The sequence below is a fragment of the Lagopus muta genome, chromosome Z, assembly GCF_023343835.1.
Source record: "Lagopus muta isolate bLagMut1 chromosome Z, bLagMut1 primary, whole genome shotgun sequence".
Lineage (NCBI taxonomy): Eukaryota > Metazoa > Chordata > Aves > Galliformes > Phasianidae > Lagopus > Lagopus muta.
The window spans coordinates 31,290,321-31,362,409 of NC_064472.1; the positions used below are offsets into that span (position 1 = coordinate 31,290,321).

General features: G+C 37.1%; 1 protein-coding gene across 1 annotated transcript; it reads left to right on the forward strand.

The window, feature by feature from the left end:
- The first annotated feature begins 13,237 nt into the window (after window positions 1–13,237).
- On the forward strand, window positions 13,238–37,913 carry LURAP1L (leucine rich adaptor protein 1 like). Its single transcript, XM_048931013.1, has 2 exons — window positions 13,238–13,839; window positions 37,109–37,913. The coding sequence occupies exons 1-2, from the start codon at window positions 13,621–13,623 to the stop codon at window positions 37,472–37,474; spliced, it is 585 nt and encodes a 194-aa protein (XP_048786970.1). The 5' UTR covers window positions 13,238–13,620; the 3' UTR covers window positions 37,475–37,913.
- The last annotated feature ends 34,176 nt before the right edge of the window (window positions 37,914–72,089 follow it).

Here is a 72,089-nt window from a genome sequence, read left to right on the forward strand (position 1 = left end):
TTTACCTATTTGGCGGGAGATAATTCAGCCTAGGAATTATTTTCGCCTTCATCCCTGGTCATACATGTTAATGAAGTTCCTGTTAGAAGCTGACGGCAGGAAAACTATTGATCCCAATGTGTTTGTTCCATGTTTAATATTTTCCCAGCAGGAACAGGAGGGTTGGAAATATACTTAAGCTACTTAAAATAATGAGCTACTTCCTCTCTTTCCAGCACTTAAAATAATAGTTTGGGGGAGGATGAAGAGTCATTCCTGCCAATAATTGAATAGATCTACTTTATTTCATTCCTCCCAAAGATTTCCAAGTTGTCTGTAATAAAGGAATTTTCTATACCTGGCAGTTGTGAGAACATTGCTTGTTTCCAACAACAAATAGAATCAGCCTTCAGCACCACATTCACTGACATCTATCCTGTGTTCTCTATCACTGTAAATCTAAGCAGAGTCCGTGGTGTTTTTTTGTAAAGTCTGGAGACTGTTTGCATACCCACTCCTTCAGTGAATAAACATCTATGTAGTTTATCTAATAAGTAAAGACTAGCTGACATCAAGTGGTGTACAAAGGAGAAAAGGGAAGAGGACGCACAAGCCATCTTAAATAAATAATGTCAAAAGTGAATCTTTCAGCAGCAAGATAAAGTAGAACAGCATTCATGACCCTCTTTACGTGCACTTCCTGACCTTTCATGCTTTTCCACTGCTTGGCTGGGAGAAGCATTGTGCTTTGAACATTGCATATTATATCTTTCCTAGGAGAGCCTGCAGGATTTGTGCCAGGTCTGGGTTTGGATTGCTACCCTCTCCTCAGGAGACTTCACTTATTTACAAAACACAGAACTGGTAGCAAAATGAGGAATGTGCTCTCAACAAAAGTACTCCTTTCTTAGCTCAAGAGACAGCACTTCTGTTATGACCTTGAAATTTCTGAGGAATTAAGATTTGTCTTAGCAGCAAACTTAGAAGTTTAATGTACATTATGAAATTCCTAAAAATCAAAGGGCGTATTGAACTTACTGACCAAAATGAATATATTTAATTACTGAAATACTAGTATTATATCAGAATACAGAAGATTTAATACAAAATAAATCAATAAATATATCCAATACAGTTTCTTGAAACAGCTTTATTGACTTACACGTAAAGTAAGGGGGGGAATCTGTCATACTTGAATTTATATATTTGGAGATAGACTGTAAAATGTACTCCTTTACAAACTGTACAGATTGTGGTACTATAAAGAGCACTATGTACCCTTGAGTCTTCCCTCCTGCAGCCACCCTCTCAGACCTCCCAGAAATAGGTAGACACTGATTTTTGTGAAAATTTGACCTGCATAGCGGTTTCTTGCTGATAGCCAAGAGTGTACTAATACTCTTTTTTAGTAAAACTAAATATGGATCGTAGCACATTAAATCTTTTCAGATATCACCTAGGAGCTATTGCCCTCCAAGACCTGTCCAAGGCTCTGAGTACATAAAATAGCAAAGGAAGTAATTTTGCAAATGATCAGTAGTTTCGTGAGACAGAAAAAGAAAAAAAGAAAGAGAATCGAGGAGACAGTTGCTCATTGATAGCATCCAGCAGGCTTTGCATGGATGGTGCGTGATAGAAAACAATTCTAGGCGCATTTAGACAGTCTCAGTGGGTCTCAAAGTATCTCTTACAAATTCTGAGCATTGGGACTTGTTAGAAATCAATAATGTATTTACAATAAAAGGAACTGATGGGTACCCTATCTTGAGACTGGGTTGATAGAATTTCACAACAGTATGTGTTAGCTACACTTGAGAATGTATACATTCTGATGATGAAGTTTTGTCTATTGTAATTACGGTTCCTTTTTTCTTTTTTTTTTTTTTCTTTTTTTCTTTTTCAGTCGTTTTTCTCCTTGAATATCTGCCCAAATCCTGCTGTTAGAAATTACGTTTTATTTTGAAAACTAGAAATGAGCATAATGATGGTGATAAATACATAATTATGGAGCAAGAACAACCCTATCCTCAACTTCTTAACATAACATGTGGAATACCTTTCACATATACTACTGGAACAATAAAAATAGGAATTTGCTCACTGTGCTTTCCCTGAAACCAAAAATATATGCCCTCAAATGACTCATGTTCACGTCATACAAAAGTTTCAGGATCCTAAACATCTTAATCATGCTGGAAAGTAGTAAAACATTGTAATTGGGTAATAAAGCCACAAAGTTTCTCTGTCCAGCCAAGATGAAACAAAACAAATTTGAATGGCTCTGCAAGTCAGGTGTTCCTTATGAATCAGTCTAATAATTATAGTCTTGTATTATTCTCTGCTTATTGGTTGGATTGGCACAGATGTATTATTAATATAATAATACACAGATGTATGTATTATTTTTGTTGCTTTTCTTTGTATTAATCATTTTGCATCCCCTGCTTTCTCTTTTCATCTCTCAGTTCAGACATGATTTAACTGTTTTGCTACCACTTTCCAAATAGATTTCACTTCAATGTAATATGATAAGATGCTTCCATTCAGGAAGAAAAGATATTGTAGATTCTATTCTGTACCCAGTATATCGGACCTAGCTGACCTCTGCTTGAACCTAGCTGTAGTTGGCTCCTTTGGTACTTCTCTGGAGTACAAGAATGGCTGTCCTCCCAGGAATAGTTTAGTGAGCATATGAGCTCCATTTAGCAATTCTGGAAGCTCTCACTACGTTCACATTGTCTCCAGTTAAGTTCATAGAATCATAGAATCACAAGGTTGGAAACAATCTACAAGATCATCTAGTCCAACTGTGCTCCCATCACCATTCCTACCACAAGCTACTAAACCATACCTCGCAACTCCTCAACCAGACACCTCTTGAATACTGCCAGGGATGGCGACTCCACCACCTCCCTTGCAGGCCATTCCAGTGCCTGACCACTCTCTGAGAGAAAAAGTTTTTCCTCACATCTGAAGCCTGTCAATAATGATAGCCCTCTCTTAAAACACAACCTTTCTTCTGTAACTCCACTGAACTACAGGCAAATGCCTGTAGATTAATAGGAAAATAGATGCATAAAATTGGCAAAAAAATTGTTTGTTTTTGAGAAAAGTTGTTGTGTCAACTCCTTAGTATTCCACTGTATCATAGAGCAATACCTTAGGTTATTTTGTTGTAGTACTTTGCAGGGTCAAACCATGACTCCTAAATCCATGAATCCATAGCAATGGCTTCTGGTGGAGAATCTGTGCTGTTGTAATACAATGAAGGGGCAAGGTGTCAAGTGTGTGCAAGTTGTTTATCCTTGTCAGTGTTGTGATTATTTTGATGCTGGTGTGGAGAATTTATTTTATTTTATTTTATTTTATTTTATTTTATTTTATTTTATTTTATTTTGTCAATGATATTTGTGAAGATTGTGTGATGAATGTATAGAAGCATGATTTTTCTTTCTGTAAATTCATTATAAACTCTATTTCACAGTACTAAACCAGCCTGTTCACCAGACATTTGACAATATTGGCATCCTTAAAAGAGGAAGTAAGCTGAAGGGAATCATACAGTGGGCTTGCCAGGGAGCATTGGTCACGGCACTGATGTGCCCTCATGGCCTTCTGAGCATTCTCTACCTGCAGCATCCTCAGGCAATTTTGCTGTAGCTTGACATCTAGTAAAAGGGTAGATTTTCCTGGCAACTAATGAAATCATAAGTGAAGTCTATTTTATTTTTTTTTTCCTTCTTGTTTGACGAGGTAGAGATAGAAATGAAAACTCAATCAAGAGTTATAAAACACAATCTAACACTTCTCACCTGCGGAAGAAAATAAGGGAAAGAGTGGGGATGAACTGGGGAGGGACAAGCACATTTTTTCTGTTTAGACAGACAGTTGCATTAATTTTTCCCTTTGGGAACTATGGCTTTTCTTCTAGCAAATTTCCATTAATACCTCTTTGCCTTTCAGTTAAAACATGTATAATATACTGCCATATCTTGTAAACCTAACTGCTGCTGAGAATAATAACTCACCTGTACACTCTGGCTTTCTCCACTTTGAACTCATAAAGCCATCAGTTTTACACTTCCTCATATGCTCCCTCACGTAAAGTACTCCCTCAGAGAGTAGGGCAAGAGATGCCTAATCTGTCCCCTTGCCCTGCATGTGCCCATTGAGAAGGCATATGCAAAATTACATTGGTCACTGACTGTTGGTACAGATCTGAATGCTTGCTTTTAGTGAGTATAATGAGGAGTCAGGTGCAAGATCTGAAAGCAGAAAACTAGCCTCTCTTTCATTTTTATGAAGCCTATCATGGTAAACTTCAGGAAGTGAGAGAATTAAAAAAGTATTATATGCTGCAAAAGGAATAACAACAACAATTATATAATAATACATAATGACCATAATCATAAATCAGATGTGGATTAAGGAGTGAGAAAACTGAGTGTAAGGGAAGAAGTCAAGTGAAAGACAAGGGAAACAAGAGCTCTCAGATAAAAAGTGAAGGAGATTCAGAGCACAACAAATGCTGGAAACCGATGTGGAAAAGAACTGAGATTAAGCAAAGAGAAAAGGCAAGATGTAAAACAAAGGGCTTTGACCTTATATAATGGTTCTTAATGCTTGGGATGTAAAATGGGGAATATAACAGCTGTCTCATCTCTTACTGGAAAAGGAGAAAGAAGGAGAAATAGGATATTGTTAGATTTGTACTGAAACTTAATTGGCAGAAGGGAAATCAGCAGTGAGATCAGTTCCAACAAAGCAAAAATGCAAAACTGAAATAAGTAAGCTGAGTATAGGAGTTAAAAGACATTGGTGAGAGAAATAAGGTTAAATCAAGAAGTAATTGAATGGGAAGAGGTCAGATGTGGGTGAAAATAAAGCTTGTAATCACAAAATTAAAGCAAGACAATTTGATTTGACATGCACAGATTTATATATATTCTTGCAACAATTTCCAAACTTCCAAGTACTTGATTTCTGGAACTGCTATTGAAGTGGATACATCCTCTGGAGAAAAAAGTTATTTCTTACCAAATAGTAGGGTAGGAGGGCAAAATCGTAAGTAGAAACACAAGTCTAGTGAGGCCCCTCACTTGTAGTTGTCATAGCAGAAAATGTTTATTTTTTCCCAATACTTGAAGTAAGATGTTAAGGCACTAAGTTCAGTAATATACAAGGGCAGATCTGAAAGTATTGCTTCCTATTTTATTATGTTAGCCTGTGGTATTGGCACAGGTGCATGGAATGGCAGAAGAAGCTGAGCCTTCCCACCAGTATTCTGCTCCACTTTGTTGCTGTGATGGCAGCAGACGGGCAGTCTGACAAAATGACATCTGACATGGAAGAGTATTTGAAGGAAAGAGTTGAACTGAAAAAATGACGCCCATTCACATTCATTGGTGCTTGCTGGATGTTTATGGGGACAAAACAGTAAATGTCAGCATAGTGATGAAATGGTTGATGACTTTCAGCAGTGACAGCAGCAGTGTGAAAGAAATGCTACACTCTGGATGGCCATGCAGGTTTTAATGAACATGCAGGCTCTTGTTTATCACTGGCAAAAATGCATAGGTAATGGTGGTGACTATGTTGAAAAGCTGTTTTGTAACAGAGAATTTGCTCTATCAAATAATGTTATTGCATTCTTTTTAGCTGTTGTAATTACCATGGAAATAAATAGGAGGGATTACTTGTGGAGTAACAAACGTAGTACAGATGGTTTGAATGTTTTCATTCAAAGGAGTGAAAACATCATGCACTAGATGGGTCTACTTTTTGGTCATGTGTGCCAGTCTTGGAGATGTTGAGCAAAAGAACCATTTACATGAGCATGTTTGTTCTGTAGTATACTTTCCCAATCTTTCTTCAGTGAAATATTTCCTACACTTATAGTAGACCAGAAGCAGTTGCAATAGATGTGGTAATGTGGAGAGCTGGTAATACAGAAATGGAGATTGAAGCAAAGCAGCTGTTTTTCAGATACGTAAAAGAATGGGACTGCACGTGACCAAAACTCAATTGTATAAGGCAGAAAACAGAATGCAAGGTTGCTGACACTTTAACAAGAAGAAAAATATGAAGAGTGGTGGAAGGGAAACATGCACGGGGCAGGTTCTTCCAAACATTTTCTGTTTTATTTGCTTTGATTTTTAGAGTAAGGAACATGCAGAAGAGTACAGTTTCTGAAACTACCCTACTAAACTGTCAGTCAGCTGAACAGTTCCTCTGCATGCTGCTACAAAAGGTTCTGAGAAACATATTGGATTTTATTGCTTCAGTATAACTTGCTAGAAGGACTGGAAGTTGGTCTTCTCTCATAAAAGTTAAACAAAAGCTGTTGCCATTTGCAAGGGTATTTTTGGCTCTTGTGTGAAATACATGGAATGCTTTCATTGGAATCTGTCAGAATTATGTGAGTAAAGACCCTGGATTTCTAGGCTACACAGGGGTGGGTGAGTTTTCAGTATCGCTGGAAATCCTTAACTTTGTAGAAAAATATTAAATTTATTTATTTATTTATTTGTTTGCTTGTTTGTTTGTTTTGGAAGCAAAGAACCTGAAACCAAATGATAATATCTTACAATAACAACACTCTTAATTATTCTGCATCTGGACAAGCAAGAACTACCCTAACTAGAATCAGCTTCCTAAATGAGGACACCCATCCCCCACTTAATTCATTTTACAGACAGAGACGTGATGCAAACAGATCTCAAGTAATTTTCCCAGTGTTCAGAAGGTCTCTTGAATCCCAGTATTTTTAGGCTATTTGTGCCACGCTGATGAACCTAGCTTGCTCTTTTGATTGTTCTTTCTTCTCCAGGACCAAAGACATCAAGTAACATTTCTACTTCAATATGGCAGAAACTAAAAATTATCTTCTCGGGTTTTCTCTAGTGTGCTAGATATGTTTCATTGTAGACACCAGGTGCTTTTTCTCAATTCACTACACAGGCCAGAATTTTATCAGAATAAAGCATGTCGCTCTTGTCTGCGTGTAACTTATTCAGCAGCAAAAGCGAAAATGGCTCCAAAATTCCAAAGTGGCCCTGTTTGGAAATTGCACTGGAATAAAACAGTAACACGCTATTTCACAGCAAAGGCTGTCCTCAAACTCATCGCATTACGATTAATTTGTGACATTTGAAAAGAAATGAGACAGTTGAGGAATCTAGAAATTCCCCTTGGCAATTCTCACATTTCTTCCTGTGACATGTCAAAACAGCAAGGGATGAGCATGATTCACAGGATGCTGCTATTCTACTGCTTCCTCATGTGTCTGATCCCACTGCTCTCTGCTGTAGATATAATGTAATCCAACACTTGAGTCTGATATGAGGATTTGAGCACAGCTCTAGGGGAAACAGAATATTTTTTATTTTCCAGGAAATAAAGCCTTCAATCTGGACTGCAGCACTGCTTAGAGTTCTCCTGTTCATTTTCTTTATAAAACTCATCCAAAGTATAAATTTCACAGCACCTAAAGGAGTTCTGTATATGCACTGAAAATATAGTTCACAGGAGTAGATTTTCAGTCAGTGGCTTTGTTGGGCTTGTTTTGCAAGAAGCATTGTCATTAGATTTAAAGCTATTGTACCACGGTCTACAATTTGGCAGGAAAACATTATGATTTTTGTAATTTGGGTAAAAGTAAAAAAATTAAATCACTGAACTTAGAGGTTGTGATGATGCTTGGGTGTTCCTGGGGGTTGCCCACTATTCTACTGTCTTTAGGATTGTTTGAAGCCTTATACAATTGAGGGTAGTAACATCTGAGATATATGCCTACCGTAATCCCTAGGGCATTTATATTAAGTGCAATCAAAGATGAAGTTCACTTTCAGTATATATATTTTCAAGTAAAGATTGAAACGTATGAGGGCTGCTCTGAACGCAATGCCTCTTATTTTATTATGTTAGCCCACAACATCAAAGGCAGATGTTGGTGATATGGCAGCAGAGGATGAACCTTACCACCAACATTTCATTACATGATATTATCATGTGACAGATGGCAGCAGAGGGGCAGTCTGACAGATAGCATTTGGTAAAAATAATGCATATGAAGTTAAGGTATGTAACAATTCCTCCATGAGGAAACAATGACATCCTCTGACATTCATCAGCACTTGCTGGATGTTTCTGGGAACCAAGCAGTGGATGTGAGCACAATGAGTCTGTGGTGGTGTGTTTCAGCAGTGGTGACTGCGACAGTGGGTCACCTCCTCTGCTGCAAATTTTTGCGAGGCATACAAGCTCTTGTTCTTGGTGAAAATGTATAGCTAATGGTGGTTCCTACATTAAAAAAAAAATAGTGTTCTGTAGTGGATAATTTCCTCTATCAAATAGTATTGTTTTGCTCTTTTTATTTGTTCTCGTTTCTATAGAAATAAATAAGCAGCATTACTTTCAGAACAACCTACATGTAACTGGTATCTACAATCTCTACTCAGTGGCTGTAATAGTTAATGAAATAATATATGTATATGTACAAGTATCAGAGAAAGAAGAACAAGGCATTAGATATTCTTATATGTCCTCTACATGCAGTAATTAATGTCTCTGAAGTCAGCAGGATGTACGAATACAAACTGCTGTGAACAAATTTAAAAACTGGACCTTCTCTGCCTTCAGTTCTGATTCATTTGGCTTCTTTTAAAAGCAAGTGAAACAGCAAGTGCAGCAGTCTCACCTTTTCTCTTGAAACAGAGCCAACAAAATATGAAACTGTGTTCTTGAGTGCTTATTTTTGCTCTCCTTTTCTAGCCTATGGCAAGGAGCTCAACAAAAAGGAAATAATCACTTTTAGAAGGCATCACTGAGACAGTGTGTGAAAACTGACAGAGATGAAACGCCCTGCTCCTTTCTCCACACCTGCAACAATGTTCCTCTGTTCAGAGGACTTTGACCAGAGAGCAATGCATTGCAGCAGCACTCCAGCTGCTGCTGCTGAGATAGCATTTTTACATGCAGGATGCCCACGATAGCCGTTGAGGTCTTTCACAGTTCTTTTTCTTAAAAGTGGTTATAGTCTTAAATTTAGGGAAAGCCTGCTTTGGGGTGTACTATCCAAGTACTTCCTCTTGCATTTTCCCAGATGAAAGTACTACCATCGGTATGACCTGTTCCTGCTCTGTATGCAAGAACCAGGCTTAGTTGGTGGATTTAAATAATGCAGGCACCTTAGTGGTTATTGTTAGGCTTATGCTGTTAGTTCATCCAGCCTTACTCATCTGCAGTGTTTCTTCAGTTCTCAAGTACCTTCATTTCTCCTAATGGACCTATTTGAGAAACTCAGCATTACCCAGCCTCAGTAGGACTCTTACAACGTTGCACCAAATCATGACCAATGAGCATCCAGCTAAAATCACCTCACCCTCCTTTGGGTGTTGGTTTGAATAAACAAATGATGATTGCTTCCTAGAAGCTTTTGCAAAGAATATCATCATTAGTGAGGTAACTGCTTAAAAGCAGGTAAGGCAGGACTCCATTCTACCACACCCTGTGTTCTCATGTACCAGGAACTCTTTTAAATCTCCTGCAACCTTTGAAGAGAAGACAAAGGCCCCACTTCAGTAGCTCTGAACCTTCCAGGGAAGGTCCACTAACAAAAATTACTGATGGAAAGCTTATATACTTCAGAGAGTATGTAGGACTTGTTCAGAACCTAGATTAAAAACACATCTGTTATTGTTTATTCATCAGGATTCCCAGCTCTTTGGCATGAGCAATGCAAAAAAACATTTTCTCCTCATTATACACAGCGCTGTCTTATTCTAACACTTACAAGAAGCATCCTTTATTACTAAGAATCATTTAACCATTTAATAATGTAAAAAAAAAAAAAAAAAAAAAAAAATAAGCGTTTTGTTACATCATGGAAAATAACCATTATAAAACTGACTGTCCTCAAGATTTTTTTTTCCGGTCCTCACTCATCCACGGATGTGATATGATGTAACCTCAAGTTAAATATCAACCAAACATTTTGCTGTACTACAGGAACACGTTTGATATAATCAGCAGAATAAGGAAGCAGAAAACCCAATTGGACCCCAGACACTTGCTGATCACTTTTCAAGATATTCTTCCTAAATAACTTTCATAAAATTGTAAACCTACGCTGACAGCATCTGAGTACTGGCTCAATATGGCTAAGCATTTTATGTGGTCCAAGGTCCAGATCCATCTGACTGTCCATCCAGCTAAGTGGAAACCATTGAGCAGTCTTTGGATTGAGCTAATATTTACAGCATTATTAAGTCAAATTCATCTTGGATAGCACTCTAGCTGAGGGAGGGCTTGACTATACATGCCCCTTTTGCATATGGCTTCAACAAAATTCAAAACACTGCAGGATTATATTCCAACTACTTTTCAGCCCTAAGACATCTTAAATACTTTGTTTACTACAAATTAAAAAGAAATGTATTATAAATATATGTATTATTAAAATTGATGATATAAATAAGCTGATACTGCTCATCCCTTATGCATAACATGCCTGTAAATGAATTTGCATTTGTTTTGCAGCTCCTTTTACACTTTGTATTCTAGTATTCCTTGATAAGCATTATCTTTTATAGAAAGGAAAAGTAAGCATAAACTGAAAAACTCTCCTCACAATGCCCTTTTCTGTCTTGTTCAGTGACCTTTGACCATATAGCTCCTATGTGATCAGACTCAGCAATCATTTAAGAGCTAAATCCTGCAAAGGATGGTCACAGAAATAAGGATTTTACATTAGAGGCTGAAAAGCAGTAACCTGGCTATCCATGAACCTAAGATTCACAAAATCAGGTTGATAATGTAATATTTGGAAAATGCAGGTATGACATGTGATGGCACAAAGGTTTACATACAATACTTTCATACATCTGGACAAACACAGTATCATGTTCCAGATCTCATAGATTTAAGATGTCAATAAAAGTACAGAGAAGAATCATTTCAGTACCTCTGGTTTATTTTCAAAGTATTTAACACAACACCCACCCTCCAACTTCTTCTTTTAGGAAATGTAAAACCATGATTTGACTTAAGGGAAGACTGAAGCAGTGCTCAGTACAGAAATATGAATTAACTTTTATTCCTTGGCTTTTATATCCAGTAAGAGAGGCAAAGGAAATGTTTTAACAGTTGAGTGCCTATACATCAAGAGACTGGATAGATTCATTTCCTGTATACACAAAAATTCACTCTTTGAAAGAGTGAAATATCAAGACTTCTGGATACAGAAATGAAGAAGTGATAGGAGGAGTTAGGGAAGTTAAAAACACTGAAAACACTAGAAAACATTGCTCTACATGGCCTTACTCAAAGAGCAAAGGATTCAAAACAATGCCGTATCTCACTTGAAGAGTGGAAAGCACAGTGCAGAAGAGAACAATAATACTAAAATGAAGATAGTGAATCTATTCCACAGGATGAAAATGCAATTTACACAATGTTTTGTTTACTTAAAGAAAAATCTATGTATTTCCTTGAAAAATAGATTAGTCTACCAATGTATCTGATAACCCTGAGGATCTGAGAGGGTGGATTTAATATATGAATAATTTTTTATCTTTGTAATTTAAGACTAAAGCCATTGATTTGCATACTGCTATACTAATGCAAAGGGGTGAGAATCACAGCACAAGACAGTAAAGCATAAATTCACAAATGTGTAAGTTACTTTAGTAAGACACTTTACTATCTGAATGTTGCTATCTGGATATAGCAACACTTACTAAAAATTAACATGAAAATTAGGATAGTTTCTGCTCATATCTTCACTTTCATTTTAAAATAAAAGATCAAATATATTTGAACCATACTTTTTTTTTATAATGAGTTTCTCATGTAACAAAGCCTCCTTTCATAGTTCAGTACTGTGGAGACAGTAACATAAACTTTTATTTAATGAGATGTTCATAGTTCACATAGGAAGAGCTTCAGCACAGTCCTTGTTAATTTATAAAACAGTACAAACAATTTTGATTAGAGTATACATAGAAACAGTTCTCCGAGTAGACAGAAATTAAAACAGATCTTTAGAACACTTACTGTGGGAAGGGGGAAGGAGTAAGGACAATTCTATGTGTGTGGTTGCTTTGGGTTTTCTTTTCTGATAGGAATATGTAAACTTTTTCTGTCATCTGAACTTAACAGTCCTAGAAAACACAAGGGACAATAAATGCCTTTGCTTACATCTCAATTAAAGGATTTCTAGATGGTGTTGTTACATTGATTAAAAAGGTCCAGGTCTTAAATCAGTGCGCTTGAGAAGTTCTCATTCATGCCAACAGGATTTTTGCTTGACTGTGCCAAACCCTTCCAAAGTTCTCTGATCAGTAACTCTTACAGTATTGATTAAATTAGCGGACAAGTAATATCTAGATTGTTGTAACTATATTTTGTTTTCCCACACCACTTCTTGTGGTTGGCCTCACACTCAACACCTCTAATATGTAAGAAGTAGCCCTACAGATGGGTCTGGTCACACAGCATGATTCTTGTGTAATGTTTTTTAGTGCTATAACTGTGTTACAGTGCAACACATCATGCCAAGAAATGACACAGTGCTTCTAGCTCTGCTATCAGCATGGCTAGTACATAAATTGTTATCAGAGTTACAGTCACCTGTGCAGTTAACACACTTTGCTTTTTAAAGAGAAGAAGGTACAAAAATAATAATAGTATGGTGGAATAAGGAGAAATCAGCCTTCCTGCAGTGCAACCTGCTGAAGTGGGAATAACATTCACTCTGTACATACACTCCTAGCCCTGTAAGAAAGTGATCTAAGATCACAGAGCTCTACAAGCTGCCTTTGTTTATTTTTGTTTCTTTTATATTTTTAATCCTTTTTGTTTTCAGTCTTTTTTTTTTTCCTTCTCCTTTTTCTTTACTTTGCTTTTACCTGGAAGTTTCTTTTTCCTTTTTCTTTTTCCTTTTTATTTTCTTCTGCTATTTTCTTTTTTTTTTTTTTTCCTCTTTATTTTTCTTTCCTTTCTTTTTCCTCTTCTTCTCTTCTCCTATTTCATTTCACTTTTCCTTTCCGTACCTGAGAAAGCTCCCTTCCCCCTCCCCCCTCCTCCCTTCCCCCCCCAACCTCTCTCCCCCGCCTCCCCCGAGCAGCACGCAGTCCCCCCAGCCCCCTCAGCGCCACCGTGAGCCGCCGGCCGGGTTGCCCCGTTGGCCATGCGGGGGCGCCGCGTCGCTGCCGCGCCTCTTCTCTAAGCATTACGGTAGGAGGGCCGGGGCGCGCCTCTTCCACCTGCCAGCGGGCTTTAAAGTTGCAGCCGGCCGGGACGCGCGATGATTCGGATCCCGCAGCCCGGGGCGGGCGGGCAGCCGCCAGGGCGTACCGCGATTCCGCTGCGGGGACGGGGCGCGTCCCACCCCGTAACTTCGGGGGAGGTTTTTCCCCTCGCTCCCCCTCGCTAGATTTTTTGGTGGCAAAAGAAGGCCGGGGGCAGGAAGGGGGGGCGTTGCGCCGGGGGGAGCCTCATGTCTGCGGCAGGTCACCCGCGCGGCTCGGGCGCCGGCCCCGGCGCTGCCGCGGATTACCGCGCCTCCGCGCCCGTGGAGCGGCCGGGCGGCCGCGGGTAACGCTAACGCCGTCTGGCGCCGCAGCCCCTCCGAGGCGAGCCATGGAGCCTGGCGCGGCCCCCGACCTCCGCGACGTCGAACAGAAGCTGGGGCGCAAAGTGCCCGAGAGCCTGGCGCGGCCGCTGCGCGGGGAGGAGCACCCGGGTCGCGCAGCCGCCGCCGCCGAGCCTACTCGCGGCCCCGCTGCGGCCCCCGGCCGGCGCCGCGCCGCCGCCCTCGCGCGTCTGGAGACCAAACTTCGCCTCCTGAGGCAGGAGATGGTGAGTAGCCGGGCGCCGAGGGAGCTCCGAAGAGGCGCTCGCAGCGCTACGCACGGCGGCGCCCCCAGGCCCCGCTCTCCTCGGCCGGCCCGCTCGGCGCGGGGAGCGCCCCCGTACTGCGAGCGGGAGCGCCAGGAGCGGCTGCGCGGCACCCCGGGCCCTGACCTCGCCGTGGCCCGGTGCGGCCGGGGAACAGCGGGGAGACCGCCTGCGTGTGAGGCGGCTGAGCTGGCCGGCCCCAGGGCGAGAGGTTCTGCAGGCTTCTTGCAGAGTGACAGCTGGATGGGTCGCTGCCACCTGCCCTTCTGCTGACGTCTAGTTAAAAGCCCTGAGTGTTGGTGTATCAATAAACAAAATAACACCTTCATCTCTCTGTTCTAAATGTATTCTCTACATCACAGCTGTTTCCTGGTGACTTCTCGTAACTGAAGAGACTCTGGAGGTCATGGAATTGGAAGCTCAGATATTCCAGTTCTGGGCAGTGTTTTTCAGAGGTTTATTTAGTTCCAGACAGTAATCCTTCATCAAATGCCTATTTGTAATATGACTGGGAAATTTATTTGTGGCTACTTATTTCAGAACTTCTCGCGTACTTACTGTCTTAAAACAGAAGCTTACCTGCCTCTTTAAGAAAATTTTCAGTGGTGCCACAAAACTGCCTTGTTAAGGCAAAACAAAAGGAACCACTGCACTCTTTGCAAGCAAAAAAGCAAGTCAGCAAATACTGAGTTGTTAGCGGGTACTACTCTGACAGTAGGGAGTTCTACGCACTCAAGCCCATTCTGCTTCGTTTTGGGTTTTTTATTTTTTATTTTTCAGATAACAATCATTATTTGAGATCTCCAACAACTTTTTTAGCTTGTGGTTCTTCTCATGGTTCTTACCGCATTGCTTACTTGATCAAAATCTATACAATTTCCTTGTTGGGACGAAGATTTTGCTGGCAACTTACTGAGGTGACTTGATGCAAGCACTAAATGTGTAAGCACAATGCTGGTGAAGGAAGGAGAGTTTTTAAAGAATAACTGGCAAAGAGGAAAGAGAAATCAAGAGTGGATATCCCAGGTGTTAATAGTCAAGATTGTGACCTCAATCTTGAGTCACTTATATCCCACTTAGTGTCTTGTGGCTTCATAGGTTTTAAGAAATGCTTGCAGAGCTATCATTGCATTTTAGTGCAACAATCACTGTAAACTTGTTGTTAACACAGTTCAAACACTGTCAGCATCCTTCTTGTCAATTATCAAAATTTTTAACTTGCATCAGGGTTTAGAGTGTGTATAGGTTATAGTGTAAAACTCTTAGGGGAATTGAGCTGCAAAGGAAGCAAATAAGGCAGTCAGTTTTCAGCGTGACTGCTGAGACCTGTAATGACAGGCCTATTAAGGGATAAAAATCAAGTGACTTGAGTTCATTGTGTTTTCCTTATAAGTTGATCTCTTCTTCTACATTACATGTGAAGTTTCATGTCACAATGTTCAATTTGCTGATTTTCTGTTTTTCACCTTTTTCTCTCAGCTCTCAGAGTGAAGTGAACATGTTTTAGACTCAGCATCCTTGACCTCTCCTGTTCTCTCTCATTTTAATGTCTGACTTACTGTTTTTTGCATGTAAACAGGAAAGTGTCCAGGTAGATTTTTACTATCTCCAGAGGAGACTCCCCGACCTCTCTGGGCAAGTTAATGCAGTGCTCTGTCATCCTCAAAGTATAGAATTTTTTCTCCTGCTTGTATGGAACGTCTGTGTTCCAGTTTGTTTCCATTGCCCCTTATTCTGTTGCTGCACACTGCAGAAATGAGCATAGTCCCATCCACTTGACTTCTGCCTTTTAGATATTCATAAGCATTGATAAGATCTCCCCGTTTCTTCATAAAGAAGATGCTCCAGGCCCCTAGTAATCTCAATAGCACTGTGCTGGAAACTCCCTAGGAGTTCCCAGAACTGAGCAGAATACTCCAAGCCTCACCAACACTCCAACGCTCGCCTGACCTCACCAGGACAGAGAGGAGGGGAAGGACCATATTCCTCGACCAGCTAGCCACGCTCATTTTTATGCATTATAGAATACCATTGGCCTTCTTGACCACAAGGGCAGACTGCTGGCTCAGGGCCAACCTGTTGTCCACCAGAACACCTATGTCCCTTGCCACAGAGTTCTGTTCCAGCAGGTCATCCCTAACCAGTACTGACACGTGCTTATTCCTCCACAGGTGCACAGCTCTGCACTTAACCGTGTTGAATCTTATAAGGTTCCTCTCTGCCCAACTTTCCAGTCTATCCAGACTTCACTGAAAGCAGCACATCCTTCTGGTGCCTCAGACACTTCTCCCAGCTTTGTATCATCTGCAAACTTGCTGAGCGTGCGCTCTTTCCATTCATCCAGGCCACTGATGATGTTTCAGTACTGACTCCTGGGGAATTGCTAGCTACAGCCTTCAACTAGACTATGCCCGCTAATCACAACCCTCCAAGCTCTTCCAGTCAGCCAGTTCTCAATCCACTGTTCTCAATCCAGAATCCACAATCACTGTTCACTTGTCTATCCCACACTTCTTAAACTTTCCTATGAGGAAGTTACGGGTGAAGTGTCAAAGGCCTTGCTAAAGCAAGGTAGCCAACATCCACTGCTCTTTCCTCATCTATCCAGCTTGTCATGGCATCATAGTAGGCTACCAGGTTGATCAACAATGATTTCCCTTTGGTGAATCCATGTTGGCTACTCCCGATAACCTTCTTCTCTTCCATTTGCTTGATGATGACATCCAAAATAAGCTGTTACATCATCTTCCCAGAGGTGGAGGCAAAGCTGATAGGGCTGTACTTTCCTGTCCTCTCCTTCTTGCTCTTTTTCAGGACTGTAGTGACATTGGCTTCCCTTCAGGTCTCAGACACTTCTCCCACTCTGCATGACCTTTCAAAGATGATAATGAGTGGTCACTTCAGCACTTGTGTGCATCTCATTGAGGCCCATGGATTTGTGCAGCAAGTTTACCTAGATGGTGTCTGACAGATCCTCCTCAACTGGTGGGAAGTCTTCTTTTCTCATCGAGGAATATGGTCCTCCCCCCTCCTCTCTGTCCTGGTGAGGTCAGATGAGCGTTGGAGTATTGGTGAGGCTTGGAGTATCCTGCTCAGTTCTGGGAACTTCTAGGGAGTTTCCAGCACAGTGCTATTGAGATTACTAGGGGCCTGGAGCATCTTCTTTATGAAGAAATGGGCAGATCTTATCAAGTCTTCTTTTCTTCTTCTCTCGCTTACCTGCAGGATCTAGAATTGCTGAGGGGCAGCGTTAGCACTGAAGGCTGAATCAAAGAAGGCATTCAGTAATTCTGACTTCCCAGTCTCTTCCACAACCAGGGCACTCACCTCATTCAGCAGTGGACATACATTTTCCCTAGCCTTCCTTTTACTACTGACATACTTAAAGAAGTCTTTCTTGTTTTCCTCAACGTCCCTCATCAGATTTAATTCCAAGTGGGAAGGCCTTAGCCTTCCTTGTGTCACTGTGTATTCCTGCATGCTCTGATAGTGTTCATATATTCCTCTCATGTAGCCAGACCCTTTTATCACATTCAGTAGACTTTCTTCTTCCATTTGAGTTTTCCCATGAGCTTCTTACTCATTGATGCAGGTCTTTTGCCACCTTCACTTGATTCACTTAGGGATGCACCAGTTTTGAATTTGGAGGAAGTGGTGCTTGCGTGTCAACCAAATCTCTTGAGTCCCCCTCCAATGCTCTAACCCATGAGACACTTCCAAGTGGGTCCTTGAAGAAGTCATAGTTGGCTCTCCTGAAGTCCAAGGTTTCAATCTTACTTATTGCCTTATTTCTTAAATCAAAAGAATTCTGTTACACATCTCTCCATTTGAATTCTATTCTGTGTATGCCCATTAAGCTTTATAATGACTATTCTTTCTATAAGGTAAGGTATAGATACTCTAAATATTTTTTGTGTCATCATCTGTTTTCTGTAATCCAGAATTTGGAATTGAACTATTTTCTTGTGGCTATCCTCTAGTTTCTTTAGTAACGTAGTCTCCTCTATCTGTAGGATTTCTTCAGGTTCATAACCTGAACCTGGGTACCTTCTGGGTTTTTCTTGTGACTTTGTAAAGGCATGATCAATTTAAAAGCAATATATGGTAAAAATAACTGTTTCTGTATCTGTTTCTTTTCTTCTGAACATCATTTCCGAAACAACTAGAAGTACTATCTATCTTCTCAGTATTTCTTGTCAAAACCTATTATTCTTTGGCTCTCATGAGTACCTGAGAGGCCTTGAATGGGTAGAAAACTAGGTAGTATCTGCTGCAGTAGTAAGCATGCAAAAAACTGAAAAAATTAGAAGCTGAGAAAATCAAGAGACATCTATCATGCTACCTTTTCATAGTTGCTCTGCAGTATCTGCTTCTGCAGCACAGATTTTCAGATATATACATGCACGGTTTATTCTGCTTACTTGACTCAGGCTTTAGACAATTTTTTTTAATAGGCATTTGCTAACCAGTGTTTTTCAGATTTGTTCATACTCTTACTCATGTTTAAGATTATTTGTATAGTCACATATGGAAAACTTGAGACTAACTGGTGTGTTGACATCTTCATCTTTAAAGTTGGCCAATCTATGTTGACAAATTTCAACAACATCTGAGAAACAAAGCAATTTTATAATCAGCACATGAGTAAAATTTGATCTTTTATTGCATTTAAATGCATGATGATTCCATTTTTTCCAGTTTTTCATTGTGCTAAGAAGGTATTTTATTGTTAACTATTTTTTATCATCTCATTTCTACCCAGAGCATCCACAAAGTACCTGTAGAAAGCACACACACCTGTGTTTTCTACAGGTACCCTATTGTTTGTCCCCTGACAGTAAAGAACAAGGAAAACACACCTGAACCTGGTTGTGATGCTTAGGAGTGGACTTTAAGGCTAATCTCAGGACATATGTATCTTTTCAGTGGCCAGTGTAAATTCATCTGTACAGACATGGAAATAGGTGTGACTTCTCCTCATTTTAAAATGAGAAATCTCATCTCATCCATCTCATGCACATTTTCCTTTTGTCATCAATGAAATCAATTTTTCTGTTCTTCCAACTACTTTCTACATTCATCATCTTCAGATCAACATTCTAAATCTGCTGGGTTGGATTCTTCTAAGAAGAGATAGGTGGTGGAAATTTTGAGATGCCTGCCATCAAGTTGCCATGTACTTGGGCCTGAAAGAGCATGAATTACATGGTGGATGTGATTGATGTGATTACCTCTCACGTGTTATCTGCTGCAGGAGAACATTAAGTGATGTAATCATATCCCTATTTAACTTAGATGTAGAATGTTTATCTGTGACAGATTGATAGGTGCATCGGGGTAAAACTGTACATCTGCTGACTGAGGCTTGCATTTTGATGGCTTGATCCTTTTGCTATATTGAGTGTTCTTTTTCCCTGGAGACTAATTTTTTTCTTTTTTTTTAGTCAATGAAATCATGCACAGAATACCACACTGTCTCTTTTTTTGAAATGTTTCTACTTTCTTGAAATAAAGACCTGCTGAGCCAGGGGGCCTTCAGTTTTTACAGTGCTGCAGTACTGATAATCCTGGAAACCTTTGAGGCCTAAGGCCACTGCATGACAAGAAAAGCAAGTTGCAGATGCTAGCACAGGTCAAAATGTTCTTTTCTGGTCAACCTAGAGTGTATTGAATACTTACATCTCTTATATCTGCAGCCCTATTTCTGGTGTCTCCTGATCAACTATGCATATAACTTCAGCAGCTACACACAGCAGTAAGTAATCAGCAGGGTTCTTTCTGGAGCCTTAAATGCCACTGCTTCTTCAGAAGCCTCATTTCTCTTTCACAAGCTCTGTGTTTATTCAAAGGGAGAATTTCTTAAGAAAACTTTAAGAAAAAAGGTGATGTGATTTTTTTTTAAAATTTCAGTTCTTTTTTTTTTTTTTTTTTCCAAATCAACAGTCTGTTGCATTTTTGAAAGCTAAAAATGTTCAATGGAGTGTAGTCAGTCTGCACATGGAGTACAAACACTACCAACTTTGCATAAGAATAGTTGGGGCCAGAAAAAAAGGTGAATTATGTCTTCAAAGTCAGAGATAAACTTTTAGATGAGTTTCTTTCCAGTGTTGAGAATTGTTGAGAATCAAACATTGTTAATGAGTGAAGGCCAAGCTGGATAATCTGAATGCAGCTGTTTTCAGGGAGAAGGGATAAAAAAGTTGAAACAATCCTGTTTTGAAGAAGCTGAGTATGCCAGATTTGTACTAAAGCTGCTTGGGACAGAGGTATGTCTATGCTTTCTCATTAGCTGAGTTTTCTCTCCCTTTGCTCTAATGGTTCTGTTCTAGAATAACCATTTTAAAAGCTGATTAACACAAAGGCTTGGCAAAATGAAGCAGAACAAATGGCACTTGTACTCATTGGAATTAAAGCAAATATGATCATTACAATGCCACTCCTCTTTTTCTCCTTCTCCTTCTCCTTCTCCTTCTCCTTCTCCTTCTCCTTCGCCTTCGCCTTCGCCTTCGCCTTCGCCTTCGCCTTCGCCTTCGCCTTCTCCTTCGCCTTCTCCTTCTCTTTCTGTTTTTCTCCTTCTTCTCCTTCTCCTGTCTGTGTCTCTGTTTCTTTCTCTCTCTCTCTCTTTTTTTTTTTTTAAAGCATTTTTACATATCCTTAGCACATAAGTGAAGGTGTATATTGGAGATCTGCTCTAACTTTCTTTTACTAGCTTTTACAGTTTTGAGCAATTTCAATTTTTCTTTGATTTGTTAGATCCATAACTGTGGCTATCTCTGCCATTATTAACTTTTTAAAAAATATTCCTAAACAGTAAACTATTGACTTGAAGTGCCTCTTTAACACTTGCTGTAGGTACAGACTGCTATTTTTACTGTTTCTCACAGTGACATCAACTGACCTTCTTGAAGGCAAGGTCTGGGTTAGTATGTCTAGTCAGCAATGCAGAGTATTGTATCAGATGCTATCAGATTTTTATTAGCTTAATTGAAATTTTTGTTTAAAAACTTGATTGAAGATGAAATCTTAGCTATAAAATTACTAGTGACTAAGCTTCAGGCCTCGGTAGGAAGTCTGATTTGCTTAGTGAGCAATTATTCAGTAAACCCCTGAAGTGAGGCTCTTTTTTAGGAGTAAGGAAAAAAAAAAGAAGTATAAATTAACTTATTTCTATGGGTCCAATGGAATTTCACTGAAAATGGTGATAGTCTTTGATCTTGCTAACAAGTTCAGATTTGCATTGTGTGGTGGAGGACTTAGTAATTTTAGGCAGCATTACAGTGGGCAGGGTGTTGTGGTTGAAAGAGATTTATAGGTTGACAGATTGATACTTTGGGAAAATTACCAAATCTATCAAGAAAATAATTTCTGCCGGAACGTTGCCAATTTTTTTTTGTCTTTAAAGACCATCTTCAGAAGTAAAAGGTGAACAAGTTTATTTAACTTCTGAATTTATACTTACTGCTATTAGCAAATCTAATGCAGTCCCTGATAAAAGGACTTGAATTCTGGAAAGCATCCATGTTGCACTCAGTCTGTACTTCCGGTCATTCTTACTCAGCCATACCAGCTGCTGAAGGGTTTAAGTCCCCAGGAAATATATGTGTGCTTACCTTATTAATTACTGCTTGTTCAGGAGTCAGTGAAACTTTGCAGATACCTGAGCTAGCAGTATCAGTGTGAATTTGCAAAGAGACTGTCACAGTAGCGTTACGGGTACTTCACTGCACTTGAAGATCCAGTTAGACAGTCAAATTACAAACGACATTTTTTGTCAGCCCTGATTTGAAATAATGTACATTATCATTTCATGGTGTTTCTTTCCTGATTACTTTGTTTCAAAGATGGAGGAAGAATTTTGTCTTTGAAGTTGTTTTTTAAAATCTGATTAGTGACATTTCATAATGAAAAGATGTGGGGTTTTGCTGAAAGCTAGATGGCATATGCACAGAGCTCTACAGTTTAAGCGACTTACAGCATCTTTTTGCAAATGGCAAACTTGCTGTTGAAATCAGCAGAACTGACTTTTGTGTGGATACTTGTGACTAACAATAGTTAAAAATAATCTTTCCTGTGTAAACTGGACAATACCTACATTGACCAGAGATGACCAGCCTATAAATGCACTTTTGATTTTTATTTTAAAAAGAAATCCCTAACAGTAACTTGTTTTAAAAAAAAAAAAAAAAAAAAAAAAAAAAAAAAAAAAAAAAAAGCATTTTCACTTTTTTTAAGAATTGCAAGATTCTTTATCTGTCTTTGCTTTCAAGCTTGAAGCACAGTAAACTTTCAGCATTTGATATGTTTATTTCCTAAGAGTTTCATTCTTGTCCACGTCCTAAAAAAGAGACTGGATTCTAGAATCTGGAGCAAATGATGGTGAACATACAGGAGTATAAAGAGAGAATATCAGATCTGCTGAAAAGTAATTCTAATTTGATGTGATTAAATGCGATTTCTCTCTTAGATTTTTACCTGCATTTATAACCATAATAGTTATGATACCTTACATAGAACCAGCTGTTGGTTTCCAGATTACTAATTGCAAAGATAAAGTCATCTGAACATAAAAATTTGTAGGAGATCTTGTAATAAAAAAAGAAGAATATTTAGGTACAAACGCAGACTTGTAGCCTTTCCTTTACAGTTCTCACTGTTGTGAGACTGCTAATCAGTGATGGATTTTCTAGTTCTGGATTACTTGCCCCATGTTGATTGTTTCTTCTGTTGAATTTTGGCTTCAAATTGCCATTATCCTTACTAATGTGGGACTGGGGCCAGTGCAACTGGGGCACCTGGACTCTTTGAAGGCTGTAAAATCTCTATGCATAGCAATACTAAGGTCACCTCAGATCAGAGAGTCTTCATTCTACAAAGCCTGTAATTTTATATATAGGAATTTGTAAATTCTAACTGAAACACAGTTAACTGAAACACAGGTAACAGGCAGTGCTTGAAACTTAGCGTATTTTTTATGAATGCAAACCTTCTGTACTGGAGATGTATTGAAAATTTATGAGTCTGTAAGTTCTGATGACTGCAAATAGCTTGAGCCTTGCTTCAAAATAACTACAACAAAAAATGGCTATATGCAGGTGTATCAGAAAACTGTTAAGCATACATCTTCAGTGCTGAAGAATTGTTAATTATAGTTGTTAAAAATACATATATATATAATAAAATAACTAAAGAAGGAAGCAGGACAAACTTGAATTTGGACTGTCGTGTGAGGGCATCTATCAACAAAGCAATTATAAAGAACAGGATAACCCAGTTCGGGTCAGTAAATTTACTGGGTGCATTAGGAAAAATAACTTCTGTAAGACATTTCATGTGTCTGGCTTTCTCATGAGAAAAGTCTGGAGTGTACTCTGGGTGTACTTTGGTAGATTAAGCTGTTAATTCTGCAGTGCTGTGTCCTTGTTTTCAAGCACTGTTCAGAAGTACCATCATTGCCATTGGATAACTTCAGTTAATGACAAAAGGGAAACCTAATACTAAGAGTTTTAAACCTGTGAATGTTGACCTTTTCAGACACTTAATAAACATTAACTTTTCTGTGGCAGAGAGACTAAGTTATTCAAGGACTGGAGAAGGACTGAAGAGAACTAGGTGGGAGTGACACCTGCAGAACTTGAGGAAGAAGTAGAAATATTTGTTCTGAAATACTGAGTACAGTAAGAACCGTTGAGGAGATTAATAATTAAAACAGTTATGGTTTTTTAATGTAGAAAATAAAACATTCTTGCACAGCTATTCTTTGCAGTTAAGGATATGACTGGTGCTCTATCAGCTGAATGAGTACATACCAGATCTAGCTAGAAAGACATTTCTACCCCACTCACCACAGTAATGCTATTTATGAAGTAGTAAGTCTTGCTCTGAGTGTAGGTAGGTTTTGGGTTTGATTTTGCAGTGTACTAGAGCTATGTGGACATATAAAAGGCCCTGCCATCTCTAATGTGAGCTATGTTCTTATTCTGTGTCTAGAACATGCTGTAGCTGTATCAATAGGACCTATGATGTCAGAGTGGTTTTTTTTGTGTTTCTGTTGATATGGATACACTGTAATTTAGTTGCATTGCTGTTTCTTCTTCTAGTCCATAGGTGTCTGACTAGAATACTCAGTTATTCAGTAGTTGTTGAATTCACAACTGCATAGCAATTTCTGTCAAATTAATGCATCTCTATTGATTGTACCTTCAATGTCTGGATTCTTTGTCATAAGGTAACTATTACTGGAGGATGTGTTTTTGAGAAAAATAGTACTTTTATTCGTTGAAGCAATCCTCTTTTTCATAGTTTTTAAACATTTTCTCTTTGTCATTTAGCTGTGTGCAGCTTAGACATCAGCGGTTTTCTTTCCATGTCCATATTTGTCTCTAGTGAGAACTGGGTTATGTCCAAAGTGAGCAATGTATCCATTAAGCACATCCTGTGATCCAGTCTTCCAGTTCTGAAAAGCTATTCAGTTAAGTACCTCAATAGTTTGCAAGCTCCACAGGATTCTTTATTGTGAAGTGTTCATTGTAGCCTGCTGGAAGGAATTCTTGTAGGCCTCATTTATAGAGCTTTGAGCGATACGAGCAACTCACCTCAAGGTTTTATCAAATCTAGAGGCAGACATGGATGGTCAGTTGTTTCAGAAATGCCCTACACACTGTTCCAGCAATGAGTGCCTTTGTCTTCCAGCAGAGGATGATGTGTGAAATAAAATCCAGCTGAGCATTTCCTCCTTGACTTTGCTCCAAAGGACATTTTTCTCCTTCCATAAGAGGAGTAGAGGAAAGAACACTGGAGAGTTTTAAGTGTTGTACATATGCCAACTGTTACTGTTAGCTACTCTCTTTTTCATGACTACCCAGTCATTCCATAAGTATGGAGAAGTCAAGACACAGCTATGCAACTCTGTATTTGCCAGTCTAATTCTTCTCCCTTCCTATCAACCTGGCAATTTTTAATACTTTATCAAAGAAATGATATGGCAAATTTGTTAGGTAATAGGAAGCACAGACACGTTAAGCTGCCCAGGTAAGTTATTTGAGTGCTTCATTTACTGTGCTGTAAAACAAACTACCCGCAGTACTCCATGGGTCTGCTGGGTGCAATATAGGTGAAGTGAAAACATTTAATGCCTCTGAGGCAGTGCTGAATTGCTGTTTAAATACTGTGAGTTTCAGATTTAATAAACACTTTACTGGCTTAATTTGTAAATTTGTTCACTGTAGTTAGATACCAGTTGCATTCATGACTAAAGTCCTCCCAAAAGGAGAATCATTTTGTTGCACTGCCTCTTTGGCCTGCTACCCTACTGCTGTTGAAAGAGGTGCACATCCAAGACTTAAGATCTAACAAATGGATTGAGCACTGAGCTCAACCCAAGCTCCTATGTTTAGGCTCAAGGGCAAAAGAAAAAGAAAAAAAAAAAAAAAAAAAAAACAGCTCAGCTGCTTTGCATTTTTCTGGTTCATTTTTGGGTTCTTCTGCAGAATCTCTACTAGTTTAAAGAAATGTTCTGTTTGAAATGATTGAACTCCTTTTTGTGACTAAGATGTGTGCTTATAAGGCATAGCAAACACTATTAGAGTACACAGCTATAAAAATAGGAAGTATTTGCTGAAAAAAATGTATTAGTTTATAAAGATTCAGATTCTGACCTTGACTCTTCCAGTAATTAAAAGTGACAGGGAAAAAGAGACCTAGTAACAAGGAGAGAGAACTATGAAGCATTTTTATACAAGCAGAAGTCGGATCTACATCAGTTTGCTACCTCTTCAGAAAACAAGCAAGATGAAAGGTGCCTTTCAGTGGCTCTTCTGGTCTTATTGCAAGCCCAAATTTGTGTTCTGTGTTAGGATGCTAACTCATTCTGTTGTTTCTGTTGGTCAAAGCCAAACAATATGTATTTAGAACAAAGCAAACATGGAAATGCAACTATGTCAACATAATGCTTTTATGTAACTTTGTACAGAAGTATCCTTTCTGTGGAAGCAAGGTCTTTAATTAAAACAAATTCGGATTAGTCTGTGCAAAAACATGCAGAATTTGAGAATTTATACCAGGAGTCATTGTAGACTCAAGAGACTTCAGGCTATAGTTCTAGATTTGTCAAAACTGCTTGGTTAAGAGAGGAGTGAACGTGAAACCAGAGTAGTAAGTTTTAGAGGACTTACTTTATCTATGATTACAAGTGCATTTGGCCTTCACAGTGCCATTTCAACCCCTGTAACTGTCAGTAGGCCTGATTCTTGCAATACACTGAAATACTTTGGACTGAAGTGGTAGCCTGTGGCAGGTTCCTAGAATTGCAGGGTTTGTAAAAGAAAACCGTAAATCCTTCAGAAGTAGAGAATAAAGTCTCTGTGCAAGAGAAGAGCAGCATTACTAGCATACCAGAACAGCAGTTATTTTCTTCCACACCAAATACCAATAGAATTTACTTACTGCTTTGGTAGTTTGTGGCATTAACTGGCTGTGGCTGAAACAGTGGAGACAGTTGCTGTTTTCTCAAATGGGTTAATTCACAGTGACCATCAACTCTTATAGTTGTACATTCACAATTGCAGAGCAGTCATACCATTTCAGAGGAAAAGTAAAGCAACCCCAGCACCAACTCAGTGTTTAAACTTTATTTCTTTTGCTTGGTCATTTCTCTCCTAAGTTTATTTTAATTTGTGTTCTGTTGAACTTCAGTGACCAAAAGACATTAAAAGAAATCTATCCATCTAGTCCAATTTGCGTGCGAAAGTGTGCAGGTAGATTTTGAGTATCTCCAAAGCAGGAGACTCCACAACCGCTGGACAGCCTGTTCCAGTGCTCTGTCACTCTCAAAGTAAAGAACTTGTTCCAGATGTTCGTATGGAACTTCTTGTGTTTCAGTTTGTTCTCATTACCTCTTTTCCTGTTGCTGGATAAGAGCCTGGCCCTATCTTCTTTACACCTGACCTTCAGATATTTTATAAATGTTAATAAGATCCACTCTCAGTTTTCACCAGTCTGGACAGTCCCAGATCTCTCAGCTTCTGTAGAAGATCTCCATCTTTCTCCAATAGAGGAGCCCTGACTTAGACACTTCTCCAGATGTGGCCTTACCAGGGCAGAGCAGAGGGGAAGGATCACCTCCCTCGACCTGCTGGACACACAGTTTTCAATGTAGCCCAGGATATCATTGGCCTTCATGGCCAGCCTGTTGCCCAATAGAACACCTAGGTCCTTCTCTGCAGATCTCTTCTCCAGAAGATCAGCCACTGCCTGTATTGATGTATGCCTTGCAACCTGCCGAACACATTATTTTGGTGTATTATGTAGAAGCATACCTATGAAAAGGATTTAAAAAAAGACTTAAAAACTGCAGCAGCCTACTTCGCTGATGTGTTGGTTAAGTTGAATAATTCAGCTTGCTGAAATGGTGCTAATTTCCTGTTTGCTTTTAGTTTTTTAACCTTGAGATCCCAGTTGCAGATTGGTTGCTAGTTGTTCAACCCTTTCTTAATGAGTAAGAAAGAGATAGAAGGACTTAACTATAAATATCTGGAAGTTTGGAAGCATATTTTTGGTTGAAGGTCTCACAATACGCGATTTTGCTTCATTTCATCTCAGAGATCTCAAATTTGCTAGTACTTTCTGATGAGCATAAAGTTAATGTATCTATAGTAATAAACAGTAATTCTGCAGGATATTGATTGCAGTGATGGCTGAAGTTTTTCTTTTAAAAACAAAAATAAGGCTGGATCTGAAAGACGCTGAATTGCGATTAAACTTAAGAAAGGCGGGGAAGGATAAGAGACTCATTTGATAAGATGTACAGTAATTTTTGTTACATACTTTTAAAAAGATTTAGCTCATAAACATTTGTAACACTTCTGCAGATAAAGAAACAGATCAGCATGTCACTTCTTCGTTAAAGCAGTTCTAAGATGACACGTGATCACTGACAATTACAAGGCTGTCTTGAAACCTATCTTGAAGATTTTTATTCTTAGTCAGATAAACATTCAGTAAGTGAGACAGAAGTTTTGCTGCTAGTAAAGATTTGGTTATTTGATTAAAAATATGCTTTAATAAAACTCTCCCATCTCCAAGGCCACAGAATTTTTACAAACAATACAACTTTGGACCCTGGGGAGACTCAGTCAAATATTTGATTTTTTTTTTTTTTTTTAATCTTGTATCTCTGGTAATATTGCAAAAGTAGGCTTGAATTTCAAGAAAGTTTTGATTTATTCCCAGCAGTAAAACTATCATATCTCAGTTCTGACTTGAATAAAAGAAGTATTGTTGGAAGTGGTTTTGTTTAGTCCTCTGACTTGGTTTGGGTTTTGTTTTTCTTTTTTTAATAAAGAGTAATGAGTAGAGGATTACTGTTGTCTATGTTCCAGCATCATTTTCAAGTTTTGTATATACTTTAAGAAAAACCCATGGTCTTCTATCTCTTTTTTTTACTTCTGCATTTTTCTGCATTTTTATGCAGTGCTATATTAAAATTAAATAATTTAAAGGAGTGAATATAGGGCCAAAGTCCTGAGCAACCTAGCCTAATTCAGAAAGAACAGGTATTTTTAGGAGCTTGTTTTGATCATGACGACGAGCATAAGTAAGGCAAACAATGAAAGATGGTGAAAAAAATTCTGTTTCAATATGCTGTTGCACTCCAGTGGTATCTCATACTGGTGGAGAGGAAACGTATAGTCCTGTGTTGTGATTCTCCATCTATCTACTGTAACACTTTTCGACACCATTTGCTACTGCTGCTTATTGACCTGCATGTTTATAGTGCCATTATCTTGTCTGTCAACATATGTAGGTCCATACCATGATATTTTCTGGGACACTTTCACCTCTGTCATAATAGATACATTTTCAAGGTCAGATGTCTCTTCTGTGACTACAGTATGGGATAGTTAGAAATATTCAGTGAAAATTTCATGCTGTATTAGAAACTTTTTACTCAAACTGTTGCAGTTCCTCACTGCTTCCTTTCATGTAAATTCAGCTAAGCTTTAAAATAATCTGCAGGAAGTTTTGTATTCATTCGTCCTTCTGAGACTTGATTTTTCTCTCAGTGCTTCAATATCTAAAGTTCTGTTTTAGCCTTTATTTTATTGAGGCAGGGAGTACAGACTTAACCAATTACCTTTTTCTTTTTATTATTCTTCTGTTATTTGCTATTAGCTCTATGGAATATATTTCTCTCTGATAACAGTCATTATATCTAGTGACTGTTATATTAGATTTTATGCTTAGGTTCTTCTTTTTCACAATAAGATAAAAAGGCCTCCAAATGATGAAGATTTTATTGTATGTTAATGCAAATGATAGGTTGTCCACAGTCAGAAGCAAGTGTGATGTAGATTCCAGAAAGGAGGAAAAAGACCTTAAGTTCCAATTTTTTATTAGACAGGTAATGTAATTAAACAATTGCACAACTTGATGGCTTATGTTTTCCTGCATGTCTGAAGGGATCAATAAGTATGTAAAAAACTCACATATGAACGTAGGACTTTGTAGGAGAAATGTAAATAACCAGTACTGTAGTTTACTGTATCAGAAGATAACCGTAATAGCATATTGTTTTATTCATATACTTGCAAGACATGCCTTTGAAACTAGTTTGTTGAATTACTCTTAGTACTTACTGAGTGCTCTGCCTTCTGATTATTTTGGTGGTGGCTCAGGTATGATCTAATCACTTCCTTGTTTTAGGTAATGAGATTTTGGTTTCAGGTGTTTTTTCTTCCTCTGACTTGAAGTACAGAATTCTGTTTGTATAAGGAGAATGTTCGCTAGGTGATGTCAGATAACATGGCCTCTCTTCCTGCCTCCAAGTTTAGAAACCTTATTTGCCAAGCTAAGTTATGTTACTACCAAATTTTATACAAAGACTTGCAGTAATATGTATTGTAAACACTTGGTTCAGGATTGCTTTGGAACTGCAGCAGGTTGAAAAGAGATGATGACTAGGCTGGAACTTCTTTTTAAGCTAACAAGATCAAGAGCACACACTGAAAACTTAATAGCTGCTTGTTTTCTAACAGCTGGGATTTCAGTGGCTGAAGTGAATGCTGCCTAAAAATATACTATGAATTTTAATTTTTGGAGTCTTTACAAGTAACACAAAAATAAATAATTGTTTTTTGCAAAAGAATGGAAAAAGTAAGCTGTCAAGAATGCTTCTGTAACATTCTGTAAGAATGTTTTTATAGTGACTCATTACAAAAATGCGGCTGAGAAAGGTCAGTGTAATTTGCTCTGCTTGCGGAAGTGAACTTGATCAGTAAACTGCAACTTCAAATCAAAGACAGTTCTGATAAAGTGAAATTTGTTTAGGTAGCCTTTGTATGTGCCTTATATTGCTTGGAGATTACCACAACCATGAAAAACACAAGAAAGAAGTAAAAAAAACATTCAGTAGTGCCTTGTGACTCAAATCTGTGCTGGAAGACAATAGAAGGGAAGAAAGCTGTTCGTCTATTTAAGTCACTCTGAAAGTAATGCCTCCTATTTATTTTCATGGAAAGTACAACATATGCAAAGACTACAATAACACTCCTTGAAGGAAATTCTCAGCTACAAAACAGTATTCATCAACATAGTCACCACCATTATTTATGCTTTTTCACCAGCATGAACAAGAGCCTGCATGCCGTGCTTGTGAAAATCTGCATGGCCATCAGAACATGGTTTGTATTTCATTTTGCTGTCACTACTGCTGAAATGCCCCACCCAGCAGCTCTCTGCACACTGGTCTCCATAAGCATTCAGCAAGTGCCAATAAATGTCAGTGGGTGCCATGTGTTCCACACGGAAGAGTTTAATTCCATACCTTTGCTTCATCCATACTTCCATTTTTTTTAGACTGCCCCTCTGCTGCCATCACACTGCAACAAAATGTAATGGAATATTTGTTCAACCCGTACTGTCATATCACCAACATCTGGCTCTGATGTCATGGGCCAGAATAATAAAATAGGAGGCATTACTTTCAGAGCAGCCCTCATATGTGTGTAACTATTGACTGAAATTTAAAGAAGGGATGTGTTTTACACAAATCAGTGTGAGGTAAATTACAGTCTGATACACATGGCATGGATGAGAACTGGAGCATTTACCTCAACCTACTGACTATCTTATCTCTGAGGCTGAGGCTGAACTTTGTTTCTGCCTTGTTTTTATATGCTTCTTAAGAAACTTATCAAATGAGAGAGCTCACACAGTATCAGGCTGTTTGGTTGGACTAGATGGAACCATTGCAGTGCTTGAATTAATGAATACTGGTTCACTTTGCGATGGAGTAGATGTGGAACATTCTGACAAGCAGTTACAGTTTTACCTGTGAGTAGATGATTCCTTCTGGCTGGGGATGATTAACTTGTGTGCTTGCTTGCACTCTAGGATGTAAAAAATCTCTAGCTTGTTAACAGGTAATGCTGAAGACTGTGTTCAAATTCAGAAGTCAAACTAGACACCATTGCCCAAAGTGGTTTAATTATGTAAAGAACCTCATGCAAACATCCTGAATAAGTTAGGCAGTTTTGAAACTGGCAGATTTAAAATCTTGCACATGACTATGTGCTAATTAAAGTGGGTTGGAACTTGTGCACAGTCTATTAATTACTCTGTATATTTAAGAATCAGGAATTTTACCCTTGTTTGTAAATGTGGTTTTATTTTAGATCTGTTAAATGGAAGAAGAGGCATTTCACTCTCTCACTGCTGTTGAGAAGCTATTTTAGTATCGTTCTGAGCCTGCTAACCTTCATGTCATATGTGCTACATTTTATAGTTGTTGCTTAGTGAGCAAAGGCTGTGTGTTTGTGACCACATTTAACCCTGTTGTGAGTGTGTGAGCTCAGTGATTCTAATTAAGTAACTTAATTGATTCGCACATTCTGAGTATTGGAGTTCAAATAAATTGCTAAGTGTCTTTCTAGCTTGTTATGCAAATTGTCACACAGAATTGGTTGATGTTTTACTTACGAATTTTATAACTTTTTGTATTTGCTTACTAAATTTGGTCTTCTTACTTTGTCTCACGCAGTCTGACCAAAATAAGCTTGGTTCCTGTGAAGAAGCTGACTTCTCAGGATTAAAAATAAATTATTCTTTAGACATTGATAAATATATTTTTATATATTTTATATCTCAGATAAATTCATGGAATTCATTATTCCATGAAAAAGTGAGGTAAAGAAAGAAAGGAGTTATAGGCATAGGTGGGTAACTAAAACTTTATCCTGAATGACACAGGAAAGTGAATAGGAAAGCAGAAAGCTGTCCGTGGCATACCCTCAGAAAGTCAGGTAGCAATAACACTAATACTCCTGAACTGTAGTTTCATAAAGGCCTTTGGAAAGCATGGAAAGACTCTCTTAATTTAAATTCTGTTTGTAAAAATTGCAATATAGATGGATGTGTCAGTATTAACAACAGGTGGAATTAGCTCCAGTACCCATTGAGTCTGACCTTCTATTGTGTTAATTCTTTCTACAAGTCTGCTCATGCTCTGGGCCACCAAGCTGCCTGCAGTGACTGCTCTCATGCAGTTCCACTTTACTGTGTGATATCTGTCCAAAATTATACTGCTTCAAAAATATGAATTCCATGCTGTCCAGTCCTTGATCGGTGTTTGAGTCCTACAAAGGATCCTGTGCAGAGCTTGGTATCTGAGCTAGATGACTTAACTCCTTGAATCCATTAGACTGTAGGTTTACGACTCCTTGTCTTACCGTGACTTATTGCCTGTTGCTCTAAATGATTGGTCCTGAAGGAAATACTTGGTTATATCAGCATGCTCATTTTCTTTCTCTTTATTGATGGACTCATTGCAACACACAGCATAAGGGCATTGAGTAAAAAAAAAAAAAAAAAAAAAAAAAAAAAAAAAAGGAATATCTTTTAAATAAACTTAGGAATATCTTTTCCTCAGACCACTATTTATAATTGTTGTTAGTATCACTGCAGAATTCCTGTAGTTAGAAGAAGAAAAAGAAGCGCATGAATCCAGGAATCTAAAAGAGAGCGAACTAAGGAAGTGAACTAGTGAGGTTTGAGAGATTAAAAGGACACATTGTATTGAATTTTTTTAGCTTTCTTGGTTTGGAGTTGAGGGAGACTCATGGTATGTGGAGCTGACTGGAAACCATGCCTTCAGAACACATGGCTGGAAAACACAAATCCATTTTGCCATGTTGCAAGTGCAACTTTGATTCAAAGGTAAAATGACTAAACTAGGACAGCTAATGCGTTGTTCTGGGGAGTTGCCAAGAGGTGTTAATAGTTTTTGTTAACAGCCCCAATCATTAGTTTTTACTAAAATCGGTAACCTCACATCCTTTCTGAAAAGCACTGTACACATAGAAATAATGGAAATATTGTATATGTCTGTGTTATATGTTTCTGTGTGAGTGTACACAGATGTGTATGTGCACACACATGTGTGTTCGTAGATATATATATATGCATATATAAATAAATTATCTGTGTAAGGAAGTCATATGTGTGACGTGCTCACAGTATTGCACCTCTGATTATGGAGGACCATAAGCAGGGCTATGTATGTAAAGGAAGCAGTCTCTTATTAGAACAACCAGTGGAGGAGAGTTGTATGAAACATGTACAGGTGGTTCAGGCCAGATATCCCTTCCACACTGAAGGTCTGATAGTGTCTGAATGTTAATCTGTTATGTACTAATCAGTCTATGCTACCAGACCGTGTTAACCAAAAGGTCGTTGTGGTCATTTTCATTTTCAGTCTTTTTTCTTGCCCTGACTACCCATTCAATGTTATACATTTAAGATATGTATATTGAAATTATCCAAACTAACCAACAGGATACATAAGCAAGCCTGTAACCAGAATTTGATTTTCTCTGTCTTATCAAAGTATCCTTATTGCTGTGTGCTAAGATATGCACCTTCCCTGTAGTGGTGCTGTGCTCTACCTTAAACTCTGTGGAAACTATTCTGGAATACCTATATTAACTGTGATTCAATCCATTCGGATTATTTCTGAAGTGCACCTGTTACTGTGCATAACGAATGAAGCTGTCAAATGTAATGAGATTGTGTTGTTTTTAGACCCTCTGATTGACCCCTTTTGGAACATACTCGTTAACTCTAACAGACAAGTAAGTTGCAGCTGTGTATTTGAGCACCAACTTATGTAATTATTCCTGGGATAAAGCAGAAGGCAATAAAAGTCATAGATGAGAAAAACATTGTTAAAGAAAGATGACACTTGCAGACTTCTTTTTAGTGTTTGCTTTAGGAAAAGTACACTCTTGGTATAGGAGACTTGGGACTGAGTGTCAGTTTGGAGGAAGGAATCAAGCCAACTGAATCTGAAACTTATGAGATGTCCATCGTACCTAAAAGTAGTTGTTTCATTGGTGATGTATTGCTGTTAGCTCCATTAAACTTCATTTTAATTATCCTTTTGGGAAATTGTGGTCTCCATACATGCTTATATACAACAAAATTACTGAAGTCTACAGTTGCAATTGGGAAGCTGGGTAATTTGTTGCTGTCACAACAGCGTTGTTGCTGAACAAATGATTTATAGTGATTTATGGGTAGGAGTAGAAGAACTGACTTAAAAATGAGAGATACAAAATGGTCAATCTCTTTTCAAAACCTCACATCTGAAACAGTGATAGATGAACATTATTTTTAAAACAGTAAGTGATAAAGCTATTTTGCATGTTAAATTCTGTGGTACTGGAGTGAGGCTACTACAGAAGACTTTTTAGGGACTGGATAAGATGACCAGGAACACATCTGAAAATTATACAGACAGTCTGGTACTAGCAAAGCTTGAAGGTAACCACTCATTATCTCCTGCTAGCAAATGGATGCACAAAGAGTCTTCAAGCAGTAGCTATTGGGAAAACCAAACCAGTCTTCTATTGCTGAGCGCAGCCATATGGCCTGGAATATCCCTTTGGTTATTTCTGGTTAGTGTTCCAACTGTCCTCTCCAAACCTCTTGTCCATCTCCAGCCTGTTTGACAGTGAGAAATAGAGCAGGTCTTGACACTGCAAAAGGACTGTTCAGCAATAGCTAAAACATTGGTACTCTGTGTTTTGTTCACTGAGCTAAAATACAGTATCTGCACTCTGAAGCATCCCAACCAGAGCCTGTGCAATCTTCTGTTGTGTCTAACAGAATAAAAATGCATTAATATTTTTTTGAAAACCATATCGTGTCAGTGTAATTTGGGATATTGAGAAGAACTGGCATTTGAGTATGTAAAAAAACACATCCAAATTTTACTCTTGGCAGAAAAAAGACAGTGCCATTTCTTCCTGAGAATTCTGATTCAATTCCAGTCAATTGTGTATGAACAATACAAATGCTTGACTTCTATGTAATAATTGGAGAATATCGTAAAGTGCCTATTGTCTGGCATAGAAGATCATACTATTGATGAAATTTTCAACATACTGTTTTGTCTTTTGAGTTGTTGGAAAGCTAAGATGTTATTGATCTATGTAAGAGAAGTATTTAGTGCATGTTAATGTGTTAGAGATTGTGGCACAGATTTATGTAGAGAAGTATACTCAGTGCATGTCTTAAATTGTTGATGTATCAAGCATGTAGTGTGCTTTATCAGTACAATTAAAGAACATGATGAAATATGACACAAATTACATGCTGGACACGATGTCCCATGTATTCATCAAGTCTTTTTCCAGTGGTTTTAAACAAGTATGCCCTATGTTGACACTGTGGCAAAAGTTTATCTAGGCCCAGATCTCACTGAGGATTTGGTTCTATTGATACATCAGACATTTAGTAGTAGTTCTGAGCTGCTATCGCAAAGGGCAGCAGCACTGGCAAGGTTGCAGACTAACACTGTTTTCTTATCAGGATTTAGCTGAGACTCCCTTGTATGACTGGGCAGTTGTTCCACAGATCACACCAGGAATGGCAGTACCCTATGGCTTTCCACACTTGACCACATGGGCAAAACCTGAATTATCTTCAGTTTATTAGATTACCTTTTCAGTGTTATCACTTGTTTCATGAGGTGAATAGGAGATTCCAGAGAAACCTTTTGCAAACACTGGTTATTTCAGATAACAAAGAAGAGATAAATTATTAATTAAACACTAAGGCCTCAATTTTATGTGTCATCTCATTGTGGAAATTTCAGTAAAAGTGGTTTGTTAAATTTGTCTAATAAGAGAAGCATAAAGGTTGTTTATTTATTATATCTGAGAAATGCAGCACTGTAATATGCGTTTACCATTAACATGATATAGGCATTAGGAATTACCATTAATCCTTTACCTATTACACTTCTATTTGTATGCATCAACCACGACAATTAAGCTGTGAAGTAGGACTCAGTGTGTATTTTAATTAGTTATTTTGCACAAATTGCCACGCTTGCAGACTTTGTGGACTAATAACTTTCATCAAATATGAGTTTAAATAATTTGAATTTTACAGTTTTAACAAGCGCATCTGTTTCTACTCTCAGGAATTTGTTCTGCAGCTTGCAACATGAGTAATGGTACAGCAGGAATAAATGTTAAGGATTCATAAGCCTTTTTCCAAATAACTCATATCTGAAAATTTTAGATTACCCTAGTAGGGTTAACAAGAAGGACCTGAGGTAAATGCCTAGCTACTCATATCTGCTCAGTTGCTGAAAGTAGTTTTAAATGGACACAGATTTATGTTACACTTTTCTGAATAATAGAAGTTATCCCCAGAAATTGTCATAGTAAATATTTTTCATCCAATGATAATATTGTAGTAGCATGTGTACAAGTCTTGTTGATTACCATTCCTATTAATGGACTGTTTACATAGTCTGATCAGATTCCCACTTGAACTTCACTGAAAGGGAGAGTCAGATTGAGTATTAGGTGGTGGGACACTGGAATAGGTTCCCCAGGGCAATGGTCATGGCACCAAATCTTCCAGAGTTCAAGAAACTTGTGGACAACTCTCTCAGAAAAAATTGTTTGATTTTTACATGATCCTATGTGGAGCAACAAGTTGAACTCATCTTTGTGAGTTTCTTCCAGTTTTGGAGATTTTATGATTCTATGAAAGTGTAGAAATACTTTTTTTTTTTTTTTTTTTTTTTTTAAACTGAGTATTTAAATAGATTTGTCTTAGATGTCAAATGTGAGATTTTAATCCATCTATTGCCTCCAGCTTGTTGTTTGGAGTTCAATTTTAGAGAAAATCAGTAATCTTTTTTATTACTTTTGCTTTGCAGATTAATCTCCGTGCCACTGATGTGAAACTTATGCGACAGCTACTCATCATCAATGAAAGTATTGAATCAATCAAGTGGATGATTGAAGAGAAAGGCATTGCCAGCAGAGGGAGCAGTTTGAGTGGCAGCCTGTGCAGCTTATTGGAAAGTCAGGACACATCCTTCCATGGCAGCTGTAGCAGTTTACAGGACTGTAGTGATGGTCTGGATGGAATATCAGTGGGAAGTTACTTGGACACTTTAGTTGATGATGTTCCTGGTCACCAAACACCTTCTGATGTAGACCAGTTCAGTGATTCTTCTATTATGGAAGACTCACATAAGCATCCCAAAATTGATTCAGATGAGTACTACTGTTTTGGTTAATAAAAGCAAGTTCCAGTGGGACATTCATGCACTTGTATTTATCCTTTTTCTTTGCTGCTATTTTTTTTCACATGCAAAAAATCCAAACTTCTCTTGGAAGAAAAGTATACTATTATATTTTGATTCCACTTCAGAACTATTTTGTTTCTTCTAACACATTTCCTCCTCATAAAGTTGTCTGCCTCTCTCCTCCTTGCCTTTTCTTTCTTTTAATTTATTGTTGCAATTTTTCTTTTTGTTGCTTTTTTTTTCTTCATTACTAATTACTATATTTACAAGTCTTTAAAAGTGGTGAAGGAGAAGCTTTATCTTTAAAATGAGACTTCAGGGGATGACAGCATCAATTTTGTACTCGTTGGCAATAAAATATATTCTGATAAATAAAAATTGTGGACATTTTTCTTGACTACAAGGTTTTGCCTTTCCAAAGACACTATTCTTACTGAGCCTCAAGTCTGAATCTTTAAAATGTTTCTACAAAATAATTTTCCTTTTTAAAATAATGATATTTTATTCAATCACACTGTCTTCTCTTGAAGTGTAAGGTATCCTAAACATTTCTAGGTGGAGTTTCGTTCTTCTTGAATGTTGTCATGATACTTGTCTAATTATGGTCCTGAGTTCTTGTCTTGAAGTGCACTCCAGTGGTGGAAATTCTTCATGAGGACATATGTCATTTTTTGAGCTTTGTACTTTTCCTTTTCACTGAACCTGCTGTTTTACTGGGACAGTGTGTTTCTGTAAGAAAAAGTAAGGAAATCCCACATTCAGTTATTGAATTTGAAGAGTTTGGATACTGGGCCAAAATTACTCAGCAGAATTATTTTTAAAATGTCTTGAAATTTTGAAAGATTTAGTATGTACTCGTGAATTATTTTACTGGAGGCACTAGCTAAAAGGTATATCCTGTTCTGCTTCTGTAAGCACAGTCCCATCCCATCCTTAACAAGTTCACTTTGGTTTTACAAAATATTGTTAATTAGAGAAAGTATTGCCCTGCTGTCTTCTCGTTTCCTGTTCTACAAACATGAGGTTCTTCTAACCGTTTTTTCTCTAGTAGTACAATTGAGAGCTACAGATAGTCTTTCACTTTGGAAGTATGTGAGAAGTGGAATGGTAACAAACTGAAGTCTCAGGCTTTGAGACTCCCCTTGTCAAAGCTTTTGTGCAGAAGAATAGGAAGCAGAATTTTTTTAATTGCTTCAGAGTCCTAATGAAAAAAAAAAGATTTTGTCCTACTGTGAAGACAAAAAAAAAGAAGAAAAAAAAAGAAGAAAAAGAAAAAAGGAATATGATTGATCTGAACTCTCATAAAAAGATTAATGAATTTATATTTCCAGCTTTCCAGTATTTCCTGGTGGAGGAGGTGCTGATACTTACACATCATCTGAAAGTGTCTTGTCTCTTTACATTTCACAATAAAGCATGAAAATCCTGCCCAGAATCCTGCCAGACTACCTATTTAAAATATTGTTTACATATTCTGAAACAATGAAGTCAGTAATGCAGCAGTCAGACTGCTCTGGTTGATGCTGAGAAACAGTTAACAGTCCCATAAGGTTCTGTTCTTCCAAACCATGGTTCAGTGAAGCTCTTTTGTCTAGGTTCTGTCAACCTCCAATGTGGAGAAGAAGGTAAAAAGTCAAGAAATTGGTAAGGCATAATCTGTGCTTTGGGAATAACCCCATTACTTCTCAATAGAATAGACAGATGTCTGTCTCCATCAAAATTAAAAAGCCATGTGTATTTTACTCCACACACTATGATTTATTCAGTGTGAATGAAAGTGAAGAAATATGTGATTTTCAAGAATAAGACTTCTTAGCAGTCTGAGGTGTCTCCAATCAAAACTTGGGTTTTGCACATAGCTCAGAAGTAACTTATGAGTTAAACCAGGGTATTTCAGATAGCTTGAAGGAGAACAGAGGTAAGCCCTTAAAGGCAGTACTGTGTGGGCTTCACTTTTAAAGTGTTTTTTATTCCTTCCCCAGATTATGACAGCTGAACCTGGTTTGGGGTAAAAATCTGAAGAAAAATCTTGGAAAAAGTATTTTTCAGTATATTACAAAGTAGAGTGTTTTCTGTGAATGCAAAGTATTTTTTATTACTGTAAGTTACATGAATCTGGGGAACAGATCTAATGCCACAGTTTAAAGCTGTGAGTTTTTCGGATAAGTATTTCTACTTTTTTTTTTTGTTTGGCATGGAAGCTAAACGTCGGGATGTCTACTGCATCTGAATGTAATGAATGTGCAATATATGCAGTCTTTGCTTCTCCAACTGAGATATTGGGTGGTAGGCCATGATGCACACAAAATCTTCCTACTCTGAAGGAAAGTAAAAAATATTAACATACCTTCTCAGATTTCCCCTACAGTCGTGCTGAAATATCTTCAAAGAAAACACAAGCTGTAACTGTCACCCACCCACTCACAGCTGTAATACTGGATAAAGAGTAATTACATCAGTGATAGATTTATCGTATCATAATTGAAAAGTTCATTTACATGGGAATTAAAGCTGGTAGGAAAAATAAATAAATTGAAAAAAGCCTACTACCAGAAACAGTGAAACGAAACTTCCTGTATGTCTTTACCATGTATTTTATTTCTCTATGTATCTTGATTGGAAGTAGAGGAAGAGTACAAATGACAAAACAGAAGTGCCAGGAAAATCTCAGAATGAAATATGTTTGTGGTATCCAGTAACAAGAACACCTTGACTTTTTTACTTACTTAAACATAAAAACCTCAAAGACCTCTGTTTGACTTAGATTTCTTGACTACATTTAATTAGAGTTCATAGCTAGAAGATAATCACTTACTCTGACTTCCAGCTTAAGACAAACTGAAATCTGATTATCTCCTACTGAGTCCAATAATTTGTAGTTCAACTAAAATCTCCCTATACAGGAAATTGAAAAAGTACAATGATACATAACAAAATATACCATTGGGAAATTAGTTTTGCTTTTAAGCAGTTTACATAGCTTTTCCAGTTTCCTTTTGACTTGAACAACCTTGGTTCATAAAGTCTTTATTAAAAAATGATATGGATGCCTAACTCATGCAGAGTTGGGTTCCTTTTTTGATTTGAGTATCCATATAAATTTATATATTTACATAAGTGTAAATAAAAAATTGTTAGTGTAGGGCATAGTATCTGGAAGCACTTTAATCGTATGTGTGTTTGAAACATAGAAAAGCAGATTATTTTCTTCCTAAAATGTGGAAAAGTAGCTAAAAGAGTTTTATTTTTTTTATTGCTTACTTCTTTATAGCTTAAGTTCTTCTGTCATTCAGACTGTTTCTAGTCAGGACAGACAATTTTGGGAAAATTTATGAAATCACAGGCAATGAGCAATACTTGTTCCACACTGCTCTAGTTTTGTCTTTGACATTCAGCTACGTAAGCCGTGTAATTCTGACACAATAGGGGACAACACAGAAGATAAATTCAGTATGCTGTCTGTTTTAAAATAACTGTTTCCAGATAATAAGAGGAACCAAATTGTAAATGCATGTGCTGTGTTTTACAAACAAACTGTCTGAGAAGAGAAAAAAAGCTCAGACTTTCACATCTGAAAACTGGTGCTTCAAAGATTCTGGCAAGACGGTCTAGATGAGAAGTTCTGTTGCAGTTCCAAAAGAGCAATTAAAATTCTTTGAAAACTCTCAGCCAGCTGTCAGGTTTAGCACTGATTTGAAGTTTGCATGACTGCATCTTCACAAATGCTTGGAAAGTAAGTAGAATTGATCAGAAGCTCTTGGATCCATTAGAAGGCCACAAATGATGTACCAGGAAACTGAATATAAAACAGCATCTCTGCCTTTGGAATGGACACTATCATTACCATGCAAATTGGAATAGCATGATAAAAAAGGGTGAAGTCTGGTGTATCTTGTTAAAATGAGCTGTGAGTTTTACAGGGAGTAGTAAAATGCATCCGTTTGAGGCCTCAAAGTGCTGGTGAAATGTTTGAAAGTTTGAAGTTTCAAAATCTTTCTCTGTGTTTCCCTTTGAAGAAGAGGAATAGTCAGTAAGGGCAGCTGAAGTGCAGTCTGAAATAATGTCTCGTTATACCATGTAGCTGCATTTCAGATAAGTCTGTACAATCTACTGTAAGGTTTTTGTTTATTAATCTTAAGCAAACGCTAAGCTGTCTAAGAAAGCCTGTGCTAGTATTTTCCACATTGCCAGTTTTCTAAACCAAGTCTAAGGGATGTGTCTTTGATATAAAGATTTAACGTGCACCTAGTAAACTTGGGATCAATAGAAAACATCCATCACTTTAGAGTAAAGGAGGCTTTATTTTACTTTAACTGTGCTCTGCTACAGAAAGTTTGTCTTTTCCAGAGTAGCTGTGGATTTTCTATACGAAGTGTCAGAATATTCTGTCCTCAAACAAACAGATGTTTTTCCCGTACGTTAATTAAAAAGTGATTAATGCTGTCTGCGTTTGAGCTTTCTATCAGACAGATAACATATATACAGTAAAAATTTTCCCCATGGAATTTTGTGTGCTGTTGCATGCTACTAATAAGATAATTGCTGTGTAGTCTTTTTGAAAGCATGCCTTTCCAGCAGGCGTACCTAGTCTCCAGGACTGAAATTTCTCTACTGTCCTGTTTAGCTTTGTTGACTCAGTCTTGACAGAAACATTCAAAAAAGAAGTCTTTTAGTTACTCCTAGAGGACCTCATGATAACAATTGTCTGAGAATAAACAGCACAATTTAACTTCCCTCTCCCTCGCTAGTTGGCTGCAGAAACGGTGTTGGTATCCCAGAGCTATTTTGTTGCTATTATTTGTTTGTTTATTAGTAATTGCATTTCTTTGTGACATCTGTGTGGAGAATGTCATGGTTCTATACAGCGGGTTGAGACACATATCACTGATGCAAATTAGTTAATATTGCTAGATCCAAAGTTGTTAGCTAGGGTAGTTATATGGGCTGGTTCAGCCCGTTTCCGTGACTAGTGGGGTGGAGCGATTTCACAAAATCCATGCCTCCGGAAAAGGGACCCCAAAATAATTAAAAACAGTGGCAACGATCTGAGGAGAAACAAACTAATTTACTAAGTGCAGTATCAGAATGCAAGATAGCACACTATAGTACAATATAATTAGAATTGAAGCTAATAAATCAAGTACAATCAGAGAGGGTGTCCAAAAGATGGGTAGGCCTCACCATAACACTGAGGTGAGATGCACAGTCCAGCTGAGCAACAGGGAGGAGAGCCTGATGAAGAAGAGCACATCAGGTTATCTTGCCACCTTGCCAGGGGTTATATCTCCTCTCTGATCACAAAGCCCCCTGGGTATGCAGTTCTTCTCTTCCGGACAGGTACCAGGAACTGGAGCATTAACACTTCAACTGCCAGTGCACTACATGATGTTATGATGTGGAATACCGATAACCAAAAATCATAAAGCCATGACAGGTCGTGATTAGACTTAAGATGATCTTTAAGGTTTTTTCCAACCTGAGTGATTCTATGATTCATAACTGACACTATGTCATAACACTATTCATAACTGACTCATAACTAACATATGATTCATAACTAACACTAGAGTCATAACACTATGGTTCATTAAGATTCCTGCATGTGACCATTGTATTTATCATTCAGGAAACTTTATGAATGTAAAAAGGATATTGCTGTGATTTTATTAAGAAAAATGTCTTGATAGAGCAGACTGAATTTTGTCTATGAATTATAAATTCAAATGATAAAAGTGCACAGTAAAATTTTTGCATTAGATTTATAACTGTTGGGTAATGTCACTCTCACTACTAACTTCATTTAAAAAAAAAAAAAAATTCTGAGCCTCAAGTCTTCTTAAATTTGCATTGAAAGGAAAATTTCAAGAACCCATGCTATAAAAAAGGGTAACTGCTAAACGGGAGAGAGTATCTGTAGACAATTTTTTCAAGTTTTTCTGACAGAAATGTTCCTCTGATTTTACTGAATGTGTGTCTAAACAATAATATATAGACTTATCAACAAAACAGAATTAAGCAATACAATGTGATGTGCTGCTTGCAATAATGCAATTGTGTGGCCTATTATGGGTAGAAGTGTAGGAAGAGGTCAAGAAAACAAAAACAAATAAAAAATCTAGGAGAGAGAGTAGAGAACAGTAGCCGAGTCCTCTGTACATCTGGTGATATGGATCTCATAGGTAAGGATAAATCTGACCAGGTCATCTGTTTGATGATGGCATCATACTTGCAGGGGGCAGCCTGAAAAAAAACTGAATGCCTCTTCTGCATTTAACATTGCAAACCATTTTCTGAACTCTACTTTTTACTATTAGTTAAACCAACGAAATACAGTTGCTGAGACTATCAGCTGACAGTTTGACTCCCAAGATCTCTCATCCCTTAAGTCACATTGATTTCCATGGGACCATTCAAATGTTTGAATATTAAGCGCTACGTTTATCTTAAAGTATTAAGAAATATATATTTTTACTAAATAAGATATTTAATTTGTTATTAATATATTTGTCATTTGTTTATTTGTTATTTATACGTTATTCATTATATGAAAGTCAAATCTTATCTGAAGTTAGTGCTATTTTTGAGAAAAGGCAGCTTTCCTGTTAACCTTGGAGCATTCTCTCAGTATTTGTTTATTTTGCAATCAAGTTCTTTAGGCAAAGTTATTAACTTCCCAGCTGGTGTAACAAATAATTAAATTTGGGAGTACCTATTCGCCTTCTGTGCATCTTTGAGTATTTTCTTTACTCCAAAAGTACTGTCTCCTTCCCTTAGGAATACAGTGTCTTTTGTTTCCTAACAACTAGCTATCCAACAATTTGTACAGCCAAGTAATCCTAAAAATATTTTGATGATGGGGGAAGAGAAGGGCAATTAAAATGTTCCTTGCTTTTTGCACAGAGAGGCTGTGTTTGGAACAGTGACATAATCTTCAGGACAAATATGGCTTTCATTGTGCCACTCCACCTCCCCATTGCCTGAAGTAATGTAAATATTTGCTTCAGTCTATGAAGCTACCCAAAGTCAGTGCTGGGTCACTTTCTTTATGGCATGTGACATGCTGATATCAGCACACATTTCCAAAATGAGTCATAATGCTGTATGGGAAGTTACCAACTAATTTTCAACTGTACATGGAACAGATTGCTTCTTCAGGAATCATTATCACCAGTAGAAGCAGATTTCAAAAAGGCTTTTTGATTGTAATTTAAGGTGTAAATATGTACTTCAAGGTGAACATATAGATTTCTGTCTTCTCATTCCACTGGTCATTCCATGGCTAAAATCACTGTGACAACAGTGGAAAATAGAATGGTGTTGTAAGAGCTATGACAATGTTATCGCTGTACTTTTTTCTCTGGAATGAATTCAAATTCAGAATACACCTTCAAATTTGCTAAAGGAAACATACTTCTTAGTATTTTCTTTGAGATGATATAACCTTTCCAATTCTTTAGTTATTCGATGAACTTGGACACGTGCACAAGGTAGTCAATGTGGAGTGAATAATTTGAATTATCAGAAGATCAGTGGCCTGGTGCAGTTGAACTATATGCATAAGTAAATGTCCTGGAAGCCACACAGAGTCCTGATGGATCTCCTTACACAGGATAGAGAATTTGATATGTTATTTGTAGAGACTGGTGGTGTTTTGTTTTGTTTTGTTTCTGTTTGTTTTGATTCAGTTTGGTTGGTGTGAGCTTCTTCCTGAATGGCTTAGCTGTTCTAACCATGGCTTAGGAAATGAAATCTCTTCCCTTTTTCTGTCTGTATTTTCAATTGCTTGGCTATCAGAGCCAATAAAAACGCAGCTCCTCAAAAAGTTTCAGATTAGCAGGACATTCACTGAATAATGCTGATCCACAGCAGTATGGATGGAACTGGGCTGTCTGCTGAAAGGCTGACATCTCTATGCCTTTATATAAGTATACATACTGTAATTTAATATATATATTATTTTCCCCAATAGGAAATCAGATTTCAAGTAGATTTAATGAGAAAGTCACTCTCATACCATGGTTTCCTTACATGATTCTACATGATTCCTACATGATTCATTTAATTTTTGTCCTTTCAGAAATAACATAAGAATCACATGGCAACATCGGTTCTTTTAGAAAACAAATTGCATGGTAATTAGAGCCTCAGAAAGTCTGTGTTTAGCTTTCTCCACATTTATAAATGTATGTTAATCTTAATATTGGGACAGGAATATTTAAAACATTGCTTGCCAATCTTACCATGTCATAATGAACCATTAACAATACTAAAATGATGCATTGCCATGTTTTAACACAAGCGGGTATATGATCTAACCTGGGAAATACATTCTGTAAGGCATCCTAGGAATGATTGGTTTGTGCTACCAATTCAAAGTTGACGCTTATGCTTTTATGCATATGAATATTAATTAGGTAGGGCCTGGGGTGGTTACTGAAATGTACAATACACAGAAGACTGTACCATTACAGTCTCGCATGAACAATGTGCAATTCATCCATTTTATTAATGCTCTGTTTCCCCTTTAGGCAAATCATTTCACCAGCATGTGATAATAAAGGGCTTCAGTCAGACATTTTTTGACAAATTTGACATGTTATTGGATAGAAGCCACGTTCTAAGATAAAACTCACAGCTTGCTTTGCTTTCTCACTAGGCCTAGAAAAGGACACACATTTCTATCAGTGCCAGATTATTTGATGCAAAACTTCAGAAGCTGTTGGCATGTGTACAATATTGAAGACAACTCTAGCGAGAAGGATTGGGAATTGGAGGAAGTGGGAAAAGGATTATAACAAAGCCAATGACAATAGATACCAGTTCAGTGTAGGTTCCAGACAGTGGTTGAGAACCACAAGCACAAAGCAGGATCAGTCATGAATGACAGGAAATAGCAAGAGAATTGTATCTCATTTATCTTGTGAATCTCGTTTCCAAACTGCAGTGCTGTGGCTATGCACGATATGGGGTACTGAGGCATAAAATCAGAAGACATCATTCCCTTTCATTAGTTATTTCTACACATATAGGGAATGACTTACTGAATCCCAGAAAATGTGACAACTTGCTTCCCTTTTCTGTCCCTCACTGCAATGTTCTTTCCCTTTTTACTTTGGGAAGAACCTGAAGGAAACCCTAGTGCACCACTTTTAGCATTCAGTGAAGAAATCCTGACAGGAACAGAATTGACCACAACTGAATCCACCCTCCCTTTTCTGTTCACTGTATGCTTTTGCTGGTTTTCATTAGACAGAATAGTAAACACAGCTTTAGTATTAGCCGAAAAAAGTGGTGTAGGGTCAAATTTTGTAGATTCTGTAATCCTTTAATTCAGCAAGAGTTTGTATTGTATTTCATTTCTCTTTTGTATTCTGTTCTATTCACTCACACACGAAAGAGGTTTTGCTGCGCTTAAAAATCACAAAAAATGGGTAAGAAAGTCTAGGCTTTACCATAAATATATAAATAAATAAAAATAATAAATAATAATAAATATTTACCCATATTTTTATATGGAGCAATAAAATACAAAGGTTTATCTCTTTTCCATGGTAATGAGGGAAGTTCAAAGTACAGTTTGAAATAAAACCCAGAGTATCTGGAGTTGCATATTTTTCTCAAGAACCATTTTTTTTTCTACTGACAAGATGCTGTTCTCCACTATAGGCATCTCAGTTTCTGTTACAACTTGTGATTTTCATCTTCTAAGGTAAAGAAAATTGTGTACAGTGTAAAACTTTCTGTGTTCCAAGTATTTTGTCTAATATAACACAATATGACATGACATAATGTAATATAATATAACACAATACTAAATCATGTATATATTTCTTTCTAGATGAGTAAGTTAGTCGTTAAGTAGCTTCATTCTGAAAATTTGTCAGGTTTCTTTGGTATTTTTAAAATAATGACTCTTTAGTTTTGTGCCTCGAATGTAATTTAAATGAGAAAGAATGTACCATTGTCCCTTTTAAATTCAGCTTTTTCACCTGAGAATGCTAATCAGTGGCAGGGGAAATTCTTTTCAAGCTTTTTTGAATAATACTGTTGGGATATTCCAGGCATATTTAAGCAACAGTATTAGCAAATCTTGCAATCTGATGGGCACTTGTTCTTTAATGTCACTTTAGAAGTGCTTCCCAGGAGGAGGATTTTCTACATTAATAAGATATCTTATTATGATTGAGGTATGAGAAAATCAAGTATAGAAAAAAATTGACTCTCTTGACAAGTGAAAAAGAGATTACTCTGTGCCCCAGCATAATGTTTTAAAGAACAAGTCAAAGGACTATTTTACCTGTTTTACCTATTTACCCCTAGCTATGCTGGTAGTCAGTGAGGCGGAGAGACCTACTTTTCATGGGAAAGGTCTGACAAACTTTACAAACATTACAAACTCGATTTGTAAACACTCTCTGGGAAACATATTTCCTCCTACTACAGTTATGCAAGCATAGGCGTCTATTTCAGAAAGATATTTAAGTATGTGGTTAAATTCAAGTACCTGAGTAATTTATGTCCTTAAATGCCTGGCTGAATCAGGAACTAAATCTTGGTGGTGATACTTCCAGTTTGCACAGAGTAGACTTTTTCTTTCCAAATGAAGCTTTACCAGTTTCCTTAAGGCCCCAGTTTATGATCTTATTTGCTGAAATGCCTCTGTAATCATCACATTGCTGGAACATAGTGTAATTTTCAGTTGTTTTCTTAATCTTACATAGGTAATCAAGCAACAATATTCTCTGATACTGTCATTGAGATTTTTACCATACTAGGATTCAGTAAAAAAATGGTAATCAAATGGATATGAGTTATTTTAATTCTTTAAAAGTCATTACTTCTTTTAAGAGGTGTGACAATCTAGGGCAACCTTTCAGCAGCCTTCTTAAAAAGTGGAAAAAGTACTTCAGGGCAGGAGCAGGGGAAAATACTGATCATTCAGTCATAGCTAAATCAGAACTGAGTTATGTCATGGCATCTGTTTAAGATACTCAGAATATTCTAGTTTCTTTGCAAACTTGCCAAATGTGCACATAATAAAAATGAAAAGAAATTTAAAAAAAAAAAATTTAAAAGAACTGATGGAATTTTTTTGCTGTTTGTTATTGCTTTTTTTTTTTTTTAAGAATGACATAAAGAAAGCTATTACACTGTAGTAAGCAAAGACTGTATTGCTCAGTTCTCTATCTAAAGAGCAGCTTTACAGCTTGAATTTTCTAACTCTAATTTCATGCCTGAAAATATTTCATATGTTATTTATTAAACTCCAGTAAAGAGTAAACATGTCAAGGAAGAACAAATCTATGTGGATTTCTCTAACTGCTCAGTATGAATATGGCTACTAGTCTGTATTTTATTATTTTTAACTTTCTCCTTCTATTTATTGTTGACTAGTAGTGATGTAGGTTAGATTATCTTGCTAATTATTCTTTTTCTACTTGAGTTTTGCTGTTGTCTGTCTACACAAAATATGTTAATAAATGTTTTCCGTTTTTCTAATTTGTGATAAACAAGAGAAGGAGTAGTCACCATGTCTCGCTCCAATTTATAGGAGGAAGAAGAGGTTCTTTGATATCTGTATACCCAGCACGAGATTAAGAAGCAACGGTTCAAATGTTGATCCAACCAGTTTATTACAAATCTTAATCAGGGAAATAGGGAAGGAGAGGACGGACACTATTATGAATTAGGGTGATGAGGAAGGGAAGAATGGCGATAGAAAAGATAGGAAAGATGCAAGGAGTCTTTATAGAAAGCAAGAGGGAGATAGTCACCACCATGGATCTCGCGTTTTTTTCATTGATCGTCAGTAGTGCTGTGTCATTTGTTCTGTTGATGACGACAGTAACCACGGTAATGATGGTGACTTTTCAGTGATAATACCAACTTATTTATACATCCAAAGTGGTTGAGTCAGCTCTCTTTGGAGCAAAAGCTTCTGGCTCTGGGATCTCAGCAGAAATTCCTTTGTTCCTATCTTCTGGGCCTTGACAGCAGATAAGGGAGAGCAGGGAGGTGCCAACTTACATCTTGCCTTCACAGAATACAATGGTATCATACCCCAATCTCCTATAGCAAGCTGGAGTTATTTGGTCACAGGCCAGATCTTCCACCAGTAAACAGTCCTGAGCACTCTCTTCTGAAGGCAAACAGCTCCAAAGAAATTCTTTTTTTTCAAATGTAAAATTGTCCAGATAGTGATGTTGATTGCTACACAGCAACACCCATCACTCATCTCCTAGACAAGTCAGTCTTATCACAAGAAATACCTCAGGAAGCAAGCGTTGAGCTTAAAACATTTATCATACATACCATAGAGGACTTCATGTGTCTTGTGGTCAAGTTCAGACATTATCAGATACACCAAAGTGCTTCTGCAGTTGGGTATGGATTAACCAAAGGACTTTTTCCTCTTCAAATTAGAATGATTTAAATGTGTCCTAGCTATCTTCATCCTTTCTTAGAGTCCCATAAGCAGAAAAGACACTGACTTAGTTGTGCTAGGGCTGAGAAAGCAGAAATGTATAGAAAGATTTGGCATTTAAATGAAAATATAGGAATAAGACCTTAGTATGAGCTATGTGCTTTGAAAATGTTTAAGAACAAACTCTCCTTCTGTCAACAGCTGTACACTACACATTTAGATTTATTTGTCCATATATTTCCCACAGAATTTGATGGAATTAATAGTGTGTGACAATAAACAGCATACAATACACCAGAGTTTAATCCTATACAATATGACCAGTATGCAGTTATGCTGTCTTCAACTCGCACATGGATATCACAACCTCTGAACATCGTAGATCTGGTAAGGAAAATAAAACCTTAAACAGAGCATGAGCATCCAATCAGTGTAAATCCAGAAGAAGCCAGTAGACTTAAAGCTGCCAGTCTTCTTACAAAACAGAATAGAGGCGCAAACTTTCACTGTGCAGACCAAATTCATTTCAGTTGTATACTAGCTGTTTCATTTCACATGAGAAACTGTCTTTCAAGGAAAGCTTCGACTATTTAATCCTTACTGTTTCATACTTCTATAATTTAGAAAGTTGACTCATGCTTACCACATGAGTCAAACTGCATCTATTTTGTTTTTGGGCAAAGGTGCCAGACTGGAAACAGAATCCTCACTGGATTCAATGTGAAGCTAAAGGACATTCAGATGAATAGTTAGCTGGATGACATTTAATGGATTCCACCAAATACTGTGAGAATAAAAAATAAAATAAATTAAATTAAAAATAATTTTAAAAGACGTAAGTGGCTGCAGAATTAAATAAGTACTGAACAGTGCAGAAGGGATCAATGGCTGTCGAAAAGGAAGAGTAATTACAGTAGATTGCTTCCCAGGGATATAAGCATAAAGGTATTTGAACTTTTATCTTCATCTTATTTAGGGTTCGGAGCCCAGCAGTATGAAAAACACTTGGAATGGTTATCTGATCTGATTGTTTTTTTTCACTGAGGAGGAAAGGAACATAGAGACAGTTGTTCTTGAAAAAATATGAGCATATCTTCACAACAAAATAATATGGGTGGCATAAATCCTTTCAGAATTTTCTAAATGTGTACAGATCTAGTCTGTCATAAGCTAGAATATCTATAATCACAGTGGGACAAAAGTATCAATTTATACTCACTTCATTTTGAAAAGATGTGTAGTCAAATGGCTCCAGGACATTCCAAACTTATTATACAGGAAAGGCTTTGTGGATTAGCACAGAAGTATTTGAGCTGGCATCTCAGAGAAGTATAGGACTAAATCATAAAGTTCATCAATGTAGACAGCCAAAAAAAACTATTTGCTTGGCTAAAAAGAAGTGAAAACTATCACACCCTCTTCTCAAAAAATCTGGCACACCAGCATCTTTGAAATTTTTGTACTGTTTTTTCAAGATATTTCTGTGGGTGAAGTTCAAATTTATGGTTTCCCTATGGAACGTAGCCTGTACCCTTTACAAGAGTATGAAGTTAGTTATTTTTCAATGTAAATCTCTTATGCAGCTGTTTAAGTTCCTCTATCAACAGGAATATCTGAATATTGATGTTCTTTCCAATATTATGAGAGACAGCTTAACTACTGACTTCACATCCATGAGAGTTTACCTTCAACTTGAATAACTTTTACAGGTCAACGGCCTAAATTTGTATCTAAAACTTAGTAGTTAAATACATGTCTGGAAACCTCAGTATATGGTCCAGCTTTCCAAAGGACTGAAGAACAATAAGAAATGACATTCTCAATGCTGTTACACTTTCTAATTAGTGGAAAATATTACCAAAAACTAAACAGAAAGGTAGAAGCATCTTAGATTCTCACTGTCTGGAAATGTGTAGTAAGTGCTTAAATTAGGTAAAAACAGTGAGGTCATTAGATATTATAAATACCAAAATACTTGTTCTTTCCAATTAGCTTAAAAGTGGGGGCTCAGAGGTCCCCACTTAGGGGACCTTAGGATTCCTTAGGATTCCTACCTCTAGAACTCCACTGGCTGCTCATTTAACTCTGGCTAGCTGTATGACTCATACCCAAATCAAAGATCTTTCCACTAAGAAAGAATGGTTTTACCAACCTTAAGTCCACAGTGGTAATGTTCAGCTTCATATTAACCAGTTGAAAAAGCACGTGAATGAACAGATTCATTACTCATAAAACTCCATCACATTCAGAATTAATTTGGGCTTCATAAGTTGTAGATGTCATTTGGATAAATGAATCAGAACAGTAAGAATTTATAGTCCATAAGAAAGATATGGTAAAGATCTGTTTTTGTTTCTTGGCTTGTTTCATATTTGCTGAGAAATGTCAACCTTGCCACATTAAATTTGTTTATAAATCCAACCCTAATTCAGTTAATAGTTTACATTGAACTAAAATAATTATTTTTGAGACATCAAAAGAGTTTATTTTGACTTTTTGTGAACATACACTTTTGTCTGTTTGTGTGCATCACTGGTGAAAACTGCAGCACAAATACTGTGCTCACTTTTGAGCCCCTTATTGCAAGGAAGATATTGAGTTGCTCAAGCATGTGCAGAGAAGCAAAGTTGGTGAGGGAAAAGGGATACAAAGGGATACAGGGATACAAAGGGAGCTGGAGTTTTTTAGTCTGGACAAGAGGAGGCTAAGGAGAAAATTCATCACTCTAGAACTACCTGAAAGGTGGTTGCAGCAAGGAAGACTTTTATCTCTTTTCCATGGAAACAACTGGTGGGATCAAGGAAACAGTCTCAAGACAGCAGGTTGGACATTGCAACAGGCTGCCCAGGGAAGCAGTGGATTCCCCATCACTGCAGTCATTTAAAAGGTGTGTGGATGTGGCACTAAGGGACATGATTTAGTGCTGGTTTATGATTCTGTGATGCTAAGTAAGTTTTCAAGCCAGTTTTAAAATGGGCAGCTATACCCCATTATGAGTGAGACAAATTTTCCTTCAGCAATCATTATTCATACAATTTGGATATGAAAATCTTGATTCGTATCCGTTCCAACACTAATCTCTGTCTCTAGGCACTTCAGTGTGAAGTAACATTGTCCATATATTAAGCTAGTCCTCTGGAAAATGACACACCTGAAGTTCAATTCTACTGTCAATAGGCATATATATGTAATTTGTGCAAAACTGAACTACTCCAGAGAAACTGAAGGATTTATAAAAAAAATACCTTCGTACCTGCTATTAAAAGCATTCTTCTGAGAGATAATTAACCTTTGTCCAATTTTTTTTTTTCCATAGAGGTGCATCTAACCATAAGCAATGCCTGTGGTATGCTACCATGTCTCTAGTCTGTAGTACTGTGCCTCTACATGTACGGTCTAAATTTAAACTGGCCTTTCTTGTTGCTGTGCTCCTTTGCAAACTCCCTTATAATTTATGATCTTGTGTCACCCTGAGGGATGTTGTCTGAACATTCCAATATTAAATAACAGTGTTTCAAGGTGGTTTTGTTGTTGGTTTTTGCTTGTTTGTTTCGTTTTGTTTTCCCCACATATGCAACAGTCTCCATATGGAGACTGGACTGGACTTCCTTTTCTTATTTCCTGATCATATTTCCAACATTTCTCATTTCTCAGCTGGCTTTAGTGTTCTTCTTTAACCTTAAAAGTGTTCTTCTTTAACCTTAAAAGAGCAAATCTTATAAATTATGAATACACTTATATTCCATTTATCATTCTTTTTATTTCATCAATGAACATGTTAAATGAGATGACGTTTGAGGATTTTCATCCATCACTCTTTCTGTTACTGACTATTCTGCCACTTAAAGCATTACTTTTTAATTGATAATTTTATCATAATCTTAGGAAATTCTGAACCTCAGCTAGCATGTATTTCGATTTCTTGCCTAATTTATTTTCTGTTGCAGCTGATAATATGAGAATTCACATTAGTAACATGATTTTGGAATAGAGCAGCATGACAGTATAAGGGTGCTGCACTCTGAGGATTTATATGTAGAGCTATTATTTCTTCATAAAAGAGTCTCAGAATTTCAAATGTAATTAACTTTCCATTATTACTGTCCTAATGCAAATGCAAGACTCAGGTACAAAAAGATTGAATCTATGACTAACAGGAAATCGAAGTTACTCATGCTTGGGTCTTAACCACTACATCATACTAATGAACTCAAAATCCTTGTCCTGCATAATTCTCATAGCAAAACTAATTCATTGGAGAGAATGGATGATTTAATTATGTTTAAAGAAAAGAAGAAAAAAAAACCAAACAAGAAACAGCTGAAAATAAATTCTAGAAAATACAAGAATGAAAACTTCTGTTATAAATACAGAATTCTACCCAATGAGTTAGAAGCAATGTATTCATAAACAGTAAGAACAGTAACATCACAAAGAAGTAATGTGGCCATAGGAACACTAATTCCAAGGCTTTCTTCAAAGTACTAACTCTGTAATAATTGTGCTGTTGAAAAAGAAGGATGGGACAATACAAAATCATCACTCTCTGAGCTATTCTCAGCAAGCATCAAAAGAAATTTAATAACAATACTTGCAAAGGCTTTGCAGATGAATATTAGCAGTGGAAAGACTTGTTATTTCTTAAGGAATGAGTTGGTTGATATAGCTTTACTTGGAATGTGGGAAGGCGTCAGTTTTTTTAAGTACAGGTCTGGGTTTCACTTTTTCGTTAGTGAAGGATCACTGCTCGGATGAGTGCCTATGATCTGAAGAGGAAAAGATACATTATTTAAGATTCTATTACAAATAGTATGGAGGAATATTCCTCCAAATATTTGAAGGGCTTACTTAACCTGTAAAGAACTTTTATCAGGCACCTTTTAATGGCAATGCTTTGGGATTAACTTATTGAAAGTGTAGATTTAATGAATAAGTTTACAAGCATACAAACAAGAAACATCAAAGCCTTGCAAAGTTAAAGTAATCTGATTAGCTAATACCACTGGTATGGATTGGTACTATGGAAAAGACAGAATGATTGCCAAAGACCTCTAAAATGCCAGAAAGGACTTCCGGAAAGTGAACACTTCTTTCCTCGAGAGGCATTTTAAAAGGCAGTTGGATGTGGACTACCTGGACTTGTTTATCTAAACTTAAGAAAAATATTTGACACTGTCCTGCACGACATTCTTATCTCTAAATTGGAAAGACATAGATTCGATGGATGGAATTCTTGGAAGATAAAGAATTGACAGAATGGATGCACTCAGAGTTCTGGTCACTGACCTGATGTCCAGGTAGAGACCAGTGATGAGTGGATGTTCCTTGGGTGTCAGTGTTAGGACCAGTGATGTACACCTATTGTGGTATCGTCAACATGCAGGAGGGAAGAGATGCCGTCCAAATGAATCTTGGCAGGCCTGGGTGGTGGATCCATGAAACCTCATGACGTTCAGGGAGGCCAAATACAAAGCTCTGTACCTGGGTTGAAGTAATTTCAAGAACAAATAGGCTGAGTGTGGAACAGATTGACAGTAGCCCTGCAAAGGAACATTGATGATGTCGATTGATAAAGAGCTCGACGTGAGCCAGGAATGTGCCCTTGCAGCCCAGAAAGCTAAACATATTCTCGACTACATCAAAAGAATTGTAGCTAAAAGATGATTCTCCTCCTCCACTTTGCTTTCATGGGGCTCCCATGAAGAGTTCCTTGCTCTGAGAAAGCTTTGTAACAGGCTTCCTGTACTTTAGGTAGGTCTACAAGAAAGCTGGAGAGAATAAACATGAGGTTATGGCTTTAAAACACAAGAGAATAGATTTACTTTAGACATAAGGAAGAAACTATTTATTATCAAGGTGGTAAGTCTGCAACAGGTTGCTCAACCAAGTTGTGGATGGCCCATCCCTAGAGATGTTTATGGCCAAGATTAATGTGTTTTTAAGTAACCTGGTCTAGTAGAAGGTATCACTGCCTGTGCCAGAAGGGTTGGAATCAAATGATCTTTTAAGGTCCCTTCCAAATCAAACTACACTATGATTTTATAATTCTATGATACTATGATACTATGATTCTATGAGTATGAATTAGAGTGATTTTAGTATATACATACTACTTGAAGACATTCCACAACTTCACATTTAATGAAAATATTTTCCTTCATGGGGATGCAGTTGTTGCAAATTTTTTTATCCTACCTCACATATTCTCAAACACAGCTGGCATGGCTTCATAAAGGGTAGATCATGCCTGACAAAAACGGTGGCCTTCTATGTTGGAATGATGTCAATAATAGGCAAAGGAATGCAACTGTCTTCATCTGCTGGACTTGTGCAAGGCCTTTGACATGGCTCTGCAACACACCCTTATCGCTAAATTGCAGAAATATGGATTTAAATGTTGTACTACACAGTGAATTGTCTTAGCCAAAGGGCTGTGGTCAATAGCAGTATGTCCATGTGAGTGCCAGTGCCATATGTGGACTACTGCTCTTCACCATCTTTATTGACAACACATATAGTAGCACTCAGTGTACTCTCAGCAAGTTTTAGATGATACTGAACTGAATGATGCAGCTGACATAATACAAATGAAGGAATGTCAGTCTTAGGACAGTCTTAAACGATGGACCCATGTGAAGCTAGTGATGTTGAACAAGATTAAGCTCAGGGTGTTGCACTTGGGTCAGGACAATCTCAGATGTATACAGACTGGGCAAACATCTTGTGAGCAAACTTGCAGAGAAGGATTTTGGGTTCCTTGTGTGTGAAAATCTGAACATGAGCCAGCAGTGAGTACTTGCAGCCCAAATTGCCTGCTGCACCCTGTGCCACATCAAAAGAGGAACAGCCAGCAGGATGAGGGAGCTGATAGCCTCTGAGGTACCCTTATAAGGCCCCACTTGGAGTACTGCATTTGAGTGTGAGGCCCCCAGAACAAGATGTAGAGCTACTGAAGCAAATCGAGAAGAGGATGACGAAGATGATCAAAGGTCTGGAGCACTTCTCTTACAGTGGAAGGTTGAGAAAGCTGGGCTTGTTTAGCATGGAGAAGAGAGGACTGCAGGGAGGTTTCACTATTACCTTCTTGTACTGAAAAGGAGTTTATAAGCAAGAGGGGGATCAACTTTTTACTTGGTCTGACAGCAATAAGACAAGGAGGAATGGCTTTAAACTAAAAGAGGAAGTTTAGTTTAAATGTTAGAAATAATGTTCTTTACTCAGAGGGAGGTGTGGAACTAGGTTAACTTGTCTGGAGAAGTTGTGGATGTTCCATCCTTGGAGGCATTCAAGGTCAGGTTGGATGGGGCCCATGCAGCCTGATGAAGCGGGTAGAAATCTTGTAATTGAGTAATTTACAGTCCCATTGAATATTTCCTAAAGCAAGATCCTGAATGTGTGTGTGTAACCAGCTCTGTCCTTATCTCAGTTTCTGATCTTGACCACTAGTTTCATCTCCAGACCCAAAATGTTCTGAACCCTGTATGAGTGTACAACTATGTCAGTAAGCAAATCTCCTTACTATTTCTGCTCTTGGTCTAAGCAGCCTCTAGTTTCTGCATTTTTCTAGGTACTATCTCTTAGAGAGCACAACACTGTGTAGCATTAAATGATAGGCTTCTTTTTCTGACGGGCAGAGGAAAGAAATTTTCAGTCATCCCACAAAGCAGCGTAGTGCAAGCACAAATGCTGTAATATTTTTTTTTACAATCTCCTTCCACCTGTGAGGCAACATTTGGTTCATTTGGATTTACATTGTCTTTTGAGGAAAATGGAAGTACAAACAGTTTTTCGTGTTGCTTCAGCTATAATGGTAAAGTGTGCAAAATTTCAGGCCTGATGTTTTGTTCTTTCATATCCTGTTTCTGTTGGGATGCAGAGACAAAAGATGTTTAAGTGAACAATTGCACGATGTATACTTACTGACATTTCTTTCTCCATTATTAATAATAGAAATAAAAGATCTGATTGGGCAGTCTTCATTTCCTCCTTTATGGAATGACCCCTATATAATCAGTAAAGCTCTTATATGAGCATGATCATGTCTTCATTTCTGTGGCTCATACTTTTGCAGAAATGCTTACAGGAAGCTTGAGAGAAAAGTGTTGCATAGTAACACATTACCTTATTGAATTAAGGCCCTCTTTTTTCTACAATTTAAAAAGTGCTGAAGAAAAGAGTGATGTCTTTGCTGTTCAAAGATAAAGGATAAGATTGTTTTTAGCTTAGCTCACATGTTTTGATCTTGAGAACATACCATACAGTCAGTGAAGTCTTTGTTCAATAGGTAAGTTCAGTCTAAAAGACAAAATGAGAAATTGCCTTTGCATGGCATGTTTTCTTTATTCAAAAAAGTGTCCTCTGATTTGAAGACTCTCAAGGAACTATCTCCAATATGCTCTGAAAGCAGAGAACTCAGGGAATATTAAGAGGAAAAGTGTCCTTACGTTTTCAGAATCGGTGAGACTGTCATTGTATCTGACAGATATATTTAAAAGTAATACAAAAAAATTGAAAAAGGTCAATGAAGATGGTCTAAAGCCTGAATACTAGGTCATATTGGGTAAAATTTAAGACCCTTATTCCATGAAAATTTTAAGGTATCAATTCACCAGATCATCCAACAGGATATTAACCTCTGACTTGATCTCATTTTCAAGGTATCTTTGTGGGATAGATTTATGTATTTTAACAAAAAAAGAAAACAAAAACACAAGCAAACAAAAAACAACCCTGAAGAGATCAAGAGGAGGAGGACAGTGGAGGTGAATGCAAACTAAAAATAAAGAAATATATCAACAGTGGAGTGGTTTATGTGCCACCTGAACCTATTAAATCATTGCAGGCTCTCTTTTCAAATGATACACAATAATTCAAATAAATGATAGTTTTAGTGCCAAATCACCAGTGTTATGTCATTGCTCAGAAACTAATTTCTCCTGTGTAGATTGGGAAAGCTTCAGATTCTACCTCAGAGCTCCATCTTCTCCACTGTCTGTGACAGAATTTTTTACTTTTGATGTAGGTATTTGAGCAAACAGAATGCCACAAGGCAGAAGTACCATGCACTTTTGACATAGACAGTGCTGTTTCTGATGTCCACAATACTGAAGGTATAACATAGATATCAGTCTCTCTGCTAATTGCATGTTACCTAGTAGAAATGTTCCCAGTTTAGGTAAAGGAACTAATCAAACTGTAAGAAATTACTGTAGGTACTAAGACATCCCTTTGTTCTTTCAAACTGGAAAAAAAAAAAAAACCTTCAGAATTAGCTTATGTTTTCTGAAAAAGAGATAATGAAGTTGAGACTGTGAAACAGCTGTATTGAACTTGAAAAATATTATTTATATAGGGACAGCTTTGCACCCTAGAACTGCCTCGTCTCAAGCCATAATTCTGTTGGAGTATTGGAGGGCTTCTTATTGTGACTTAGACCCCTGAATGACCTTCAGGAGGATTTATCATCAATCCTTCCTTCAGAGTAAAAACGTTTCTGATGTTGAACAGCATCCTGCTGTTATTACAAGAATAGCTGTTCTTCAGAAGAGAGGATAGAAACCATAAAGTTTATGTCTTGAGTGTATTTAGGAAGACTAGGATGCTGCTCTGCAATAGCTGCCTTCAATTACCTATTTTGTAGGCATTTTATACAAACATGGTTATTTAATTTAAATAGCTAACCTTGACAAATAAAGCTAAACAGATTTTTAATCTGTTTCTGGATGCCTTACTCAATTATTCTATTAAATATCCAATTAAAAGGGAAATAAAAATTTATGTAAGTTTTCCATACGCATATAAAGGGATATTAAAAAGTCAGTATATGTCCTCCTTTATAAAGTATTTATTATCTATAAGCTGGTGTTCTTAATCCTTTTTCATAGGAAATTTTTATTTTCAACAATTTAGACAAGGAGACAGTAAAATGTTCTAAGCAATAAAAAATTGTTGAATTGCTATTAAAGTGTGTTGGTTTTAAGTCCATTCATAATTTTGATTTTATGGTGAAAAGTGAAGTAATGAATAAATAGTATACTGGATTTCTATTTGGCTCTGTCTTCAAGCATGATAAGAATTTGTTTAATATTCCAAATCAGTAATAAAGGTATTTAAAAATTATAATATGTAATAGTTAATTCCCTGTTCATTAGTGCTTTATTAATGAATGTTTGCATGTAAATTGCTTTCATATATACAGTTGAAAGCCCAATTAGTCAAGTCAGTAGGCCAGACCTTCACCTACAAGAAAGAATGTAGACAGCAGAAAAGAAGGGCTATCAGAAACAACGGTCAGTGTTCGCATGTATCTGCTAGCACAGCTGCAAATCAGAGGACATTTCCACCAATTAATAAAGGCAAATTAATAAGATAACTAGTCGGAATCCTTGTGGCTGATGGAAACTAATAAACAAGCTGTGTTGCCCTCCCACATCCTAGCCCAGATGTCTTTCATCCTTATGAAATTCAGGATTTTAAGGAAGGTTGCTTTAGACCAGGGAGTGTAAACAAAGGTACTTCATGCAATACTGGTACTTGTTCCAAGATTCATCCTCCATCCCTCCTCCTCTGCCCCACTCTTTCTTTCTCAATTATTTTGATATCAGATTTACCTTGTCTTTCACTCAGATTTTTTAAAAACCTTTTATGCCAAGCAAGATGATAAATAATATAGAAATAAGTCCTCATTTTAGCATCTTTGCCTTTCTCAGTGATGAATGTTTCTGTTTCTTGCCAGCATCTTGGCAAGAACCAGTAAAAATTTTGCTGCCAATTTGTTCCAAGCCTGATCAGAATAATTAGACAAAGAGGGTTTTTCAGAGGCTGTTTTATGGACGCTATTTATCTTAACTCAGGGGAGAATCAAGTTATTTGCCGACATATAAGCTTTTCCTTGATAGCTATCTCATCAAGAAGGAAGGACACCTCTTTTTCCTCTACCGTCTTTCAGTCATCTATCTGAATTGCTTTTATCAAAAACAGTTTTAGGAGAGAAAAAAAAAAAAAAAGTGGCCATATTCATACAGTTTGTTCTTTGATTTACTAACACTAACAGTTGTAATTTTTTTTAGATTATAAATATGTATTGCAGCTATGTTTTATGCAAGGTCATAACTAAGAACAAAGATTAATCTTAATAATTTATCCTGATACTTTTTAATAATATGTTTTTATGTCTTTCTATACTGAAGTAATTTGTGTATGTTAACTCTGCCACCATGAAAATCTCAGGGAAGAAATGTCAATACAATTCCCATATTAGTAGTTCAGTTTGCCATTTTTCATAGTACAGACTTAGCTGACATAAGGATTTTGAAGATAATGGGATTATCCCAGTAATGCGTTGGGATAATGCTATGTATCTCACCCTTCTGCACTCCAAATAATAATGAGAAATAAGATGCTGCTGGTATCCTGAAAGCTGTGTGCTTTGCAGCAAAGATAGAAATATAAGTAAGAGTTATTTTAGAAGGTAAACTCTTCATTTCCTAAGGAAATTGATTCCCTCTCTAATGGGATTTGAAGAAAATTATAAATAAATTTGTTCTAAATTCTTCTTTGAAACAGTACTGAAGCTTTTAAAAACATACGCAGTATGACCCTGTAGCCTGACAGTTACATACCTCTTTCCCAAGTGACTTCATTTAACTTCAGTTCATGTGTAGAAAAGTACAGGCTATTAGGTTATTATTATTTTCTTTTATAGGAAGTAGTCACTTAAATCGTACTTATTTGTATAGGATTAGGGGATGTTAATATATATATTGTAAACGGTGTCTAATCTCCTTATCTGTTCTTTGCTTTATTGTTTCTCTTGCATCTTCCTATTCCGGCACCCTCACTGTGACTTTGTGAGTCACTAAAGCTTTTTAACATAGATAGCACTATCTTATATATTGGAATGACTCTGTTTAAAATGATCACAATTGATCCATGTCAGACTTAGAAGATATCTGATCACATTTATTTTACCGTGTCATTGAGCAAAAGCAATTTAGACTTAATGGACATTCGACTTGACATTTTTAATTTCCATTGCTAGAAGCAGAACACATCCAAAATCATTATTATTCAAAAACCCATGAAATGTACCACCCATAAGCTCATTGTGTTTTTATTTGTCTCACTTCAACTACAGCAGGCCTGAACAAAACCAGGACTATTTATACACCAAGGAAGTGTGTTTAGAAATGTTAGAGAGAATAACAAATGCAGAACATCCTTGCTCACTCCCTTGTATTGGTTTGCTGTAGCTTTTGAAATCAAGCCAGGAGGAAAATTACAGACCTCCAGTGCTCCCATGTTAATTTATTACAGATTGAAACAAACTCGAGTGCCCATGTGCAATAATTCTCGCTTCCAAAGCACAAATGACAACCAGAAAAAAAAGAGAGAATTTATACTGTATGAGTAGCTCTCACTTTTGGTTTTCTCTCTACTGGTTTATATGGCTGTTTGTGTCTACAACTCTTTGGGATTAGCCTAAGCCTAGGTTAACAAATAGTTTTAATTAAAAATAGATTGAATTGATCAATCAACAATAACACAGAGTCCTTGTGAACTAAGTGGGTACAGAACCAGAATAATGCTGATAATGTCCTATGCAACTTTTAAACAGAAATGGGTATGCATTTTCCACTTATATTTGCTTTTAGAGCGCCCGGAATGAATCTTTATTACATTATACATTTTATAATACATTTCTAAAGGTCTGAATGTTTTAACCATCCTCTGGAATGCTGAATACTCAAATTCCTGTATGAAATTTATCTTTGATCTTTAAAAATGTGTTTATTTGTATAACCTTGTGAAACAGCAAGTGAAATATAAGTTTCTAATAGTGCACGAGAGCAGATCCTTTGTATACACATAACAACTAAACATAATATATTGCTACTTCTTCAAAGACTTTTACCGTGTTAGAAATTCCCCTCATGGTAGAAATTCAAGTCAAAATCTTGAAATATAATAAATTACAAGACTAACAAGATTTTCTAGATGATAACATCCAAAATTCTCTTCTGCTTTCTACCCAAGCTCATTTGTAAGCATTACATTTCATGAGGCAATCATGTAATAACATGATGAAAGAAAAAATGTATTATTCAGCCGTCTCAAGGTAAGAGGTATTTTTCTGTTCACCTAGTTTTTGTATAACCATCCTTCTGATCATTTTCTGCTCTCTGTAGTTCTTTAAATCACTAGTCCTGGGTCATTAGGCTCAGAATTTAATGAGACAGTGGTGGTAAAAAAAAAGATGTCCTTAAAATTTTCCCCTACAGAATACAAATACCATGCATTTTAGCACCTAAGTGAAATTGTTTGTGCTTAAAAAGAAATCACGGCCCACCTGTGAAAACAAAAAATTAAAAAAATTAAAGGTTTGGAACACAGACCTGTCTTATAAGTGTAATTTCACTCTCCAGAAAATATTGCCAAGTTGCTTTTATCTGCAAATCATGTCTCTTTTCTTACTGTGGCAATACAGGTTTTATGAATTCAGACTGGTAAGCAGCTAGTCATATTACTATCAGATTTTCACTTTTCTAACTAGTTAAATTTGATGTTTCTCAAATGTCACTTGCATTTTTTCTCCTTCTAAATTGGGTATAGGCCAACTTTAGAGGACAACTTTACTGCTTTCCAGAATGAGAACATCTCTGTACTGGAGATGCTATTCTCAGTATTTTCTACAGACTGTCAAGTAATGTAAGTTACTGAAGTTCTGAGGTAGCAGAACCTGGCACAGGGCTTTTCTGCTTTTCTTTTCTTACTAATCACTTTCACTAGTGATTAGTAAGCAAGAGATTCAGTAAATGTTGAAATGTTGAAATTCTTCAACAGTGAACTCATCAAAGAACATGGTGCTGTTTAAACTCACTCATAAAGTAATCCTGATCTGCTTGTTTAGATGTTTCAAAATTTGCTTTGATGAACTAAAGGTGAGAATGAAGAATATAATTGTGATTCTGACACTGAAGAGTAGCAGGCAAACAGGACGAAAAGAACTGTCGAAAGCAACTGAAAACTGATGACTGACCTAACTAGTAATGGTATAAAGAACTAGCAGTGTTTCAGACACAGTTTAGTGCTTTGTAGTCCTGCCAAGAATCATTACCTGAGGCACATACTGTTCTTTGTCTCCTTTAATAAATACTATACTTCTGAAATGCAAAGTACTCTTTATCTATAAACTCCTGAACAGATAGCTTAAAATACCCAGGAATTCCATTTGTTTCCTTAGTAATCTGAAAATTTCCAGGTGGCTTTGTTGTTGCAACTGCTGAAGTTCCACATCAGCCCACCCAGAAGGCTTCTAGATGGAAGGACCAAAATATTCTCTTTGGAATCATACATATCTTCAGGAAAAGATCATATAACAGGGATCTCTTGGAAAGAGTCCAGCGGAGGGCCACAAAGATGGTGAAGGGCCTGGAGCATCTCTCCTATGAAGAAAGGCTGAGTGAACTGGGTCTGTTCAGCCTTGAGAAAAGAAGACTGAGAGGGGACCTGATCCAGGTCTATAAATATCTAAGGTGTGGGGGGCAGAATGGCGAGGCCAGACTGTTTTCAGTGGTGAGTGGAGACAGGACAAGGGGAAATGGCTGGAAACTGCAGCATAGGAAGTTCTGCACAAACATGCGCAAGAACTTCTTTACAGTGAGGTGACGGAGCACTGGAACAGGCTGCCCAGGGGGGTGGTGGAGTCTCCTTCTCTGGAGATGTTCAAGACCTGCCTGGATGCCTACCTGTGCGACCTGCTGTAGGGAACCTGCTTTGGCAGGGGGGTTGGACTCGATGATCTCTGGAGGTCCCTTCCAACCCCTACAATTCTGTGATTCTGTGATTCTGTGATAACCATTATTCAGAAAAGTGATTTCAATCTTTTAAAAGTCATTAGCATACATACAAGGGAAGATTTCTATGGAAGAATTGTGAGGTATTAGTTTCCATGTTGCAATTCAAACTGAGTCTATAGTAGTCATCAGAACTGCTTAGTATTGATAGCAATGCTTTACAGACATTTCTTATACTCTGGATTTCTTCAGGGTTAGACAGAACACTCTCTAAAGCCAACAATAAAGATTATGGGGTTCTCGTATTTGAAAGATAACTTACAAGATGCTGGCATCACCACAGAAGAGATCTGTATAGATTTGTGCTGATACATTTGTGCACTGGCAATTGTCCGTTACCTTTAATATGAAGTAATGGTGATTCTTTTTAGATAAGAAGATTTATTTATGAGCTTAAATTGAATTTTGGTGTTTGAAGATTCCTATAGTCATCCAGTCCAAGTTTGAGAAGTATCTGGCACATAGTTCTAAGAGATTTCAGTGGAATTAAGGACCAGATTAAAATCAAGTTAACATTGATCTCCTTCATGAAGCTACAAATCATTATCCATGTATATGCATCTTCTTTAAGTATTTGTGCACTTGACAACTTTATCCTTTAGTTACTAAGTCATCATTGGAGTGAAAGTGTGAAAGAAGTTTTGGATACTTTTTCCTAAAATTATAATTAATCTGTACATTAAAAAGTCCCCCTCCAAGACACAACTTTACACGTACAAACTGCTTCCCTGTGCAGCCCCATGAACCTCATCTGCCTGCAAATACAATGAAGTTTTCCAAAACCAGTGATTTTGAGCAGCTCTCACATGCAGCTCGTGTTAATTTACTTCTCTCTTTTTTTGCCTTGTCAGCAACCTCACAGCTACACATCATTTTGCAAAACTTTTCATAATAAGAATTATATTCAAAAGGATTGAGTTAATTTTAACAGTGAAGCAGTGTAGGGCATTCTCTCTGATTTGGTATCTATTCATTGCAGATAGACTTTTAACATCAGCAGCCACTTTGAGAGCACTCAGGTCGCCATGTGGAGATCAAGCACAGGCTGATGTCTTTTTCCACTGGTAAGTGTTTGATTACTTATGCTGTAATATATCCTAACAACTAGCCCCATAATCAAAGTATTGCTACATGAAGAAATTGATATCATTTAATGAAAGAACAATTTTTGGCCACAAGAAGTTATTTCAATTTTGTTTCCTTCTTATTTAAGAGCTGGATTTTGACTTGCTTTGCTTTTTTCTAGTTTTTGGCCAGAAGTTTTCTTTAAATATACTCCTACCACCTGTATCATGCAAATGCTAGGAAAGAAGATCCTCATTCAGGGACTTTTTCAAAGTAATACTGTGTTAAGCTGTTCAGAGTTTGCATCCATACTGATGCATGACTTGACAGTACAACAAGAAAAAAATCCTATAGTTAGGAAAAACATTCTCTTTCTACCTACTCTGCCTTTACCTGCTTAACACTCCCAGTTCACTGTGGGAAACTAGATGTTTGAAAAGCACTCAGCCTCGGTCCTCCTTTCCAGTAGATCACATGAACTGAACCCTCTCTATATAAACACTGAAATACCAGAGATGCCACTGCTGAAGAAGCTTATTCATCCTGGATTTTATAGTGTCTGTCTGACCGATTTGTCAAAGAGATTTGCAGATGAGGGCAAAATAGAACTATTTTGATGCCAGGTTTCTTGAAGCAGCGTTCAAAGCAGTAGATATATGTGAAATTAATCAGAGCATGAAAAGTTCCTAACTTTTCCATTTTCACTTTTTCCCCCTTTTCTTTCCCAGTTCTTTGGCAAATCTCTGTCTCCTGAGCAGATCAAGTTTCAGATTGCATTGCTTGCATGAGAGGAAAATCAGAAAATTCCCACATAGAAAAGAGTTTTTGTGGTCTGTTAATGATGCGAATGTGACATAGTTAATTTCTCCATCACATGATATTGAGAGAATCCTGAATTTAATGAGCATTTTTTTATAATTCAGCATTTTTTTCCCCAGTAGTTGAAAAGTAGTTGAAAAAGTTTCCCTAGTAGTTAGAGAGAGGCAAATGTTCAGGATAGCACAGAAGCTCATCTAAATCTGTGAAGAGGTTATTAGCTGTGTCTGAGAAAGGGGAAAGCATTAGGAGGAAATAATGCAGTAAGCTAAGGAAATAATTGGTTTATCATTCAAGATTTTCTGCCTAAAAATATTAGCTTACTCTGTGGTTGCACACAGCAGGGTGATTTGTAATTGTGCTGAGCTAAAACCAAAGCTGAAAGATTTGTCTGAAATTCATGAAACTCGTGGAATGGTCCTTGACTTAAGAAACAAGGAAGAGGGATATGATATGTCATGTATTAGAAAAGGTAATAAGTGATAGGACTTTCGTGGGAACATGTAGGATGGTTTAACTAGATTTGGAAACTGTGAACCAGGAGAGGCGATAGCCATGTAGGAGTTGGGGAGCTGCCTGGCTGATAGCCTGGCCCTCTGTGCTGAAGCAAAAGGCAAAGTAATCTTGTTCTTCTGCCTGATGGATCATAACTGAGGGACTTCAAAGTAAACTCGGATGAAGACATGGGAAACAACCTATCTCCAAAGAAGTATATTTAAACCCATACATTAAGACCTTTATATATATTTTGTACAGTAGTTTGAAAATACGGCCCTTGACTATAATTCTTTCTAATTTTCACGTGACATCCATTAATATACCTTCCTCTTTTACTGTTAATATGCAAAAATATTTTTCTCTAGGTCTTTTCCCATGTATCTGTGCATTCTGGGTACAAGAAACACACTCACCATTAAATAAGCTTTTAATTATTGTAGTTAAAATTGTAGCTGCATATTCAATTCATCCAAATAGTTCTCTAGTGGCACAGAACTGATCATCAAGGTCAGGATAAAAGGGACTTTTAAAAGGGATAAAAATGACAGTGGCTGAGTCCTGTTTCCAATTTATGATGATTTTCAAATGTCACAGCTAGAAAACTAAAGGCAAAAGATGAAGTTTCTTATCTGTTATCAAAAAGCTTTTTTCAAAGAAAAAAACTTTTTTAAAAAAATTGGGGCATTCATTGAAAATAACAAGACTAGAATGTAGGACACAGTAATTACTGTGTTGAAAAAGCACTGATGCGGATGAAATCCTTTGCCTCCATGTGAGCAAGTAGTGAAAGGACAAACAGAAACAAATATCTGAGTAGAGGCAAGGTCTGAATAAGCTCTAAAGTTTCTCGGTTATAAATACATTTGAAGAAATCTTGATTCTTTTCTTACAGAAACAATTAATGCTCCTTGGTACAGTTGTATCTATAAATAGATTCATTTTTAATGTACTAAAAAGAAACATAAATATTTTATATGCATCATGATGAACCAGATGGCTTTAAAAAAATTATCCATGAAAAGGATTCCAGTCATCTAAAGTTCTTTTCCTGTCACAGAATGAGTTGATCAAACAAAGTACATTTGCTCAGTATTAGGATCTTGACTGTCTTGGTCAAGATACAAGATACAAGATGTTTAGTCTGAAAATAATCAGTTTTAATATGTAGTCGGTGTACACCTCTCCTATTAAGATTCATACTATTTAACTGTTAAGAATGAACACAAAGCAATTATTTTGTAGAGGTACTTACAGAATATTTGCAAGATAAAATCACTACCTGTGAAATCAAACCTCACCCAGTTGGTAAATGATAACAGATACTGACCTAAGTATTTAATTTAGACTACAACTAAGTGTTGCATTCAGTTCCGTCAACTGCAGTGACTACTGCATGGAGGAATTAACATTTGCCAACACTTACGACTGCCTGTTCTTATGGAATACTTTGTGTTTCTACTTGTCACCAAGCTCATTAGCTCTTAACATTTAGTCTCACTGCAGAGTTTTGCTTGACAGTGAATCTGAAAGTACTGATGGCCTGCAGTATATTGACCTGTTAAGCATTCTGGTTTTTTTTACTGTTGTTGGTTTCCTTTCAGTGTACGTCATTGAAACTATACACGGGGCAGTAAGGATGTACAGCAAATAGCTAAGTGGAACAAATAATCAAAGCAGGAAATTATATTTGAAAACGAGATATATTAAGCAGTGGAGTGGCACCAGAATTGGACAGCCTTAAATTTTTCTTCACATTCATAAAAAATAGAGATGAAATTACATTGTGCACCCAAATGCACACAGAGAAATTGCACGCTTATACCCCTTCACGATGAAGATTTCAGAAATGGGCTTTATTAAACAGCTATCTTTTCGGTCAGCAAAATGCCACAGTTCCAGGGAACTTTTCAGAACAAGAAAATACATCCTTTTTTTCCTCAGAAATTTTCATTTTAAGTCAACGGCTACACCACAACACACAGAAACAACATACTTACTGCCGCACATCTGTGAAGTGCCCACAACATTCCTCTGCTGGCTACAGTCCCCAAGGTTTTTGTGTGATATCAGGAGAAATAGAAATTAGCATTAAATCTGGGGAAAATATTTGTTTTGCCTAAAGGAACTTCAGCAGCTGTTGAGAGCTGGCACTGCATTATTAGTTTGTCAAGAAGCTGCTGATACATAAATCATTTTAGTCCTTGCACTCCAGGTAGATCATAACAAGGTAACATCAATCTATTTGTGGATAGATGCCCTATATTTTGGATACAGGCAGGGAGGCAGAGGATCTGATGGGACTGAAAATGTTCAGACTTTTGGACAATTACCAGTCCTTTGAAAAATATGATGGAAGATGAAGTTAACTGGGCATCTTGGAAGACATATTTGCAATATAAACACCAGCTGTTTTATAGTTGAATTAGAAGATTTAGAAATTTAAATAGACTTCAATGCACACTCTAACTAATTTTTTATAATGATATTTACATCTGTCATTATTATAAGTACCAAAGTTTTTTGTTTTTTTTTTTTTCCAATGGATCTCATTGAAAATTGTTTTGTTTTGCATTCTCTGTCACTTATGTTTAACAAATATAGTTCATAAAAAATCTCCCTTTCTCATATCAGGTAACAAACGGACTTTCTGTGATCAGACACTCATCAGAGTCACTAGCTTAATTGTTTCAGCTTTCGTTTCTCTTTTGACACATTTTTTTTTAACTAAGGTTCTGAATTAGTTGGAAAAAAAAAAAAAAAAAAAGCCTTAATTACATTTTAGAAGCTACATTAATACAGTTTCCACTCAAATTAATAATGACCTAGAAAATGTTTCCAACATCCAAGAAGAAAAAAAAAAAAAAAAAGTAATCAAAAACATGAAAGCAAGGAAAAACTTACCACTTTCAACATGAGGTCATTTGATTTTCAAAACAAAAAATATCCCTTTCTAATGCTATTTCTTCTGACCTTCATCTTGAAACAAGAGAAGGCATCTGGCTACGTTCTTATTTAGAAGTTTTAATCTCTGAGCAACACACGTTGCTTTGTATTTTCTGTCTTTTTGAATGTAAGGAGTGAAAGATGCAGACACAATTCTATTTCACATAATATTAGAATTCAAATATTAGAACTTCTCACACTTGTGTAGACACTGGAAACCACTAAATACTTCAGATAAACAGAAAAAAGGGCATATCTTCTGCTCATATTAACATTACTGGAATGTAATCTTTTTGTCATTATTTGTGAAAGGCTGATGTACTTTCTACTAAGATTACTGGATTATTGAAGTGTAAGAGACTAACACTGAAAACTAAATGCAAATGATTTTCTTTACCGCCAGACAAATGCAAGGTCACAACTATCCTGATTAGGAGACTTGCTTTATTCTGCTGTCTGCTTCTGACTGCTAGAAGCACTCTTACACAGCCAGAATGCAGTATTAGCAAGGCATCTGTAAAAATATTATTCATAATTCTTCATGATAGCCAAAACCAAACAGAATATGAAGGAATAATATCAAATCTATCTGAAGAGAAATATGGTCACAGAAGATGTTCTGCAGATAAATGAATTTTTGTCATATTAGATACAGAAGATAGTATTTAGTAAAATCCTTTTTTCTTTCCCTCATACTCAGTCATAACTGTATAAAATGTAACTCTCTATGAAGAACCATATTTTGGCATCAAGGTGCGAAGACACAGAACAAAAATCTCTTTGGAACAAAGGAGAGAAAATAAAGAAAAAATCTATGGTTTTTTTTTGCAATTGATTGTCATCTATGATTTAGGCTGTAGATTTTGATCTAAAACTATTCTTATATTTGTCTTATAATTCGTAGAATCATAGAAACATAGGGATTGGAAGACACCTCTAGAGATTGCTGAGTCCAACCCCCATGCTAAAGAAGATTCCCAGAGTAGGTTGCAAAGATAGGCCTCCAGATGTATCTTAAATATTTCCAAAGAAAGAGAGTCCACAATCTCTGTGGACAACCTGTTCCAACATTCTGTCACTCCCATCGTAAAGAAGTTCTTTTCTTCTGTTTTTATAGAACTTCCTGGGTTCCAGTTGCTGTTCCTTGCCACTTGTTCCATTGATGCATACCATTGAGAAGAGCCTGGCCCCATCCATTTGACTTCCACACATTTAATATTTATAAACAGTGATCAGATCCCCTTCAGTCTTTTCTTCTTCAGGCTGAACAGTCCCCAAGTCTCTCAGCCTTTCCTCATGCAGAAGATGCTCAAGCTCCCTCATCATCTTTGTTGCCTTCTGCTAAATTCTTTCTGTGAGATCCCTGTCCTTTTTGTACTGGGAGCCCAGAACTGGATGCAGTACTCCAGATGAGGCCTTACCAGGGCAGAGAAGATGGGGAGGATCACCTCCCTCGACCTGCTGGCCACGCTCTTTTTAATGCACCCCAGCATACCTGTGGTCCTCTTGGCCACAAGGGCACACTGCTGGCTCATGGCCAACTTGATGTCCACCAGAACCCATGTTCTTTTCTGCAAAGCTCCCTTCCAGTACGTCAACACTTGCATGCAGTAATTCCTCCCCACGTTTAAGGCTCTACACTAGTTCTGGTTAAACTTTATCTGGTTCTCCTATTCCCATCTCTCCAGCCTTTATAGTCTGTTTTACTTTAGTACAATACTTCCAAAGAAAATCTTGTCTATCTTCTTTTTCAAAAGACTTTTACAAGGCTTCCTATCCTCTGTGCTGGCATTCAGCCAGGTTGCTGCATCTTTTTGCACTGAGTGTTCAGAACCAAAATATAAGATTGCTGCTTATTTAGGTATTTTTGACCATACTTATCTGTTCATGACTGACCATTCTGATCATACTGGGAAAAGGAAAAACAAAATCCATTCCATAGGTTTAATCTATTTCAAATATGTGTAAAATAATCTATGCTAGTTGAATTTGTCTGCTAGATGTA

Bases quoted from the DNA above. Each gene is read 5' to 3' on its own strand.
- LURAP1L (XM_048931013.1), top strand. From the start codon at position 13,621: ATGGAGCCTGGCGCGGCCCCCGACCTCCGCGACGTCGAACAGAAGCTG. The intron at 13,840-37,108 runs GTGAGTAGCCGG...TTTGCTTTGCAG, and splicing joins GCCTCCTGAGGCAGGAGATG to ATTAATCTCCGTGCCACTGA.